Consider the following 69,935-nt stretch of genomic DNA (forward strand, 5'->3'; position numbering starts at 1 on the left):
CTTCAATGTGGGAACTTGGAGCTGCACTAAGTTAGATGCCATAGCTACTGCACTTGCCAGAAAAGTAATCTGGCTCTGATACCAATTGTTGGTATTGAAAGTTTACTAACTCAATACCAAAAATATGTGGGTGATAAGTTTTTTAACTTTATCACACCTCCCACTATCATTCTCAATAAAATTGGACAAACGAAAGGAAAGAAGTAGCAAACTTGTTGATAACAAAATACTTTGAAATATTAGAAGAGTTTATAACTCTTAAAGGTTACAAGCTAAAAATGAGAATTGGGAATTACAAAGAGCCTTATGGGAAGGCTTTCTTATACTTGCAAAAACAAAAGGAACCACACAAGTGGTTTTTTTTTTCATAAACAAAAATACACACACACATGCAATCAATGATGGTGTTTACCATCTTTTAATAAACAAACATCATAACCTTTCGGCTAGTAGCTCACACTTTCTGAAAAGTGTTCCACCACTTTCGGCCACTGTATTTGATTTGAACTTCCAACAAAAGCAGGTACTATATAGATCAAATTAAGAAAAATTAAGGAATATTAAGCAGGTCACTTTTGGCTTAGAAGCTGGTGATTGGGTACGCTTAAAGAAAGTATCACTCACCAGTAAGTATTCTTCATTCCATTACTCGTGATGGTAATGTAGCTGTGGGATTTATAGGGTTGGAAACTCTTTGGAAGGGGAATTATTCACAGTTTTAGATGGCATAATCATGTTGTCAAGCTGAAAGCTAATGTATTGAGCCCTAGATTTGACTGGCCTCGTAAGAGGAGAGCGACGCGGGCTACCGGGGAAGTATAATGGATCCTGCTACATAGGTGCCTTGGTGTCAAGTTCCCGGGAATGCTTACCTTTGTGGAAGAGAACTCTACCTTTGTAGCTGATCCTGCTGAAGTGGAATTGGTTACGTTTGATGCTTGTCCAGGAATTGTGAAGAAGTACCAACATTTTGAGGATTTTCATTGGGCTATGAGAGAAAGATTGAAAACAATCAGTAACTTAGAAAGAGAAAAGGCTTACCAAAATCTGAATGAAAAGTTAAACATCAAAATCACCTTCCCAATTCAATCCCAAAAGGAAAATCACTATTGACTAACCATGACTGGCCTGCTTCTTTTTGTCCAATAATCGAAAATTTCAAGAAATATCGGGAGGAAAATTTGAGATATATCTGTAGGAATTACCCATTGCAATTCTTTCAATTCCATCTTCTCCTCGCAAAACTGCTCATTTCTTTTCTGATGTTGTGTTTGAGAACAGTATGAACATCAAAAGTACATAAAACATAGAGAAATAATACATGTAAACAATTAGCTATAAAAAATAGAGAGAAATAATATCTCTAAACAGAATTAACTAAATCGTTTAAAACACAAAATTAGCCAAAAGCAATAAAGAATTAAATCATAATCAAAACCTATCGATGATTGTCCATGCATGCTTGTTTTGCGTTCCAACCAAAATCTGCATTGAACAACAATAAAAAAATAAATAAAAGAACATGGAGAGTAGCATTATGATTGATTATGCCAACATCAAAGCCAAACAATGAAGGAGTGGGAAAGAGTGAGAAATATAAAAAATAAAAATCCAAAATAAATAACTTAAGAAACCAACAGTATGGATTTAGAAATTAAAAGCCCTTGTTCTCTTCATGAGTTCGTATTCCTGTGTGTTAGCCTGGTAGATGAATATGAGGGGCAGTTATGAGTAATAATCGTTTATGAAAAATTGAGTTGGAAATAAATCCAAACTTATGCAATATTGCTTTGCAAAGGGACAAACATGGAGTTTATTTGTTTACATATGAATACTAACCTGCAATTTTGAGTGTGACAAACCTTGTTATGCTGAATCCGGTGACAACATAGAAAATATTCCAAAATAATCACACAAAAGAATATATGATAAAAAAGACAGAGACAATAGAAACGAAAATACCACTCAAACACCCAATGGCATTGGGATCTTTTGTAAATGGGTTGAAAGCCTCATCACCTCTTTATGCTGCGATTCAAAAAAGCATGATCAAATCTCGGAATTGAGTAGCAATAGAAGAATCTAGTGGACTAAAAAAATGCCAAATAAATTAAAACAACTAAAAAAAAGGAAACAAAAATAATATTTGAATACGTGAGATGATTGAAGAACTAATGGAGGAAGAAAATGAATGAGTTTTACGCTGGCCAAAGGTTAAGAGGGTGGAGTGGAGTTTGATTCAAACTGGCACAGGCAGTTGTGAAAGAGTGGGAACGTGTTGTAACAGTTGTGAAAGAGTGGGAGCGTGTTATACTGTGTTTCAGATTATGTCTCAACTCAACTCGATAACTGCTTTTATCAAACTACCCTTTGGGATATGAGTTTTTGTTTTTTTTACCAGTTTGTCCTTATTTTCTGATTTTTTTTTTTTGGGATTTGATTGTGAAGAAAATAAAGGGATTTGTTTTGGCATTTTGAAATGTTTCACCTATTTAGGCTTCTCCCTTTATAGATATAGATAAAAAAGTTAAAAAGAAAAAGTCGCATTATGTAAACATAAAAGGTTTAAAAGAAAATGACAAACATAGAAGGAAGCTAACACATTTCATCATGTATGCATAAATGTACACAAGAAAAGTTTAATAAACGCATGAGAGGTTGAGTACAATAGCCAATACCAATAAGGATATACACTCTAATTGTTGTGCGGAAGCGTCAAATATGAAACCAATAAGTTACAACGGCAAAATATGACAAGACAAATAATCCAAAACACAAGGATTTATACTGGTTCGGCGTAAGCCTACGTCCAGTTCCGAGATGGCGAGGAAATTCCACTAATATCAAAAGGAGATTACAAATAGAGTTTTAACTCTCAAACCCAAATCCCACATACAATCAATAGCTCTCACTCAAACTAAGAAACAAATAGAGAAGAAGAAACACATATCAAAATCCTTCTCTCCCAAAAGCTACACAAGTAGCACCAACATCTTTGATTGAGTGATTACTAACAAAATGGGATTATTACAAATGGTGGGAAAGAGCAGCTCATATTCAAATGGGAGAGCCGAATGCTCTCCCTGGTTTCTCTCATCTGCCGTTCCCCCACTTCCCTCCCACATTCGGTTGCAACCTTTATCCATACAAAAGCAACCAATAAAAAATCCAAAGTAAAGGAATAATCATTCCTTTACAAACATCATCATGACCTTCCTTTTTCTTTTCAACAAACATAATCATTGTGTCTTTACTCATGATGATGTCCACCAAACTTTTCTTTGTTTAATTTACTAGCCGAAAGTGAATGTCAAGTTGGCCACTAATTTGGCCACTATCCAACAATCTCCACCTTGGCCAAATTCCGAAAACATCATAGAGAATCGAATCAACAATCACCATAAGCACCCAAAGTACAAACTAAAGACAACGGGAACTAAATCAAATTTCCCAAATTTTCGGTACTCATAATGATCTCCACCTCGACTCAAATTGTACCAAAGCCAACAAAAGTAGACCATTTCTCTACCGTCTTCTCCAAATTTGCAAACCATAAGTGCCTTGATCAAAACAAAAGGTGATTCAAGCAAAGAACTGAAATTCTTCAATATCACCAACAAAAGATCAAGCACACCATACTAAAGTTGGACACACAACGAACTCCACCTGCTCACAAACACCATGGTCTTAAACTGCACCAATAGACTCATTCACATAGCATGGCACATTCTCCAAGTCAAAACTGATTACAAATTTGGCAACAAGGTCTCACATACCACATACAAAAATATGCCCTTCACTCAAGTTTACCATCATCACATGAGCACCAACAGGACAACCAAAATTTCAAATTCAAATAATCAGTAAAAGATCCAAAACCATACCTCAACTGGAGTCTTCAAAAAAGCTAATTGCAGATGATGGAGACCAACAAACCAAATAGCAGTGGCAAACAAATCCAACCAAATGTACATAAACCAAACAAAGTTAGAAAGCATATAACTTGCCTTCTACAAGAGGGTCCCACACAAATGTTCTGCAGTGCAAGTGGTGTATCCAAAATAGTGTGATGTCTCACTATCCAAACCTTTGCAGAACTCAACAAATTGGCCCTCACAAACTCCTCCAATGTCTCCAGCAACTTGCTCCAAAGGCAACTAGTGGGAGTGAAGAAAAAACTTCTCTACCGTTGAAAAAATGCCAAAGAAAAGAAAACTTAGCCTTAGCCTTTTTCCCTTTTCTTCTAGCCAACAACATCATTTGTCATCATGATGTCCTTCTGCCAAAACAAATGCCGAAAGAAAAAGAACCAACATTTTCTTTTCAATTTTCAACTGCTTCTACTTTTTCTCCTTCCCACTCAACTCGTAGACAACAGCCCACAAACACCTCCGGTGCAACGATGACCAACAGAAAACCCACCAAAAGCAGTACACTACACCTGCAGCCGTCGAACACCAACACTTCAACAACATCGACAACAACATTGTAGCGGACACGCTGTTTCCGAAACCATTCTCCAATCTGCGAGCTCAGTGACTGCAACATAGTCCCTTACTATCCTTCTTCAACGCCACGCATTTTGCAGCCAAACTCTGCATCTCCAATTGACCAAATGCCAAAGTCATTCCTCCTGTCCAATTTTTTCAAAAAAACATATTTCACTGTCATTCGAAGATTTCATAGACATACTAATACAAAACCCCAAGTCGAAACCCAGAGCTCTGATACCACTTGTTGTGCGGAAGCGTCAAATATGAAACCAATAAGTTACAACGGCAAAATATGACAAGACAAATAATCCAAAACACAAGGATTTATACTGGTTCGGCGTAAGCCTACGTCCAGTTCCGAGATGGCGAGGAAATTCCACTAATATCAAAAGGAGATTACAAATAGAGTTTTAACTCTCAAACCCAAATCCCACATACAATCAATAGCTCTCACTCAAACTAAGAAACAAATGGAGAAGAAGAAACACATATCAAAATCCTTCTCTCCCAAAAGCTACACAAGTAGCACCAACATCTTTGATTGAGTGATTACTAACAAAATGGGATTTTTACAAATGGTGGGAAGGAGCAGCTCATATTCAAATGGGAGAGCCGAATGCTCTCCCTGGTTTCTCTCATCTGCCGCTCCCCCACTTCCCTCCCACATTCGGTTGCAAACTTTATCCATACAAAAGCAACCAATAAAAAATCCAAAGTAAATGAATAATCATTCCTTTACAAACATCATCATGACCTTCCCTTTTCTTTTCAACAAACATAATCATTGTGTCTTTACTCATGATGATGTCCACCAAACTTTTCTTTGTTTAATTTACTAGCCGAAAGTGAATGTCAAGTTGGCCACTAATTTGGCCACTATCCAACACTAATCACTAACAAAAAAAAAATTAAAGAGGAGTACTTATTAAGCAATGCCATGAAAATGAAATTAAACTTGAGAAGCTAGCTAAATTACATGATCGAACCACGTATGCCAATGACAAGCATCGAGTCGAGGGGATTAAGAACATGTAATTAAGTTTAAAATTTTCAATATATAAGAAATACGAACACTAAATATCATAATACATTTATTATACGAAACCGTGTTTCGAAGACACTTAAAAATTTCTCTAATTAACAGGAGTGAACAAGTACGGTAGTGCGCATCATGTGCTTAAACTCGAACAAGTCAACGAGGCCGTCATGGTTGCGGTCAACGGAGGTGATCATCTTCTGAACTCTATCAATCTCATTGCCTTCCTGGAATCCAAGCTTGGCAAGCACCGTCTGCAACTCTTTAGCCGATATGTACCCGTCGCCGTCCTCATCAAACACCTTGAACGCCTCCGAAAGATCCGACTCCTCTTGCGACAACATATTCTCCTTTGAGTTTCCGTCGCATGCCGCTGTTGATGCTCCCTCAGCAGCGGAAGCAACAACCTCTTCGTCGTTGTTATTATTGTCGAAATAGGTGTCATAGAGGGATTGGTGGAGGGAGAGGAAGTCGTCGAAGTTGAGGTCGTCGTTTGAGGGTTGGATGAAGGATTTTATCGTGGAATGGAGGTCGGAGATTTCAGTGTCTAACCCGAGAAGTGCTAGGGCTTGGCTGATCTCGTGGACAGTGATGAAGCCGTCTTTGTTCTTGTCGAACATATCAAAGATGCGGCGGAGGCGGAGGGAGTTGAGACTCGTGCAGCGGAGGCGAAACGACCCCGAAGGCCGTTTTAACGACGGAGCACTAGTCCCTGAAACTGTAGAGGCCATTTATTATTGAGTAATTGACTAATTATGTAGTAATCAGTAGGATAACGACGATGACGACAACGCCAACGGCGGTGACGAAGAGGATGCAGAGAACAAAATGTACAAGAGAAGTTTGGTATGGTGGGATGATCAACAAGTGGTGGTATTATTATAGAGGGCTGGTGCGCGTGTGGCCGGCGTTTTGGTATTATTTTATTACTTATTTGGATGTGTTTTTAAAATGACTGAAAGCGTTTTTTGTGAAAATGTTTTTGAAATCAATCCTTAGTAAAAATGCAAATAAATTTTGAAAAGCATTTAAAGTGCTTCTTGAAAGAAGCACATAACTAGTGCTTTTGAAATCAAAAAATATTTTATTTAAAAGCTCTTTTAGTTATTTTAAAAACACATACAAACAAATCATTAATTTGTGTGTTTGTTTAGACTTTTGTACTATTACATGATGCATTTTCGGTTGCCAGTGACTATTTCTGGGTACAACTTCCAGATGTTTGTCATTGCTTTTACATGGTAGAACAAGCAACTGCGTAACAAATTTTCCAGCTACAAGTCGGTCGTCGTTGACCCAAGACAAGAAAAGTCCGTGGTCGACAACCAATAAAATTTAAAAGTAAAAAGAAAAAAGAGAGATTAGAAAATGACCTGAGATTGGACTTTTTCCGTGTGGGTAGAGGGATTAAAAATTTTAAATTAAATGATATGATTGTTAATAATAAGATTATTATTTTAATATTGATTAACGTGTTTATTTTCTATTAATGATACATTTTTTGTTTGGCAAATTTGGTTGATCTCTTTAGTATTATCCAATTTGTCTAATTATAAGTAGACCAACATGGATTGGTGAACCCTATCTCTATTAGGCATATGGTATAACATGATATAAAAATACGTTAAGTGTAATATTACTCTTCCTTATGTTGCACAATGATCTAAATTGTTTACTTTCTAATTTATTCTTTAAAAAATAAGCAAATGAAAAACGTTTAACTGTTGAACTAAAATTGTTAACATGATTTGTCTGTTTTATTTTACTGAATAACCATAAACGACTAAATAATTTTAAATTTCTTTGAATTGTAAAAAATTGATCTTACAGCAAGTCCACCCGGGGTGGGATAGGCCGGCACCCAGTGGAAAAAACAGGCTGAGACTCAGCCAATCCACTCCAGCTCGTGGAATCGACTGGCACCCAGCCCAAGCCAGTTCACAGGCCGGCCTAAAATCGACAGACCTTGGGACCGGCTCAAGTGACGCCTAGTTGACGCCAGCGTGGTGTCGGAGGGCAAGGAGCCACGGAGCCGTCAACATCGCGAAGCTCGACCTCACTCTCAAAACCCCCCTCTTGTCCACCGGCGGCGGCACTTCACCACCGCAAGCGACTTCCGCCCGCTTCCCGCTTCCCGTCCCGTGAGCTCCTTCAAATCTGCATGTGCATTTCCTCCAAATCCGACTGCCTCCCGCAATTCAACCACCTAAGATTGGAACTTTTGAGCTTTTCTGGGAAAGTGGATTCTGGGATTGGAGTTTTGGGGTTGGAGCAGTGATTCTAAGGGTCGGGTTTTTTTTTTCGTGGAAGGGATGGGAAGTTGCAGGAGATGCAGGGAAGAAGAAGTCAAAAAGTACAAATAAAATTATTATTTTATAATAAAAAATAATAATATTTTAATAAATTGACCAGCCTATTTTTTGTTTAAGGATGGAGATGTTTTGGCCTATTATTGTTCACTATAGTCTATTACTGTTTACTTGAGTGGATAAATACGCTGGATGCTGACACAAAGTCTTTAGGGGTGGACTTGCTCTTAGAGAACAACCCAACAAATAAAAATGTCGGTCAATATAGTCGGCAAGGAATCTAGTTGAATAATTGGGCCACGTGGCGCACATTGATGCAAGATATGGTCTAAGCTGCATGTCTTGGCCCAATCGGGACAACTCGATTCGACCCGTACCCCTGCCTATACCACACACGCTCAGGGTATTTATTTTAGGCGCGTATCATAGTTGACTAGTCTTTTTATAGTTATATTCAGACATTTTTTTAATTATTTCTCGCACATTTGGTAGTATATTCTTTTAGGAATTGAGAAGACTTATAGAAAAATTTCAACATTATGTTATCATCATATGTTTCATCAATGCTGAGAATCGAGTTAAATATGTATCATATGAAATACGAGTATATAATTCGTAATCAATCACTGAGCTACTTGTGGTAGTTTTTTTTTTTTCTTTCTTTTTTCTTTTTTCGGTCATACATGTGGTAGTTATTAATCTCCCACCTTTTACATGTGTACATTGTGTGGTGCCACTGCCAATCTATTTCCAAATACATTTTTTTATTTATCAGTATTTCCAAATACATATATATTGAATTGGTGAGATAACAAGTGAGCAACAACTAATTAACATTTCCTTACTTACTTCACAAGATAAGTTTGAAGGAAAATCAAATAAAGGAAAGAGCGCTCTTATATGGTAAAGTTTATCTTTTTTCCTAATTAACTTTCTAAAAACTTTTATATTACTGTGTATTTTGTTGCGCCAAAGTTTTTATTCATACAATAATTTTAGAGTTGTGTTATTCTCACTCTAGTGTCTTATCTCCCCACCCACTTTTCAATTAAATTTTTAATTACAAGTTTGCTCATTTGTAAAATGACCGATAAATACATTAAAAGATATCTCTCTGTTCACGTACTATTTATCTATCCTTAAACCCTCACCCAATAAAATTCCACTGCTACTCAAATTGAAATCATTCTGAATCCACACTATTTTCTATATTTTCTGCAAATTAATTCTCATAAAAATCTTGAAGACGAAGATGAACCCAAAAACCAGGCAACCAGAGTTTGCTTCTTATCTGCTTTCTCCGGCCACTCTCTAGTTCAAATTTAATGTTTTTGTTTTGGTTAGATGTTTCAACAATGGATATCAGCATGGATTGGTATGTAATTTGAACTTGTTGCATATGTATAGATGCTAATATTTACACAAGTGTGGAAGAAGAACTAAGGAAGGGTATTCTATAAAGGGTATCGAGTTTGATTAGTAGAAAAAAAATGGTACAAGGTGTCACATCCTGGCCCAGGCCCTCACCAGATCCCGAGTTCGACTCCGCCGTAGCACGATATTATCCGTTTTGGGCCCCGACCACGCCCTCACAGTTTTGTTTCTGAGGACTCACACGAGAACTTCTCAGTGGGTCACCCATCCTACGATTGCTCTCGCGCGAACTCGCTTAACTTCAGAGTTCTGATGAAACCTAAAGCCAATTAGCTCCCAAAAGGCCTTGTGCTAGGTAGAGATGGGAATATACATATAAGGCTTAAAGGATCCACTCCCATGGGCGATGTGGGATGTTAAAAATTACAATCCACCCCCTTAAGGGCCCGACATCTTCGTCGGCACATTTTCGATCAGAGATTGGCTCTGATACCAAATTGTCACATCTCGACCCGGGCCCCCACCACATCCCGGGCTTGACTCCGCCGTAGCACGATATTATCCGCTTTAGGCCCCAACCACTCCCTCACGGTTTTGTTTCTGGGAACTCACACGAGAACTTCCCAGTGGGTCACCCATCCTAGAATTGCTCTCGTGCAAACTCGCTTAACTTCGGAGTTCCGATGGAAACCGAAGCCAGTGAGCTTTCAAAAGGCCACGTGTTAGGTAAATATGAGAATATATATAAAAGGCTTGAAAGATCTATTCCCCTGGACGATGTAGGATGTTACACAAGGTCTGTCACTGAGCTCTCTAAAATTATACTTTACTGATACAATAATTTTAAAGACAAGCTCGGAGCAGAGTGAGAGTGCTAATGAGGAAATTTTAGGAATAAAAGTGGTTGAGGAAAGAGCATTTTAATTTTTTAACTTTTTATGGTGGATGAGATTATAATATGGGTGGAGAAATAGAATAATGAAGACTATAAAGTGGGTCTATTAGCTCTCTAATTTTATTACCATGTATTCATTGGCGCCAATTTTTATTATCATGTAAAATTTCGTGCCATATTTTTCCCTCCAAAACTAATTTCCCACCATATTTTCCCCTCCAAAATATATTTTCCTTATATGCTTCCCACCAAAATACATTTTCCAAGACATTAGTTTCTTTCCAAAATGGGTTTTAATATTCAAACTTATTGTCAAATTCATAAGAGATTGATGATAAATGGCGTGAATTATAGTATCATAAATTATTATTATCCGCTACTTAATAAAGTTTTACGTTTTTACATGACGATCGTATCATAACATTGTCTCAAATAAACAAAATTTTAATAAAAAATAATTACATAAAAACAACTCTGACATGAAAATTCAAAATCCTATGTAAATCAAACTCTGACAAAGAAAAAATAGTGACAAAAGAACATGGATAAAATGGTATCCAAGGGAGGTTTGGCATGTATTGAGTTGTTTTAAATTTTATTTATTTTTTTAGGAGGATTTAATGTCAATTTTATTAGAAGAAATTGTAGCAATGGACCCTCAATTTTAACCCAATTAGAGTAATGGTCTTTCAACTAAAAATTCATAACCATTGGTCCCTTAATTTCTTAAAATGTGCAGTTATGATTATTTTCATCAACTCCGTTAGAACTTCCGTCAAAAGAAAAAATAATAACAAAAGAACATGAATAAAATGAGATCCAAGGGAGGTTTGGCATGTATTGAGTTTTTTGTTTAATTTTTTTAGGAGGATTTAATGTCACTTTTATTAATGGAAATTGTAACAATGGTCCTTCAACTTTAATCTAACAAGAGTAATGGTCTCTCAACTAAAAATTCATGACCAGTAGTCCCTTAACTCCTTAAAAGGTGCAATTATGATCATTTTCATCAACTCCGTTAGAACTTCTGTCAAAATAAGTCACATTTTATGCACATGAAGCTAAATTGAGGGGTAAATATGAAAAATCAATGAGAAAATTGTAGTAAGGTCCCTAGACTTTAACTCAACTAGAGAAATTGTCCCTCAATTTTAACTCAACTAGAGCAATGATCCTTCAACTTTAACCCAACTTTAGTAATAGTCCTTCTAACATAACTCATTTAGCTGCACGTTTTGATGAGTTAAGAGATTAATGATCATGAATTTTTAGTTGAGAAATTATTTCTCTAATTAGATTAATATTTAAAAACCATTGTTACAATTTTCTAATTTTATTATTAGGCAAATAAGGAATGTTCAAGGAGTGAGTTTTGCAAACCGCCAAAAATAAGGTGGGGGGGGGGGGGGAGTGAGTTGCGAGGAAAGTGGGTACGGACTCCTGTGTAAGTTTTAAGAACGAGTCGAGTCACTCAGATCTAACTGGAAGAACCAAACCCCCCAACTCGAAACAAAAAAGACACACCGACTCAGTTCACATTTCACAAACCACTCTCTTCTGCTTGCGGCTGCTCCAACTGCTTCTGCTGTTCTCCAACTCTCTGCTCTCTCTCTCTCTCCTCTCTCTCAGGTTACTCCAACTTTCTCTCTGTACTTTTACTCGTTTTTGTTCTGAACAGGAAACTCGATGAGTCTTGCTTGGCTGCTGTTCTGGGTTTTTTATTTATTTGTTTATTAGTTTCTTGAAATCAGGGTTGCCCGGTTACTTTTTGGCTGGGAAGATTGAAATCTTGAGTTTTCATTAGGAATTTAATTCAAAGTTCTAATCTTTAATTTTCATGTTAGATAATTGTTATTGTGTATCATGTTCAGAGCATATGGTTTATCTTTTTAGATTTAATTTCTTTAATAACTTCTCTGCAACCCATTAATTTATCGATTTCTGTTATTTTTTCACCAGTTTTTTAATGTAAAGTTCGATTCTCTGACATGGGTTTTATCTGAATTTTGCTGCCAAATTCTAATTTTAATAATTAATTTACCATTTCAGCTGCTACCCTTTGTTTGGATTAATGGGTTCTGGAAGTTGTACCAATGGACTGGAGGAATGCAAACTGCAACCTCCAAAAACTTTGGAAAAATCGGATAAAGCTAGTGTTTTGGGGCTTCATAAGGACGCTGCAGAGCCACCGGTTGAATTGGTTGCTAATGGGGTGGCTTCTCTAGGGCCTGCTACTCCTGATGCAGTCCGAGAGAACGGGGAATTACCTGTTGGTTTGAAATCTCCGCCCTCTGTTTGCAAGAAATCATCCAATGTAACTTGCTTGAATCCGAATGCTATCCGAAATGGGGACGACCCATTTGGTTGTTCTGATGATAGAAGCCCCAGGACACCGGTGGATGATGTCTTCGATCCTTTTGCCCCTGGTCGGGAAGACCTGGCTAAGGCGCCGCAGTGCAAAAAATATGTCAGCAAGTGCAGGGGCATGGTTGCTCGTCAGCTTAACTTTGATTCTCCCGTCCAAATTTCAGAAGACGAGGTTTTGACTGATGTGGAATCCATTTCGGATGAAGAAATGTTTGAAGCTGTGTATAAAAGCCTATTGGAAGCTATCGTGTCAGAGCAAACTGAGGGAGCTATTGCTGAACGCTCGAGGAAAGATTGCGTTTCTGATGACTGCGTAACACCTCGTCCAGAACCGCGTCAAACTGGAGCAGCTGAAACTTGTCCTGGGGCACCCTTGAGGCCATCAGGGAAGTCTAGGAACATCGATATGCGGTTAATCAGAAAGCTCGAGTTCTAACTCCAATTGACTCATGCGGGTTACGTGGCGGTGAATTTGCAAGAATTCTGGTACTTCTTTCCAAATTCCAACAGCTTACCTAGATTATACACAGTAGTGCTAGCATTGTATAGTAGTTGTTGACATTATTTATGCATTTAGACACAGGGAAAGACGTCGTTTTGATATTAAGTTAGCATCGACTAGTGCTTTTTTGGTTTAAGTCAGAATTCTAGACACAGGGAAGAAATGAAACAGAAAATTCTTCCAACCTCGTTGATCATGTACTGAACTTATTCATGTTCAATGGTTTTCTTATCAAATTCCATATGCTTGAAATCTCTGCGCTTTAGGATTTGGAGTTATATTTTGATGATTGGGAATGTTTGTCTGCGTGTTTTACACTATAAATGTTGTTGGATGATAACCTTAAGAAATCATGTTTAATGTCCTGTGACTAAAATTATGGTTTTTGGTTGTAGCTTTTGACTTCTATTTGAATAGAAACAAACCTCTATGAGACATTATTTTCACATGAATATTTGGGTGGTGTTGTTCCTAAGAAGAACACACACCTGTTCTTTCAAATGAAATAGATCTGAGTTTATGTTTTCTTTTCTGTTTACATACTGAGGAAATCTTATTTTGGTTAATTCATATATTCACCTCAAAATCCAATGTAGATGGAGCATTGAAAGTAGGAGAAATAAATTACAACAGAAACGTAAAGGTGACGATATACCAAACCAATCATACAGTACCATGTGGCCACATGAAAGCACATGGCAACGTGTGACACACTTGGAATACCGTCACTACTTTGGCATCCCGATTCCCATTCTGTTTTATAAGCTTTTGAGGTCATGGATAGAAAGTTCGCACTAGTGTTGTATGCTCAGGCTGGTGGGTAAGCTTTAGAAACTAGAAAGGCTCGTGCCTGCATATGGATCTTATGTCGTATTATGCTTTCCAGCACAGCAGATTGTGCATGCAGCAAACCAATTTGTGCCCGTGAAGTCACTAATCAGAACGTTGGCACAACAAATATAATATAACCAAAATCTAAACGAATTTCCATATATTTTTATTCTGTTTTCTTACATCAAATTCTATGATTAAGAGAAAAAAATTTGTAAAACTTGTAGCCTAAAACTCATCCTAATTAACTCCCTCTGATTAAAACCCTACAAATTTACATGCTATTCTCTCCGTGTTTTTGCTACAATCTGCACCTTCTCAGGAATCATTGAGAAGCAATAATAACTCGCACAACTCACAACTTGGCCTTGCTCTTGCAATCTTGCCTCTTCACCTTCATGTCCGGAAACCCAATCGTCAGTTGGCATTCTGAAATCGCTACAGCGTGCTTCTTGATGAACCCCAAGAACGTAACCCTGCCTGGAATCCTCGTTTTCGTTTCGACCATAATCTCACCCCCCACCACATCACTGATCAATTTGCTCATGTCGTTAGCCAGCTTGTCCACCTGTAAAGTAAGCCGGCAGGGTAGCGTGGCGTTGCCCCTCGCCGGAATGTTACCCGGGTACAAGTTTGCATTCCCAACCTGTGTGCCTTGGTAAAGAAGCAAAGTCTTTCCCTCGCCATGCCTGAAGCTTGCGTGGTTTTGATTCTCGACGTTGATCGTGATGTTGAGGGTAATGTTGAGTTCGACCCGGACTGCTGGAAAGGTGATGCGAGGAGCCACGCCATCCACGAAGGCGGAGAGGATTTCGGTTTTTGGCTGTTTGGGCTTAAAAACGGTTAGGGCAAGAATCAGGGCGATGATGAAGAGTAGGAAGATCAAGAATACGATAACACTAATGGCAATAAGACATGAACGTTTTCGCTTGTTGGGTTGGTTGTGGTTGCTATTTTCTGGCATGGTGTGAATTTTTTTTAAGGAGAGGGTGAGAGAAGGAGAGTGACTTATAGAGAGAAGAGTATTTAAGGTGGTTGGGGATTGGGACTTTTGATTCAATGCTCAAATCGAACGGCCAACTAACGCAATTTTGAACTGTATCGAACAACTAACTTGAGCTTTATTCGGGTCACCGTCTTTTAGTTGCTCCCCACACCACCTCTGTTTCACTTGTAGGGATTCGAACACACCTATATCTTGACCAACAGTTACGGAGAGGGAGATTTAAAATCTAAGTGAAAATAATATTCTTCTTCACTTGGAAGTGAGAGATCTTAGGTTCGAATCTCGTGGATAGCGAATTCGATATCAAATTAGGTTGCCCATTGTATGGTTTAGCCAAACTCCCCCTACCCCTAGTGTAAAAATATCAATGTACTAAAAAAAATAAAATAAAATACAATGCTTTGTCTTGACCAACATGCATAACCGGCTAACCGATATCAGATAAACAGACCAAATTTTCAATTTTGCAGTTTTATCAAAACCTCTTTTGATGGAACTTTAGTATTTTACTTTAATTTCTCTCATGTTTTCCTTAATTTGTGCATGCAATCCTCTTAATTTGTTATTAAATTACTGAAATCTAACCGTCAATTGTTATAGCAGCAGCATATCTTAAACAAATTAAAGGCGAGATTAAAGACAAGGGTAAAGATTGTGGTCGATGCAAAGAGAGGGAAAACTTCAGGGTTCACACGATCTTGTTTGATATGAAAAACGACTAGTGCATCTCATGCATTGATTCACATTGCATAATATGTACAGAGTTCACGTAAGCAATGAGGACTTTTAGGGCAGGGAGTGCATTTTGCAGCAAAATCCACCTAAGCAATTTAGACTTCTATATATCATGCTCGAAAATAGCACTATCCTAACCATTAATGGTTTTAAAGTTTTTATGCACTATTCTTCAACAAGGTGGTTTTGTAGGACTAATTGTGTTGTTCGAACCTTAACAATTGATATCAGATCGATTATTGTACCACGATTCGTAGTCAGACTTTACAATATAGATGATTTTAACTCATCGTGGCAAAGAGAAGAAAATAAAACATCTTCAAGCATATAAAATTAGAATTCACTAGAAATTAAATTTCGGAAGATTTCAAAATTGTTTATTAACGATAAATGCACTATTCTCAAAGTTATTTATTTATTGATTTTAGAAGAAAAGCTTTTAAAAAATTAAAATATTGTTTGTGTAAACAATATAATTCAGCCAAAAAAGTCTAATGTTAGGAAAAAGCATCGAGTCTTATACGTTGTCTTCAAAACAACAAGTCATGGAACCAAATTGGACACCAGAGTCTAAATTTTGTAAAGCTTAAAACTTTGCTAACCAATTTGCGTTTTTCAATTTGATTATCGATCTACTCTGCTATCTGACGTGCATTAGACCTACCACAATTCACAGCAAAATAAAATTGATCATTTGGTTTCTAGGATATTAAGAAGAAGAAAACAAAAAAAACAAAATCGAACCAATCTAATGAATTTTGTTGGAGTGAAAAATGGCGCATGACACAAGTTTGCTGTTGCTTGCGGTGTTGGTTAGAATGCGATACTTCCAGCTTTTGTTTTGTCTTATGTGATGGAATTATGTTTTTCCTTGTAACTTGTATAACGCAGCAAAGAAGCAATACCAATGTCACAAAATATATTCAGAATCTTAAGAAACTCGAAGATTATAGATTTAGGTAAGTGGCACGAGTAAACAAATCATATAAAACTAGAATTTTGTTTTCTTTGTGCAGTGCTTCTTTCGAACAGTTTTGATACAGACATTGCAGGAGCAGGTAGAGACCACGTCCACATGAATATTTGAACAATTTGAGCAAAGAGTTTAACCTGCCAGAGATTTTGATGTACATGTTGAACGGCAAGGTACCAGCCAACACATATCCGAACGAACTATAGTTCGCTTGGATTTTCCCTGCAAACGATCAGCCAAATTAATAGTGAAAGTTAAATTAATGAATTTGTTCGCACCCCCTTTGTACCACTCCTGCATCTATAAGAGCCTTTCCCACCACCACGCTCTTGTACGGCAACAATGCCATGCTGTTGGCGTACGTGAAGGCCACATTGTTATGGTTCAGGACGGATAGATTCACTTCGAGACTAACCTAGATGTCTTAAGGCCACGGAATCCACCATGGTTAGGGGGGCTGTTTCCATGTACACCGTCATGAATAAGATCAGTACTGTAGCAGATATTACAACAAGAATGGAGGCCACTGCCAGGGCTATGTTTATGAGTCGGACAATTTTGATTTCCAATCACTTCTTGCATACTATGAACATCTTTTTTTCGGGCCCTCTTCATGAGAAGACATATTAACTTAAATGCTTAATTTCTCTCTTTTGCGTTGCATGTCTTCTTAAACTTCTGCATGCCCTTCATCCCTAATTTGTTATTAAATCATTCAACTCTAACTGTAGCTTGAACTCAGCAGCATGCTTAAATCGCATTGTTGTTGCATATACGTAGGCTAGGCCAGTTGATCATAATAGTGGTGCTTATCACCTTAACATTCTATTTAGAGTAAATTGTAGCAATGGTCTCTCAACTTTAATCAAATTGGAGCAATGATCCCTCAACTAAAAATCTATTACCATTGGTCCCTCAATTTATCAAAATGGGTAGCTATAATCTTTTTCATCAATTTTGTCAAAATAAGTTATGTTGGAATAACCATTTATATAATTAGGGTCCCTCAGCTCATCAAAGTGTGTAATTATGGTCATTTTCGTCAACCAAGTCAAAAAATTTGTCAAAACGAGTTATGTTGGAAGGACCATTCCTACAATTGGGTTAAAGTTAAGGGACAATTTCTCCAGTTAAATTAAAGTTGAGGGACCAGTGGTAATGGATTTTTAGTTGAGGGACCATAGTTGCACGTTTTAATGAATTGAGGGACCAATGGTAATGAAATTTTAGTTGATAGACCATTGCTCCAATTGAAGTTAAGAGATCATAGCTGCAATTTACTCTTCTATTTAAACTGCTCCTTCCCAAAATATAGTATGGTTGCATATGCTTAAAAAGCTTAAGGTGAAATCAAAGGGAAACGTAAAAGTTGAGTTCAATGTAACAATACGGAGACTACTATAAGAGAAAATGATCTTATAATCTTATTTGATGCGAAGTACGACAACTCAATACTACGATTATTTCTAGATCAAATTTGAAGAAAAAGAATAAATTGGAACACTAATAAAAACATGTCTTGACACGAGAACTACAGAAGCGATTGTAACTTTTGTGTGTCTATGTGCACCTATAGTCCCCAACAGTCCTGCTACGGATATCGATGTCAAAACCGCACAAGTTGGTGGAGGTCACAGCAACCTTAGCCATTCCAAAGATCTTCACTTTGCCGGGGACTTTGGTGAAAGTGTTGAAAGGCATGCTACCCGCCAACATATCATAACTAACCGCGGGGTTGCCCATCAAACGATCAGCCAAAGCGGTGAGCGTAACATTCGTGCTTATGGTGGCTCCCGGCGCTACCTTTCCTACCTCTATATCAGCCTCACCGACGTTCACGCCCTTGTAGAACAAGATTGCAGTGCCCTTGGAGGGCTTGAAGGCCACCTTGTTGCCATTCTTGATAGAGAAAGACATTACCATGGTGATGAGTTTAGGCGCATGGTGACAAATTTCTAGGTTTCTTAAGACCAGTGCATCCACTAGGGTTATGGGGTCCTTTGGCTTGTAATTCGTAAGCCCTAGGATCAGCATTATAAAAAAAATTATGGCCACAAAAACTACGATCGCTGCCAGGGAGGCGAGTACCGGCTTTTGTTTCAGCATCGTTTTTAGCTTGGATAGGTCCATACTTTGTTCTTGTTCTTGCTATATTTTCAGGGCGACTTTGGTTTACCTGCATCCTATGGTTTGAACCCTTTACTTTTATATACTTCTCTCAATTCGCTCGCATGTCTTTCTTAATTCAGCATGCTCTACCTCTCCCTTTGTCATTAAATTCTCAAATCCCACCATATCTTAGATTCGGCATGCTTATATTGACGATCAATCTGGGCGTGCTTAAACAATTTCAAGCCAATCGAGCTAGAAGACACTGTTGAAGAGACGGGTAAATATCGTGCCCGATGTGTCATGTAGCAGGGTGAAAAAGTTGTGAACTTATTAGCTATAAGCAACAACTGCATGTCATGCAGGAAGGATTGAGCTCACATAATTATCTCATTTTATGAAGATCTCAAAGTTTTTCTTATTTGGTCCTTTTAAGATTTTATTTGGCCAACCAAAAGAAGAGTTTGGGATTTGAGTTGAGAAATGCAATTTATGTTCAAAATATGAAATCCCACATCGGAAAATTAAGTTTACAACTTGAAACAGAGAAGTGATGTTACAAATCTGGTCACAACTCTTATGAGTTATGAGCAATTTTGGAGCAAATTGTTTCCTTCTTTCACATACTTGGTTTAACATGAAGAAATTAAGAGCACTTCCACCGGGATGCAAATGTGCCAGCACCCAGTCAAAAAACAAAGCTAGGGGTCAGTACATTCACTCCAGCCCACAAACTTGCCTAGCACCCAACTCAAGCTGGGCAACAGACCAGCTCATTTTTGACAAACCCAGAGACCGGCCTATTTGGCTAGCGCGTGCAATTCACTCGCAAGTGGGCGCGAGTAGGGGACATGGGTGCAGGCGGCAAGGCCCGCTATCAGCCCACTTGTTCTTCACCCTGAAGTAGGTGACGTAGCCCTCTCAGTGTCGTTGGATTTCCAACAGCTAGTTTTTCTAGACCGTTGGGTTTCCAAAGGTAAAAAAAAATTTAATTTTACTTTTAAAATGGACAGTCCGATCACAGATCAACAGTCCATATTTTTTCCCCAAAAATAAAAATAAAAAAGCCCAACGGTCAGAATTATGACCGTTGGCCACGTGGCAGCTCCTTGGCTCTTGGATTTGAATATTTTTCAAATCCAACGGTCCAGATTAATTAACTACATTAAAATTTATTAAAAATTATGAAAAAATACAGAAAAATTATTAAAAAATACAGAAAATTTTAAATTTTTTTTTCTATAAATACCTAACCTTCATCTTCCACCTTACACCACATTTCAATATTTTCTAAACTTTCTACACTTTCTACATTTCAATATTTTCTACATTTTGAGAGAAAAAAATGTCTATGTGGAAGCTCATTGAAGATGTTACATTGTGTGAATGTTGGGTTCACACAACTCATGACCCAATTACGGGTAATGTGATGGATAAGCGAGAAATGTGGAGTAAAATTACAAAAGCGTTTTGCGATGTACATGGAAAAGACGCCAGAAGTAGTCAAGGTCTTCAAGGTCGTTGGAAAAAGCTTAACACATCCTTTACTTGATGGAAAAACACCATCTCTCATGTTTCCGGTAATCTATGTAGTGGGACAAGTTTAGCGGATCAGGTGATAATATTTTTATTTATTTATATGTATTCCACCCTCATCAATATTTTAATTTATTTATTTGTGTTACACTCACATTTTTTATAATATTGTCTTATCCCACATTTATAGACACTGCAAGCACAAGCTTTCTACAATGTGAATACCACAACAAATCATTCAACAAATGAGAATGTTGGCAAATTGTCAAAGATTGCCCCAGATACAAAATTTTGTCAACCGGTCCAGAAGTTGTCATGCACAGCTTGAGTCTATACAATTCGCCAGAACCAGACACGGCTAAACAAGAAGGCGACACATTTGAAGACACAGAAGGGATGCTTGAAGAAGTGATGGAGACCCAACCGACTCGTCAGCCCCTCAGGCCTCAAGGTAAAAAGGCATCAAAGAAAAAAGGTAGTTGTTCCAAAAATGACTACACTAAATATATGGAGGAACTTGCTTGCCAAGGTGAACTAAACATGGCACGGGAAGTGGCTAGAGATGAGGAAAAAGCTGCTGCTATGGCAGAAATATTAGCAACTACTATGAGACGTGATGCAGCGGCTGAGAGACAAAGAGAAATAGTTAATTGAGAGAACGAGATGATTAGAGAAGCACTTAATCGAGAAAATGAGAGCTTAGAGAAGAAATGATAGCTCAAGCAGATCGTGACATTATGAACAAGTCTTTAGTAGGACTGTCTCCGAATTCAAAACATTTTTTGACATCGGAAAAAAGAGACGTCGTGCGAATGAGGCGTGAAAGAGATGCGGAAACAAGTCGAGGGGGTTATAGCTACACAAATCCTAGCAATGAAGATCGTAACACCACATATCCTAGCTCCAAAGACTTTGTATAATTTCGTATTTATTTGTAGTACTTTATTTAATTTCTTGTGTAATTTCTTATTTATTATTAGTACTTTATGTAATTTCTTATTTATTTTTATTTATAGATGTAATTTCTTATTTATTATTAGTACTTTGTGTAATTTCTTATTTATTATTAGTACTTTATGTAATTTATTATTTATTTTTAGAACTTTATGCAATTTCAAAAAAAAAAAAAATTGTACTTTATTTAAACACATCAAATAAGATCACATAACCTCACCAAACAAACTTTAAAAAAAAAAACACACCAAATAAAATTACATAAACTCAAAAAAAAAAAATACACTTTATTCTTCAACCACAAGCTCATTTTAATTATCTTCACCTTCTTGTAATCCCCATTGGTGCTCAATCAAGTCATTCTAGCGGGTTACGTGCCAGTATGGCTCTTGCACATCAATGTATTGTTGAACGATCAATTCATTGTAATGTTCATCTCGTTCTAATAGCTCATGTTGCACGGGATCTTTGGTCCGGTCATGGGCACAATAGATACGTGTTCTTAGGTTGTTCATCGGATCTAGCTCATATTCATCGACGACATCATAATCATACTCATCTTCCACAATCATGTTGTGAAGAATAATACACGTCATCATGATGGATCGAAGAGCCTTAACATCAAACAGTCTAGTAGCAAACCTGACAATCGCCTAACAAGCTTGCAGGATACCAAAACAACACTCCACATCCTTCATACACCCCTCTTGACATTTTGCGAAGTGTTTTTCTTTTTCAGTCTATGGATGTGGCACTGTTTTGACAAACGTAGACCACCTTGAGTAAATGCCGTCTGCAAGGTAGTATGGTCCGTCGTATTTAGTGCCATTAACCCAATATATGCATCTCGACGATTTTCCTTGTAGCAGATTGTCGAACACTGAAGATTGAGTAAGGACATTTAGGTCATTTTGAGTTCCTAGAACACCAAAAAAATCATGTCAAATCCATGTATCAAATGAAGCCACCACTTCTAAAATGATACTTTTGGCTCATTTTCTATCGCCATAAGCTCTCTGCCACACACTTAGACAGTTTTTCCAAGTCCAGTGCATGCAGTCAATGCTTCCAATCATGCCAGGGAAGCCTCGCATCTCACCTTTCCTCAGAAGCCTTCGTATGTCCATTGGCGTGGGTGTCTAGAGGTACTCATTGGTGTACATGGCTTCAATTGTAGAGCAAAACCGCATCAGGGACTCCAGAACAATTGTTTTTCCCATCCTCGCGATCTCATCCACTTAATCTACAAATGCTCCATATACAAGCATTCGCAAGGCAACCGTAATTTTTTGCTCTAGAAAAAGACCTAGAACACGAAAAACATCATCTTTTTGCACAAAATATGGATCATGGTTGCAAATAGCACTCATGATTTTGTTGAACAAACTTCGTTGCATTCTAAAACGACGTCTAAAAACATGATCAGGGAATACGCTGTTGGGAATAAAATAATCTTCCAATAGATCTTTATCTCGTCTTTCCCTTTTTCTATTGAAGTTTGCGGCATGTCTGGGTTTGGCTATCTGACCCACAGCTTCCATGACACGGCGGGTATGTGAGGCCCTCTGCCTTCTATGGTCATCATCCGAGTCCTCCTCCATTGTGAAAGCCTCATCTCCACCTCCACCTTCCTCGAGATTGATCAATTTTTCCTGTTGTGCCAACAATCTTTTTTGTTGCTCCACAAATTGTTTATGCACTCTCCTTGAAGAAGACATTGTAAAAAAAACTCAAGATTTGAAAACGATGAAGAAGGATTCTGAGCTAAAAATAAGGATTGAGTTTGGTGTGAGGATGGATGTAGAGATGTACGATTTATATGGACAAAAAAAAAAAGATGGGGTTCTGGACAATGCCACATGGCACTATGTGATTGGTTGAAAATCTTATCGAAATCTTGGCTAAATTATTGCAAACAGGAAGTGACACATGGCACGTCGGGATTGGTTGAAAATCTTATCAGAAATCTATCCACAAAATAGTACATTCGGATAATGACACGTGGCGTAATAAGATTGATTGAAAATCTTATTGTAATCTTGGCTAAATTATTGTAAACAAATAGTAACACGTGGCACATCAGGATTGGTTGCAAATCTTAGCGGAAATCTATTCACAAAATAGTACATTCGGATAATGACACGTGGGGTTACGAGATTGGTTAAAAATCTTATCCGAAATTAAAACTATTTTATTTATTTATTCTTTTATAAAAAAAATTAAAATATTTAAAATGGGCTGGATGCTAGCGCATTTTGTAGGGGTGAAGATCGTTTGTGCCAGCACATTTTTAGACTGGGTGACATCGCATTTTTTTAGAGGTGAAGATGTTTTGGCCTATTATTGTTCACTGAGGCCTATTACTATTTTACTTCAATGAATAAATGTGCTGAGCGCTGGGGCAAAGTTTTTAGAGGTAGAATTGTTCTAAATGAATGACAACGATTGATAGGGTGATTCGTACATCATATAAGGCTAATTCTGACGGTTTATACTTATTGTCATAAATTCAACAAGCGTAAATAGTCACACTCGCACTTTATAGTTCCACAAATACGAATGCCTAAGATTAGTCCCTGCACCAGCACGACTCATCTTAACATTTCTCTCGAAGAAATGAAATGAAAAATATTTAATCGCAACACCATCAGAATCAGCAGAAATCCAAGACTCATGCAATAAAATGTTTTGGGAAATGTCATGTAGCAAATAATTCAAAATATACTACAAGAGTGGCAAATCAGTAAATTCAGCTCGCACAAGCAGACAGACCATAAAAATCCAGAAAATAAGAAAATCCGAGATAGCAAGCAAAAAACAAAAATCATAGTTTTATCTTGTATGTGCAGTGTTGCTGTCCGACAGTGACGTTACCGACATCGATTCTGAAGTCGCAGGAGGAGGTCGAAACGACATGAATCTTAAAAATCCCCAAAACGCTGACTTCCCCGGAGACTTTGGTCAAAGTGTTCAACGGCAGCGTTCCGGCCACCACGTCCGAAAAGAGCTCCGACTTCCCCAGCAGCCGATCCGCCATGATTGTCAGTGTCACGTTCATGGACTTGGTCCTGTCCGCGAATATCTCGCCCGACCCGATTTGGGCCTCGCCCACGTTGGTCCCTCTGTAGTTCAAAAACGCAGTGCTGTTTTTGTACTTGAACCCGACTTTATTCGGGTTATTCACGGATAGGTCCACGCCCAGAGTCAAGTTCACGTCCACGCTGAGACGTGGAATGTTGAGTGCCAAGTCGAGGTCTTTCAAGACGACGGAGTTAACCGTCGTGGTGGGATCCTTGGCTTTGAACACCGTCAGGCAGAGGATCACGAGTACGATGGTTGCGACCAACACAACAGATGTCGCCGCCAGGCAGACGTTTCTGCAGGTTCGGGAGCGGCTGGGGGGGAAGGCATCTCCACCGTACACGGCTTTCATTGATCTCTCTGAAAATGCTCGATTGCCAAAAGATAATCTTTTTGTAACAGCCTTTTGTATAAAGGTGGAAGCTTTTGGTGGTGGGTTGATATTATAGTGGATGGATGCGTTAACCTAGGGGTTTGAGCCCCACAGAAGCTCCAAGACGTGTTAATGGGGGTTTGAGACGTTTTCGGAGCCAACTTGCCTAAATGGTTAGATTAGGGTTTATTGGTGAAGTTGATTTTTGTGTACTCTAGCATAAATCTCTCATTCTCAATTCGTTGTATAAAAAAAAATATTAGCAGAGATAAATTGAAAAATGTATCTAATTATAAGCCTTGTTGTCCTCTAATTTTCACATTAATTTTGAGCCCCTTCCACTTTTAGGCTGTGTGACTAGATCAGTAAGACTCACTCATGTGCATCTCAACACACTAATAAAAAAAAATAGTGGAAAGACCAAATTTATTTACAAAAGATTCATTTTCAAGGACTAAATTGATTACTTTTTTTTTTTTTGTGATTCACAAGTTCTTTTTTCATTGTCTTCAAATTTCGTAAATTCGACTAAATTTTTTAAAACACATCAATTCATGTTACTCACAAAAAAATTCATGGTTTTTAATGGTTGTACAAACTCATTGGTTGCTGATCAATTTGTCGGGGCTTGAAGAAAATGAAAGTTGAGAAAGTCTATTCTTGCCGTAAAAGTCCTATTAGCAATGAGCCTTGAAGAAAAGGAAAGGTGAGAACAGCGGAATAGGTGGCTTTTTGCTATTGGCACCAACTTATTTCCAAAATTTCCCTTAACCTTTGCATTGCCACTTTGCGAATGTGTTTGCATTTTATGATATAAATTCCTATGTTATACATGCAAATAGTTATAAGAACATTTATATAATGTTTTCTACCTCATTCAACAACTTAATTACACTCCCGCTGTTTTGGTTGGAAGTTGATTAGAAGAGTCTTCATTCCATCAACATCCTTTCCTTTACAATTTATGCTGAAAATTACTTCCAAAATGTAATATGAAAGGTTTAGTTGGCATGTTAACTTTCAGAAGCATGAGATGAACGAATATGTCCTATTTGTACATGATATTTTTTTTTTATCTACAGCCTCCTGTGTCGTCTTCATTTTCAATCTCAAAAGCCTTCCTTGACTTCTCTTTATCTATTTCAAATTCATAGCATAGTAATAAAAACATAATGCAAACAGTTTCACTATGCATTAAAATTTAGCAACACAATTCCTTGAGCTCTCAACATTATAAATGAAAAAAAAAGGTGTTAATGCAGAAGTCAAAAGATATAAATCACTTTCAATTGATAGAACTAAAAGATCACCAAAAAAAACAAGGACATAGCGTTAATACCTGATAAGAATGTCCAAAGGCTATTCCTGTTAACTTAGCCTGGTTTTCTCTTGGCCAATTCTCCATCAACTCCTCCTGCTTAACCTCAATTATTTCAGTTGGCACCTCATTCCTCCCCCTCTTTTTACTGACTTTAATCTCATTTGCACTAGCAGCGGGGATGGCTGGCACAACAGTCCCAGACCCACCAAACCAATCATTCCAAAATTTCCCCTAACCTTAGCATTGGCACTTTCCGAATGTGTTTGCATTTTATGAATGGCCACCTATGTTATACATGCAAATAGTAATCAAAACATTTATCTGATGTTTTTTACCACATTCAACAACTTAATTACACTCCCACTGTTTTGGTTGGAAGTTAATTAGAATAGTCTTCATTCCATCGACATCATTTCCTTTACAATTTATGCTAAAATTACTTGCAAAATGTAATATGAAAGGTGTTGATGCACAAAACCGGAAGTCTTAGTACAACGTAAATCCGACCGTAAATCTGCAAGTAATGTAAATAACACAAGATCTATCGTGGTTCACCCCAAGGTTTGGGCTACGTCCACACTGATTGTATTGTATTTCTCTGAGAAGTGAGGGAGAGAGTGTGAGAGCTTTGCTCTATATAGGAGAGGCTTAGGGTTTGTGAGGGTGAGGAGGCCCTTTTATAGAATAAGGGCTCCTCCCCTAATTACATATTTGCCCCTTCCTTTATTACATAATTACATTTAAGTTCTCCGAATATTTATACGAGGTCTAAATACGAGGCCCTATGGTATAAACAGTAGTCCCTCAAGTCTTCAGTCAAGAGAGTCTTTTGGCTGGAGACTTAAAATTCAGTCCATGTGTGGGCCGAAGTAACTAGATACTGTCTTGAACTGATGCTCGATATGAGGCAGTGCTCAATCTGAAATGACGCTCAACTAGAAGTAGCACACGCTGCGAGGCTGCTCGGCTCGTGGCTTATATTGCCTTGGATGGCTCGGCTTGCGGCGTTTGAAGGTAAGGGAGTCCCTTTTATAGAATAAGGGCTCGCTCCTCAATACATGAATGATGGGCTAGAGTTGATGCTCTCTAATGATGGTGAGGGAGTCTCTTTTATAGAATAAGGGATTGTTCCTCAATACATAAATGATGGGCTAGAGTTGATGCTCGCGGCGAGGCGGTTGCTCAGTAGGCGGCGATGCTCTCTAATGGTGGTGAGGGAGTCCCTTTTATAAAATAAGGGCTCGCTCCTCAGTACATGAACAATGGGTGCTCTCTAATGAAAGTGAGGGAGTCCCTTTTATAGAATAAGCGTTCGCTCCTCAATACATAAGTAATGGGCTAAGTCCCCCAAATATTTTTCACGAGGCCCAATTGAGGCCCAATATGCAGTCCCCTAAGTCTTCGGTCAATAGAGTCTGTTGGCTGGAGACTTCAAATTGAATCCATGTATGGGCCGAAGTAGCGGTTGTTTGGAGGCGGTATTTGTATACCCTGCACTGAAGCTTTGTAAGTGAAACTTTGAAGCTGGAGCTCTGTAAATGAAGCTTTTGAAGCTAGAGCTTTTGTAAATGAAGCTTTTAAAGATGTAGCTCTGTAAATGAAGCTTTCAAAGCTAGAGCTTTTGTAAATGAAGCTTTTGAAGTTGATTGACATGAGTGATGCTCATGAATGTTTGATTGACATGAGTGATGCTCATGGATGTTGACATGAGTGATGCTCATGAATGTTGATAGGAGTGATGCTCATGAATGTTTATGTATGATTGATATAAGTGATGCTCATGAATGTTTATGTATGATTGACATGAGCAATGCTCATGTATAATATGAAGTACTGGGCGTACTTTTGATCACCTAGTTGGTGGCATGAAGGAGAGTACGGGTTGTACATTTCATCACCTGTTTGGTGGTAATAGCGGCAAGTTGTCGAATAATTTTGGAGTACTGTGCGTACTTTTGATCACCTGGTTGGTGGTAGTAGCGGCGGGTTTCCGAATAATTGTGGAGTACTTGGCGTACTTTTGATGACCTGGTTGATGCTATTTTGGGCTTATGGGCCTTCGCCCTCCACAACATGCCAGCCCTTTTTTTTTTTTTTAGCTTTGCCTTTTTTTTTTTGGTATTATTACCCTCTGATGGAGTTTATACAGATGTCTCCAAGAGATAAGAAAAATAAATTACATCATACATCTGTCAAAAAAAATAAATCACATCTTTCTGGTGGGGTGTTTATTCCTTGCTTTTGCAGTGTCTTTTACTTTCTCTTTTGCTGATGTTTTTCTTGATTTCCCCGTTCTTTCTCTATCCATCTTGATTTGTAAGATATCTTTTGCCAAACCCACTTGCTTTGGTCGTGCCCATCCATTCTCTCTGTCTCTGTCTTTTCCTTTTTCTATTTGCTTTTCTGTTCCCACTGCTTTTCTCTGGATTTTTAAAAATAGGAAAATGCATCCGTCGACAAAAGCAAAAGTATAATCTTTCTAATTTAGCTTTTGCTTTTGCTTTTACTTTGCAGAGTGCAAATGGCACTCAAGTTCTCTGTTTCCCCATGGATTTCCTGGCCGTCAGTGTTGGTTTGAGCAATCATGACCTCAAGACCACTGCCAGCCAAGGCACTCATGGTCGACTTCTATGCATCGAAAAGCTTCACCTTCTGAATCCCACTATCCTTTAGCATCTGAACCACCATCTCCGGCGGCAACTTATGGGTTGCCATCGTTCCCCAATTCACACTAAGATCTTCCACAACACGAGAAAAACAAAGCGACCTCGTTTGGGCAAATGGACATTGTACTGCTTGAAAATGGTGCAAGAAGGCTGTGGCGGAGGACATGCAGAGGTGGAAAGCTGCGGCGGCCGTTCAGTTATGGTGGGGGTGAAGCTGTACTCGAAGAGCAGAGAGCTGCTGATGTGAGCTTTTATCAAGGTGGGTCAGCCTGGTGACGGTGGGTCAGCCTGCTAACGTGGGCGTAGGCGTGGTCAAGGGGTGGAAGATTCCCTCGCTGCCACTATGGATGACGAAGGCATTTCCTTTGGTGGTGAATCTCTCAGTGGCGTACTTGTGGACCGATGCCTCCGCGTTCAAAACGCAGAGCAGAAACACAAGGAGAGTAGGAGCTGGAGAGCATCGCATTATAAATTCAAATCCCTAATTCCCAATTCCACAAATCTCGAATCTAAGAGACCTCGAGGAGAATGAAGTGAAGGTTTCTCTGTGTGTAGGTCGGAGGCTGGCCGGCGGGAAGATTGCTACTGGGCACTTCACGTTCAAACTCCACGGGCAAACCCAAGAAGGAGAAAAGGGCGAGACCGAGTCTTTGAAAAGAACATTGAGGAAGCTTTAGAAAAATTTGGGTTGTTAAAAGGTAGGTAGCCTGCGTTCAGAACAAACAAAATGATGCCGCACGACCAGATGTCGATCTTCGCGCCGTCGTACCCCTTCTTCATGAGAATCTCCGGCGCCACGTACCCGGGGGTCCCGCAGAGTGTCTGGATGAGACCTTCGGACTGGACCTACTCCGTCACAGCGCTCAACCCGTAGTCTGAGAATTTCAAGTTCCCGTTCTCATCGAGGGGCAGATTCCTGGGCTTCAAATCGCGGTGGTACACTCCCCGCAAGTGGCAGTATCCGACGGCGGAGAACAGCTGCTAAAGTACCGACGGCTGAGATGCTCGCTGAACCGCCCCTTGGAGATCTTCGTGAAGAGCTCGCCGCCCTTGGCGAACTCCATGATGAAGTAGATATTGGTTTTAGTCACTAAAACATCGTTGAGCTTCACGATGTGCAGGTGCCCAAGACGACGAACAATTCCTCCCCTTGAATTCACTGCCTAAATCAACAAACAATCTGTTAGGACGAATTTCCATCGGAAAAATCTCAACGGTGTCGTATGGATTCGAAACAGAAGAAGTTCGAGAACAGATTTTTGAGTTGGGAAAGAATTGAGAAACAATTGTGTTTTTTTTTTTTTGGAAACAGGTTTTGTTGTCGCCATTTTTGGGTGGTTTAAGAATGAAGCAAAAAAGCTGGGTTTTTTGGGTTTGAAATTCGGAGAATTTTCTGGGTTTTTGTGATTTTGCATATTCACGGCGGAGGTGAAAAATTGAGAGAAAACCGACATAACTTTTCGTGTCGATTCTCACAGACGGCGCCAAATGTTGGTGCACAAAACCAGAGGTCTTGGTACAACGTAAATCTGATTGTGAATATGCAAGTAATGTAAATAACACAAGATCTATCGTGGTTCACCCCAAGGTTTGGGCTACGTCTACACTGATTGTATTGTATTTCTCTGAGAAGTGAGGGAGAGAGTGTGAGAGCTTTGCTCTAGATAGGAGAGGCTTAGGGTTTGTGAGGGTGAGAAAGCCCTTTTATAGAATAAGGGCTCCTCCCCTGATTACATATTTGCCCATTCATTTATTACATAATTACATTTAAGTCCCTCGAGTATTTATACAAGGTCTAAATACGAGGCCCTAAATATGGTATAAACAAAAGGTTTAGTTGGCATGTTAACTTTCAAAAGCATGAGATGAACGACAATGAATGTGCATGATATTTTTTTTTATTCTACCGTGTTGTCTTCATATTCTGTCTCAAAAGCCTTCCTTTTTTTTTTTTTAAGGAAATGATAGAATTTCATTGCCATAATTAGCCACTTACACAGATGTTAGTTGGGTACATATGCTCCAGTGATCAATTTCTTGATCTGGAGTTAATAAGCACAAATTACAAATAATTGAAACCCCTAAACGGCTATCACACAAAGCACACCTCTACAACGAGGAGTCACGAGATTGATATGTCCCATAAACAAGACGTGACATACCAAGAATCGAAACCCTCACCAAAACCATCGCTAGACAACAAGGCTACAAAATTGCAAAACCGACACAAACCAGTTGCCGAAACAACACTAACCAGTCATAATAAACTAGACTAAAAAACAAAAGGACAAGGTGATGTGTCCACAAGGAGATGCAACTGCAAGTTGGCAGTAGGCGTAAGGAGCATAGGTAGAGGCAGGTGTAGAAATGTCGGGAGGAGTGCGAACACCAGTTGTGGTCGGGACGAACTCAGAGAGGTAGAGAGGAAAGGGTTCCAACCAGAGCCACCATAGTCGTCGGAACCGGAGTTGGTCGCAGTAGTGGTAAGAAATAACGGTAACGACATAGGTGGTAAAGGGGTTGCCAAGCCAATACCACCCACGTCATTGAACTGCCATCCTCACCACCACTACAGACCCAAAGAGGACAAAACGATAGTTCTAAGGGCAGAGCCCTCGGATGTCCAAACAACCGAGAGACAACAATTGGTAAATATGCACACCAACACAGATCTGCAACCACCATTTTACCCAAGACTCGCAAGAAGGCGAGACCCCAAAACCCGGCCAAACGAGGCCCAAAAATCTACACTAATCCGAGAATAGAATCCACCAATCCTCTAATCTTAGTGGAGGACAAGGACATACAAAGGAAGACCACCTGCAACTTCACCACACAAGTGAGATTCGTAGCTTTCACGAGGCAAGAAGCAGAGCTGCCACAAAACTGGGCACTAAAGGTAGAGCAGCCACACAAGAGTGTCACCACCATGAAATCAAGCAGATGAAGATGGATTTGACCCACCAACAACCACAAATTCAACCTGAAATCACGAATCATGCCTCAATTCAAGGAAAATACCTCAAGATAAGGCAAGGGACGAAATCTAGGTGGGAGTCACCAGAGCCATGCCCATGGCAACCCATAAAATGGCGCGGAGGGGGGACCTGTGAAAGGAAGAGAAAAGAAAAGAAAGAAAAAAAGTGGATAGGAGAAACGAAATCGAGGATATGGGAAAAACAGAATGGCAGGGAGGGTGAAGATTGGGGGAAGATGGGAAGGGAAGAAGAGCTAGAAGGGGGAGAGATGGGATGTCGTCGACTCCAAGCCGTAGCAAGGGACCGACTCCACTCCGTAAGAGCAACTCCACCCATGGAGTCTTCCCCCCTAGCAATCCACTATTGAATCCACCCTTTTGAACAGTAACTGCCTTAAATGAATAGTAACTGCCATTAATGAACAGTAATTGCCATTTGCATCTCCACCCTTGGAGCCCTCCCCCCAGGCAATAGGCAATAAAATATTAGTTTTTTTGTTTGTTTAAATAATACAAAATAAAATTATTTGTAATTTCGGATAAGATTTTTTAAATCGTTCTCGTTGCGCCACGTGTCATTTTATAAAAACAAACAATTATTTAGCGATGGATTTCGATAAGATTTTTATCCAATGTCATCGTGCCACGTGTCGTTATTTTTTGAAAATCTATGATGATAGATTTTGATCAGATTTTAACTCGTTCAAAATTGCGCCACGTGTCATTATCCGAAAAGATAATTATTGGAAATCGATTTCGATAAGAATTTTATCCAATGTCATCGTGCCACGTGTCGTTATCTTTTGAGAATCTTTGACGATAGATTTTGATCAGATTTTAACTCGTTCAAAATTGTGCCACGTGTCATTATCCGAAAATATAAAATTATTGGAGATCGATTTCGATAAGATTTTTATTCAATACGATTGTGCCATGTGTCATTATCTTTTCAGAATCTTTGAGGATAGATTTTGATTAGATTTTTAACGAATGACGGCATGCCACGTGGCCTCATCTACAATCCGATCCTTTTCTGAATCGTCCATATAATCCACCATCCATTCTCACAAATCTCACACCAATTTTCTCAACATCTTTATCTCATTATTCATAATTTCGGCTTCTTCTTCACCATCCATCCTTACAATGTCTTCTTCTTCATCAAGGATGATGTGGGAAATCGATCAGCAAGATGAGGAATTGTTTAACCAATCTGAAGGAATGTTCAACCTTCAGATAGCCGAAAATGAGATGGAAGAGGATGAGGAGCGTAGAAGGAGAGATGATGAAACAAGAATGGCCAGAGCCTCACATTCCCGTCGAGTCATCCAGACTGTTGCTCAGATAATACAAACAAATAATAATAATGAAATTAGGTCACAAATAAATATTGCAAACAAATAAATAATACAAACAATTAGGTAACAAATAAATGAAACAAACAAATAATTATAATCAAATTAGGTAACAAAATTATAATACAAACAAATAATTATAATATATTCTTACCTCATCCGCATAATTTGCCCCACTTCGAACATTATTACTAGCTTGTGTCAAGGCATCTCTCCACGTACTAAAGGAATGGCTAAGTATTTTCCAACGACTGGATATCGATTCTTTGGTTCTTTTCCCACTCATTTGCTCAACAAATTTGGTATGAATTAAACTCCACATTTCTCGCAATTGCATCTCATTACCCGTAAGGGAATTATGAGTAACTTCAACCCAGCTAGTGCACAACGCAACATCTTCAAGAAGTGACCAATTAGAACCTGCATCAGTAGCCATTTTGTGGAAAAAATGTGGATTGAAACTTTGAGAGAAAGATAGGAATTTGATTGAAAGTAGTTGAGAAAATATGAAATTGTGGTGTAAGGTAGATGGAGAAGAAGTGGTATTTATAGAAAAGTAAAAACAAATTTTTACAATTTTTTTTCAGATTTTTTACAATTTTTTCGGATTTTTTACAATTTTTTTTTAAATTTTTATTCAAATAATTAATCTCTGCCGTTGGATTTAAAATTTTTGAATTCCAGCACTCCAGATTGTGTCACGTGTCACAATGGTAACTTTTCTTAATTTTAAAACTATTTTTTCTTTTTTTTTTAAATTTATAAAGCAGATTAATATCAACCGTTGATCTCAGATCGAACGTTTGATATAAAATCAGCTTTTTTTTTTTTACCATTGTAAATCGGACGGTTCTTATTAAAGAACCGTTGGGATCTAACGGCCCATGGGAAGCCACGTGGCTTCCCAACGGTAACTGACGCGCGGGCCATCCCCCTGAAATCATGTCGGGCGATGCGCCCCCACTCGCGAGTGAGGGGCACGCGCCTGACATAAAAAAAAAAAAAAAAAAAGGCCGGACCCAACCCTTGCGTCAGCGTGACGTCACACGAGCTCGGGGGCCAGGCCTGTCAACTTTCCACGGGCCTCCGACTCGGGCTCCCACCCTCACTCGGGCCCGTCCCCGCTGGAGCTGCACCCACCGGCCCGAGGGCCCTTTCTCCTCGCCTGTGGCCCGAGCAACCAGCATGGCTGGCGTTGCTCTAATAAGGGACCGACGGCTAAAGTGGTTGCAGATCTAGGGTTTTGGGCAAGAAGGAGGGCAACAACTTGAGAGAGGTGGAGACGATATCTATCTCAAAAGTCTTCCTTAGCTTCTCTTCATCTATCTCAAAAGCCCTCCTTGCATGTTTTAGCTTTTCAGTACAGCTTTTAACTTTTGGATATTTTTTTGCAGTTTACCACATATTTGGCTAAGTGGAAAATAAGTTAGTAATCATGTATGAGTTCAGATTCCTTGAATGCTCAATATTTTAGTTGGAATCGAGTGATGTGCTTTGTGTTGTGTGATGTGATTCAAAGATAGTTGGAATTGATTCCTTGAATATTTCTCACTTTTCTTTTTCCAATTTTGTAATGGAGTGGTGTGATGTGTGCCTTCTTAGTTCAATAATTAAGCTAAGTACCATTTGGAATTGAGCAAAATAATTGATAGAAACATAAACTAAATCCTTTGGAATGTATTCTGAAGATTTATGCATCAATTTTTTGTTGCAGACCTATTCATTGGGCCTTCGACAAAAGGGAAGGTGGGGAAAGTGTATTCCTGGTAATGAAAAGAAAAGGATGAGCCAGTGACAGAAGTTTGTGAGGATTCGATCTTTCAAAACAAATTCTTCCCTAAAAACCGAAAATTCCATTGGGTTACTAATTCATGTTTAAATTTTCATTCTCTTCCCCTTTTAAACAATATTTTTCAGTTGTGTATGAATTGTTGCTTTCACTTTGTTTCTTTGGTGACTCAAAATTGTAATATTAACTTGTGCTCTTTTATACTTGCGTTAAGTTCCAGTTCCAAGTTCATATGCATCTCTAGGTTCATTTCTTTCATTTTTAGAATCCTCAAATCCAATGGTTATCAGTTTTCTTTCATTTATGTTTTTCTTTTAGTAATTTATGTTTTAATTTTTCGTTCTCTTTCAATTTTCATAAATCTGAGTTTTTGAAAACACACAAAACTTTTGATGCTTTTACACACTCATTGTTTTCAGACCCATTTGTCCAGGTTCGAAGAAAAAGGAAGCGGGGAAAGTTGTATTTTTGCCATAGATTTTCTGTTGGCAGTGAGCCTTGAAGAAAATGGAAGGTGATAACAGCGGAAGATGTGGCTTTTTGCTTTTGGCCTTTTGTTTTCTTCATTTTGCTAAATGTTGAGACTTGAGAAAAGAACTTCTAATGTTGAACACCCCAATTCAATGTGAAAACGTAACCTAATCATGTTAGCATACAAACTTGACTTTTAAACATTTGACAATTACATAATGTTCATATATAAATTAGAGGCATTCACATTAAGCTAACTCGACAGGAAACATATCTCATTGGTGCAATAGAAAATGTTGGCATTAAACAATGAGGATCTTTTTCCCCATCCGTTGCTTGACAAAGCTCATAGAAAAATATTTTACCTTGTACAATGGAGAGCAAACTAATCAACACGCAGCCATAATCATTGCAAAATGACACATATTACTGTGTAGAAAAAGAGAACAAAAATTAGTTGAAAGCTTCATATATTTCTGTCTACTTAAATCATTACTTTACATAAAGTGAAAACAAAAAACATAACTTTTTAGAACGTGCATGGTAAAAAAAAGTTTCTCTTCGTACAATACATTTAAAATATATCTTAACAATTACAATGAAAAAAAAAACTAACACAATACACTTTTAGGGGCGCATAGCACCCGTGATGCAAAAACGCCTATCGCATGCACATTAGTGCATGTGAAGAGGCTAGTAGGTATGAAATTGTAATGGCATTTCTTAGATACGTTTGACATGGTATGTATGTTCATCGTTTCTTTATCTCTAAAAAAAGTTATATTAAATAAAACTGATAAAAGTCACCGTCTATGTGTGTGTTTAAATTTATGACAATTAAAAAAAAAGAATTTAAATTAAGAATTTAAAAAAGGAAAAGTAGGAGGTGGGAGAGAGAGAGAGAGGAGAGGAATAAAATTATAGTTACGTGTAGGTGAGAAAAGGAAAGCGAAAACAAAAATTTGTTTATGCGAAATTATTTTAATGTTCAGATTTATCTTGTTAATTTTCTTTCAATTAAATATAAAGAAGGTATAGTAATAATTTTGTTGATTTTTGGTTCACAAACAAAGCTCCATAAATATGCAGGTTTAGGTTTGCAATACGTTAGGTTGCGCTCAAACGATGAAATAAAATTTGTAAAGATAATGTGTAAAAGGATCGAGTGTTTGAAAGCTATATAGGATTGTCAATGTGTAAGATTATTATTCAAGATATTTCTATGCTTTACCAGACTTTAACTTTATCAAGATATTAACTTGTAAGTAGGGGTATGGTATCATGATAGTGATCTTAATATTTATGTTTAGTGTATGTAGTTAGGCCATCATGGGAGATTTTTTTTTTTTTTTGAACAAACAATATTATCTATACTAAATGGGAGGGGGTGGATTTATAGTCTTACTACGGGCTATCAATAATGTGATTACCTAAGACCTCTCACTTACAAGTAAAGATGAATACTACTAGACTGTAGTACTAAGTAATAAGTCATTATGAGAGAGTTAGATTTGTTAGTAGTCACTTTCATGTTGATATAGAGGCATTCATCGTTAGGAGTTGTTTTTACCTACCATGTCGATATAAAGGTCTTTATCGTCGAAATTTGGTTAAGTTTAATAGCTCTTTTGTGTCACAACTAGTGACGTAAACATTTCTATTCACTTACAATAAAATCATATCAACACAACATACATTAAAAACACCTAAAAATGGTCCTGCCAACTAGCAATGCCACCAAGCAATGGAAAGACAATAAATTTAGTAATGGCTAATTGCTTTGGTGGAACCAAAATAGGCAGTGCAGTTGTCTTCTCTAGCACTAGGGCTTAAGCTTAGATGTTCATATTTTAAATGAAAGCTTAAATAACGTAAACCACACGTTTGAAGGGATTTATTCATCGTTGAAAAATGACCAAGCAAAAAAAAAAATGATGAGAGAAAAATAGCATCCTCAATGAGTAAGACAAATAAAAAAGAATAATGTGAACAAAAACAAATTGCTTTACAAGAAAGATAAACTATTTAACAACCACGGGATGATCTAGCGGTTGGGGACAAGCTCGAAGAAGCATTTAGAACGGGTTATGGGTCTATTTCATTGGCAGAATCGATCACATCCATTCAAGACCTCACGGATCCCAAAAATGTGATGACAAATTCCACAATAATGAGAAATAAAAATTAATCGTTCGATGTCGCCTAGTAGCTGTGTACGAATTTCAGGCTCATATTTAACATAAAACATCTTGGGTTTGATTTATGGGGCTTGTGAATCATACAATGGTGTCCAATGAGAGGTTGAAAGACCTCTGTATATTGGGTACCAAAAAAAGTGGACTAATTTGACGAAGTTACAAACTTGTCCTCTTAAAAAAAAAGTAAAATGAAAGATTTTCACTTGAAATTACGTGTCTAACTGTGTTTTTTCTTGTTTTGTTTTTTTTTTTTTCATTCATTAATCGTCAATTCTGCACACGCAATGCAATATTTTGGAAGCTTCTAAAATACCAATTTCATGGAATCATGGCATATTTGCATCTGCGGTTTGACTAATCATGTGTCCTTTGGCACTGTTTTAAAAAGTGCTAAAAACCCTAATCAACATTTCTTAAATTGAGCATATCATAAAAATACTAATACTCCTTTCTAACATAGAACATCACTTATAAATGTAAGCGCTTTCATTAGACATATATAAAAAAGTTATTAAAAATCTAAAAGCTTTTAGAAAAAATAATTTGAAACACTGTTGCAACTAAGCACTCACAACTTCTTATGACAGATGTTGGTAAAAACGTTTTTGGTTTTTTGAAAATATTTTTAGCTGTTTTAGCAACATATAAATTGCCATTATTCAAGAAGTACCTTAAAATGCTTTTAGGTTTTTAATAAGAATCTGGTTTTGCTTGAGTAGTTGTAACAAAAACACTTTCCTGAACAAAAAAACAAAAAAAATTGTAGACAAATATACATCCGACATTAACGATTAACAAATGGGTTGTTTGCTTATAATCTAATATCCTAGTAAATAAGGTATTGAGTTTTGACACATACGTTTTGGATTCAAAACTCTCATTTTTTTAAATTATTGTAATAGTTTCGAATTTTTCTCATTTTTATCAATAATTTATTATTAAAAAAAAAACACTGAAGAGCCAATGTCTTTTACTGTTGACACGTACCCAACCCCTACATGCATATAAAGACATCGACAGTGACACAAAGCAACATACACATGCACGGCATGCAACTATTTCATATAGCCAAGGACACCGACCTCTCCAACTCTCTTTGCCTTTGCCTCTGCACTTTGCTCATTTTTTATTAAATGGTCGTGCAGTTTGGTAAAGGCAAAAGGGTGTGATATTCACACTAGAGAGACAGATCAAATATCCACTTTTAACAATACTGATACTGTTTTCAACTTAGTAATTACCATCTGTATAATCTGTCAGGTGTTGGGTTTTATCACAAATATGTTAGTTGGAGTGAGGTTATGATATTTAAACTCTTCTTTTCTCACTGATACATTCAATGTGGGACATCTCATTGATACGGTCAATGTGGGATATTTCAACACACCCCTTCACGTGAGACCCAATTAGTAGGTCACACGTGGGAGATTCACACATCGACAATCACGTGAAGTCAAGGGGACTCACCCTACACGTAGGGTCAAGGAACCCACCATCATCGCGTGGTGCCAAGGGGACCCACCCATCATGTGGTAGTACAGTATGGGCTCGCTCTCTGGCTCTGATACCATGTAGAATTATCAAAGAGAAAGGTTAAAGGTCCACTTTCAACAATACCAATAATGTCCTCAACTTGGTAATTACCACCTGCACAATCCATCAGGTGTGAGATTTTATCACAAAATACCTCGATGTTAGTTGGAGTGGGGTTAAGATATTTAAACTTTTATTTTCTCATTGATACGGTCGATGTGGGACATCTCATTGATACGGTCGATGTGAGACATCTCATTGATACGGTCGATGTGAGACATCTCATTGATACAGTCGATGTGAGACATTTCAACATTAACGATATAATGACATATACTAAATCGTATCATTGACACTAGTATATGGCTACACAAAGTGTCTATGAAATGTATTTTTGTTCTTAAAATTGGAGGAGAAAAGAAAAGAGTGAGAGAGAACATGGGAGTGGAGAGAGAGGGAGAGAAGTTTAATTTATTTATTTTTTAATTTACGTTATTGTCCTTAACTTTTTAGTTGTGATAGAAGACTAATTAGTCTTTTTACCCTCTTTTGGTTGACAAAGAGGGTTATATTAATATGTAGTTTAAATTTTTATTTACAAACGATAGTTAATAGGTTAAATTGTTAGTTGTTACGGAGAAGGGGTTTTAGTAGAGCTCAAACACACACCACGATGTATGTGCATAATTGTTTTCTGCCACATGTAGGTGAAGAATTGAAAAAAACAAAAACAAAAAAATTTAATTTTTGCGAAATTACATTACTACTCATGATTTATTGTGTAATAAAAGACCAAATTATCGCTTTACCATTTTTTAATTGACAAAGAGAGTTATAAGTAGTTTAAATAAAATAGGATTTTTATCGCAAATTGTCCCTGAAATTGACCCCCCAAGATGGTCCATAAAATTGAAAATCAATCAATGTTGTCCCTGAAAATGGGTGTTGCAAATCAATATAGTCATTCCGTTAAAAATTCTGTTATGTGATGACATGGCATATAACTGGATTCCACAAATCTAATTAAATATTGCCACGTGGATTATAAATATTTAAATAATTAAAAAGCAATTTTTATCTTTTGTATAATTAAACACTTAAAAAAGGAAAGAAAAAAAAAACACATCTCCTCCTCCCACTTGAACGAGAAAAACTTGTGTGGGGCTTTACTTACCACTAAACATTGCTGAGTGACACTTCAATCCAATCAAAACTCGCCATATGGCAAATTTTAAATATAATCTTTTAAATTTAAAACTCCTATAATTATTTCTGCTACTAATTAATATACACCATAAAATTTAATTAGTAGTTATTTTTTTTCCCCTTCTCTCTCTCTCCTTTTAATTTCTTCCCAAACTTTCTCTATCGTCTTCTTTCCTACTCTGTGTTTTTTCTTTCTTCGTAAAAATATGGTCACAAGGGCAACAAAATGGAGGCAGATGTTTATGCTTAAATCATAGCACAACGGATGTGGGATTTCATTTCTTGCTATAAATGTAATAATTCGATTTACTACGAAAGCATTTATACTTGAATAACAATATTTGAATCAAGTATTATGACACTAGCTAGTTTAAGGAACATAACGAAGACGAGCTATCAATTTCCAATGTCTCGTTGAAATGCCCTTTGGTCAAAATGATCGATGCTACAATAAAAAAAAAAACGATTACATGTCCATATTTTACACAAAATACTGTTTCACAACTACTTTGTTTTTAATCATTGTATACCAAACATCTAATTTAACTCCAGAATCGTGGAAATAGTATTTTACCTCTTCTTAATGTTGTGGGAGACCCTAACTATGGCACTTCTTCATAATTGATTGCCCCAAAAGATACTTGTACAAAAAACTCAGTTACTTAGCAGAGCGTTAAAAGGCATTCCAATTCAAACACTCAAATGCATATCTAAGAGGAAAAAAATTTAACTATTATATTAATCTTATAGTGTATAATAATTAGTCAAAAAAATAATTATGGGAGTTTCAAATATAAAAAAAAAATATAAGATTGGTCATGTGGCGAGTTTTGAGTACGTTGTAGTGTTACTCAGCAAAGTCCAATGGCAAGTAAAGTCCTGCACAAGTTTTTCTCCTAGTAAACACAATCACATCTGCACTAATCCCTCCTCACAATTTTAATTGCCAATGCATCAACAACTTTGAAAAGTTTGGTGATGGAATTGATATATTAAGCCAAAAAATTAGCTTCTGCTTCTCTACTCCCGTCATTACCTCCTGCAGCATCACCACCACCTTCTACACCAGCTGCCTCTCCTCCGGCTACGTCAGAACCCCCACCGGATGCTTCCCCAACACCTCCACCAGAAGCCTCACCGCCACCTAAATCCACGGAGTCCCCATCTCCTCCAGCTGATGTCCTCTCCCCTTCGTCCGATTCTCCACTAGCACCAGAAGGAGAAGCACCAAAGTAATCTCGTCCATCCCCCACTGTCACACCTCCTCCATCTGGTTCCAAATATGGTCCTCCACCAGCTGATAACTCACCCCCTGCACCCACGGTGCAATCACCACCTCCTTCGGTCCCTTCACCTCCTGTTACTCTCTCCTTTCATTTCCCCATTAATTGAGAAATTAGTTCAATGAGAAAGGATTTGGGCGTGGTTGTGTTTGGCCGGGGGAGAAGAAAATGAACACATCTTCTTCTTCTTTTTTTTTTTTTTTTTTTTAAGGTTTTAATTATACAAAAAGTAAATTTATTTTCAATTATTTAAATATTTTTAATTCACGTCTCAGTTATGTGTCATGTCATCACATAACAGAATTTTTAACAGAACGAATAGATTGATTTGCGACATCTATTTTCAGGGACAAGTGTAATTGATTTTCAATTTCACATACCATTTTGATAGGATGAGTCAATTTCAAAGACCATTTATAATAAAAACCTAATAAAATATTACATTTGTGCTGCATTTGTATTGTAAAAGTCTTTTATTGGCAGTAGATTTGTAAGAAATGATTTGATTAATTGGCACTTGGGCTTGAAATTTGAATCAAACGATGCATTGTAGAGCAACTTTAATGATATACAACATTAGTCTGACTTCTATGTTGATGATACAATGACATATAACGTTAAATTTATTTTTGTCCTTATATTATGAAAAGTTTTATAAGAAGATCAAGAGGCTGGCTATCCTAGTCCATTTGGCAACTTGTAAGAATGAGAAAATTTTGCTTCCAACAACCAAGCTATTCAACTCTAAATTAGCAAAATGAACAGTTAGCTAGATAAATTTGAGCTATATTTTTTAATTCCGTGAGCAACGGTTGAACTAGCCTAAATGGAGAGAGAGAAGTTAACCTGAACATACTATTAAATTTAAATTTGACTTTTGCTTTTGTGTTCTCTTTCCTCTCGACCCTTTCTATTTGTTCTGGTCGCGTCTATCCCGTTGCACCACCTATTTAGTAATTGACTTTTGCCATAGAGACAAAAAATGGACGAAAAATGAGGATTACGAAAGCAAATGTGGAGCAGAGGTGATGAGATTTGACGGAGAAGATAAGGGAGAGTTGAGATGAGATTGGGCAGAGAAAAAATGGCGAGGAGAGAGAATAAAATAAATGTTTTTAATAGAGATGACAAATCAACCTATTACGTTGTTAATGAGCACCTATTAAGACCGATTTAGTTTGATTTTACTCTACACAATTATTACCACTATCGATCTTACCTCTATATTATACTAATATCACATTAAACGCTCTTTTTTTTAGTACATCGACATTTTTATAGGAAAACTAATGAAAATGACTTGAAAACTTTGAGTTTTAACATTAAGGACAAAATAAAAGGTGAAGTGAATAGTATTATGATTGACTTTTTAGTGTAAAAATATGATTTTTCGTCACAGTAAACAGTCTTAGAATCTTTTTGTTAAAGTTCTTTATTTTTATACTAAGAAAGAGAACGTTTGACAAAGCCACACAATTGACAGTCATATTAAACGATCTTAACTGGTACCTATTTGCAACATAATGCATCGATTTACCACATCTACTCCTAGAGAAAGAAGAGAGAGTCTCGAAGGATTTGGGTGGAGAAAAAAATGGAGAGGAGAGAGTAAAAAATTGCTTCTAGAGAAAGATGGGAGAGAGAAAAATGGAGAAGAGAGAGAGCGAAAGAATTGCTTCTAGAAAAAGATGGGAGAGAATCTCAAAACGTTGGGGGAAAAGAATCTCAAAAGTTTGGGTGGGGAAAAAATGGAGAAGAGAAGAGTATAAGAATTGCTTCTGGAAAGATATGAGAGAGTCTCAAAGGATTGGACGGTGAAAAAAAGATGGAGAGAGCAAAAGAATTGATTCAGAGATGAGAAAGAGAGCCTAGAAGGAAAATATAATGGTGAATAAATTATAAGTGATTTTAACGAAAAGTTTTCGATATTGTTTATTTTAATAAAAAATTATATTTTTATATTAAAAAATTAATTAATGTACTATTTATTTTACCCGTTATTTTGTTTCTATAGTTAAAATTCAAAATTTTCGAATTATTTTCATTAATTTTTCTTAAATTATAATCAAATCTAAAAGAAAATAAATTTTTAATAATAAATACAATAATGTATGTTAAAATAGAGAGTTTTTGTTGAAGAAGTTAGCATCCGTCATCTCATATTTTCATGTCAATATTTTATAATGGTAGGACGCGAATTATCTGCTCCGAATTACGTGCTTTTGGGTTTTGACCCTTGACATTGTAATCCTCTCTCTCTACACATTTCAACAGTCAAGCTAACGTGCTTTTAGCGAAGAGTTGGGAGGAGGACTCTCTGAATTCAAAGGGGCAGCGGCAGCCCCCGGTCGTTGAAGAGATTGGTCAATAGCAACAAATCTTCCGCTGGCTTGGGGCAAGTGAGGTCTTTGCCCACGACTCGACGGTGCCGAAAGAGTTCTCGAAGCTTTTCTCATGCGTGAAGAGAGTTTGAGATTGATTAGGGAGTGGATGCGGTTGGTGTTCCTACATCTTTGCACACAAAATTGTAAATACCAATATTTTATTATTATTTACGTTGCGTGAGCAGCTGCAGCAGCGGGACTGTACAAATGGGGAATTTTAAACTATAAATTTGAGCAAATCCAAAACACTATGGATTGGATAGGAAAGGGAGGAACTTTGCTGGTGGGGTCTACTGGAATTTGGAATGGGGAGTGAATTGCAGCGTCGGGTAGCGGAGCTGGTGACGGCGGGGAAGCGGAGGGAGACGGAGAGCCCGGTGGAGTGGGCGGTGGAAGTGAGGAAATGGGTTGAGGCAGCTCCGAGCATTGAGTTGGGGGAAGTGTTGGTTTCCCAACTCTGCTTCCAACACAACCGACCTTCCCTTTGGAAGTTTCTTGACATTGCTCTCTCCTCCGGCCTCCTCTCCCCTCTCCATATCCTCTCCATGCTGTCTTCCAGGTACTCACAAAATGTGCTTCTAAGTAATTGCTCCATAGATCCTATATCTATCTATCTGAAGAAGAAATCATGTAAAGAAGGGGATTCTTATTTGCACAAAATGGGAATTCGAACTTGGAACGAGCATGAAGAAATTAATGATACTTCTTTATCTTTTGAGTTGTTTTGCCGGATCGGTCGCTCATCACTTCCCCCACTCGCTCCTTTTTTTATTGTTTTGTCTAGCGATTTTGACACTCATCTTTTAGCCGCATTCGAGTGCAGAAAAGATTATAAAATATTCAATTTGGAGTGCATATGGCTAAATGGGGTGAAATTCGCTACCCGATTAGCACGTTGACATTGTTATCATGGTTTTGTTTGATTGCTTGTTTTTGTGTGCTTTTATGTTGCAGGGTGATTCCTCATAGATGGTCTCAACCAGAAGCTTATAGACTGTATCTTGAACTCCTAAGGAGATATGCATTTTCATGTGGTCCGCTTTCTGGTGATGTTTCCAAAGAAAAGTGAGTGTGCCAAGCTTATATTATGCTCTATTTTGATTAATTTTCCGTTTGCCTAATGCCATTGTGGTTTAGATGGTTCAATTTTGGTGGAAAGTTCGCATCTTGGTTGGTTAGATGGTTTAATCTCTATGCATTTTTTAAACTTAGGTGAAAGTTTTCTGTCTTGGTTTAGATAGTTTAATTTGGTTTCGTCAGCACAAGTGAAAATGTTTGGGAAAAGGAATACCGACATTGTTAGCATGGTTTTTGCACTCAATCAATTGAATGAACTGCTGAAATTTTCGTTCTTCTGTCTTTCAGGATAACGGAATCCATTGATGTTGCCCTTGAGCTTTCTCAGACTTATAAGGTTCGTGTTGTGGAGCTTGGACATGCCTTCGTCTTGTTCTTTTTCAGTGTAATCAGCAGCTTGATTGACAGCACGTTGGATGATTGGGGATTCAAAATGACATCCCGAAAAAGGCCGAGATCAGATTTTGGAGGTGCAGACTACAGAAATATGGAAATTGATTCCAGAGAAAGTCAGAATCTCAAAGTTAAAGAACATCGTGAACGAATAAGGAAAATGAATTCTTTTTTGGCCATAGAGGTGCTGGCGAAACTAACTGCAAGCAGAAAAGCTTTGGTTCTGCTTCGACTTGTTCACTTGAATATGTAAGCCTCTCAAATATAATATTTCTCACCTTCAGTTTGCAGATGCTGTCAGAATCCAACCATGCAATATTGACAACTCACACTGTTTAATAATTTTCTTACATTGCTCTGTCAGTGAACCAAAAACATTCATATGAAGAAGGATGCATGTTGATTGTCGAGAGACTAATAATAACTTTTTTGTCTAATCCACATCTATTCATAGGCCTGAAATATTCAATGGCCTCCTGCAGAGGCTACGATTTCTCGAAGGACATCATCGTGCATCCTCAGATTTGAGGTCTGCAGTGGAACCGTTGGCAAGATTGTCTGCCAACATCCAAAGAGTCTCGGGTTTTAAATACCAGTTAAATAAGCACCAGTTCGTTGGGGTGCTTCTTGATAATGGATCTCAGAAGCCAGTATTCCACTGCAACTCAGGATTTGGTCATTCCACTTGTTGGGTCCGTTTCGATATATACATGGAAAATGCAATGGATGGGAAGCAACTTTCTATTAAATCAGTTATTGATATACTTGCAGGTAAAGTCCTTTTGAAGAGTCTCAAATGAATTTATATGTATGCATGCCCGCATGTCGGACTTTAGCTCCGAGTGAATAAAGAAAAGAAAACTGCAAGAAATTCAATTAATTCCTAATTTCACTGACCCAGTGCAGAAGGAATCACGACGCTGCAAGTATTTAACCAGGCAAGCTGGCAAGAAACCTTCCTAGCACTCTGGCTCTCAGCCCTTCGACTTGTGCAACGAGTTGAGACTACTCCATGTCAGCATATATTTAGAAAAGAAAAAAACTAGCATAGATAGTTAATTTCTCCTTCATTCTTCTTTTGCAGGAACGTGACCCTCTTGAAGGCCCTGTACCACATCTTGAGTCCCGTCTATGTATTCTTCTGTGTATTGTCCCCTTGGCCATTGCTAACATTTTGAAGGATGAGACCAAAATGAATTCCTCTCCTATTCAGGGAGATACTGTATCTGGGAATACGGAGAACGGATATGAACACAAAATGGGTGGTAAAGCTAATATGTCAAAGAAACAGGGCCTGATTTCTTCTCTTCAGGCCCTTGGAAACTTCTCTGGCCTCTTATGCCCTCCTTCATCAGTGGTTGATTCAGCTAATATTGCAGCAACAAAATCAGCTCGTTTTGTACGTAATTCCAAGAATGAAAAGGATACAACAGGAGGCAGTGGTGGTCACGTCTGTATCAAAGCAGGTTTATTTTAGAAATCTGTCTCACCACTCATTTTGATTTGATCATGATTAATGGATGTTTATTTTAGGCGTGGATCTCATATTAAAGAAAAAGTGTAAACATGCATCCCTCTACTGTCTCTGAATTTGGTTCCGGTAATAATTTTGCAATTGCCTCCCATGTTTTTCAGGTGGTGACATGAGGCATCTTATTGTGGAAGCTTGCATTGCAAGAAATTTAATTGACACATCAGCATATTTTTGGCCCGGTTATATGTCTGCATCCACGATGTCACTGTCAAACACAACACCAATTCAAAAATCCCCTTGGTCAACATTCATGGAAGGAGAACCACTGAGGGATTCCCTAATAAACTCCCTTATCACGACACCAGCTTCAAGGTAAAATAAAAAACATCTGAAATTAGTAAAATACGAGCTGATCTTTAGCTGATTATTTTCTTCTCTTTCTCCTGTTCAAGTTTAGAAGAGATAAAGAAGTTATATCATATTGCACTAAATGGGTCTGATGAGGAGAAGTCAGCCGCTGCAAAAATTCTATGTGGTGCATCTCTCAGAAGTGGATGGAACATTCAGGTTGCAAATTCATGCAGTAATGCTGGAGATTTTACATTTGATTATTTTTCAAGTCCTATTTTTCTCGAAGAACCTAATGGTGCTTTTAACTCATGTCGTTCTTCAAATTTGACAATGGTTTGGCTTTTAAGAAAATTATTATTAAGAGAATTACGTTTGGATCCCTGAACTTTGCCGCTTTCAGGAACATGTTGTGCACTTTGTGGTGAAGCTTCTTTCTCCTCCTGTACCTCCAAATCATACTGGACCAAGAAGTCACTTAATTGATTATATGTCAATGCTGAGTGCCCTCCTTTTCGGAGCTTCCTATATTGATACAGTTCACATCCTTTCTTTGCATGGTAAGGTGAGTGAAATAGTCTCATGGTTTGTATATTGATATCATAGAATTACTTAAACTTGGCATGTTTCTTCTCGTAAAGCCGTTCTTCGTAGTTGATTTCAAGTAAGTCATATGAAGTTGAAGTTCTGGCGTTTTTATGGCTCCAAAAAATCTCTATTCATACAGGTCCCTGAAGTTGCAGCTTCTTTAATTCCGCTTTGTGAGGTCTTTGGATCACATAAGCCTGCGTCAAATAAGAAATCAAGCATGGGTGACGAGTCCTCCATTTACATGGTCTTTTCTTTGGCATTTCTTTTTCTATTTCGTCTATGGAAATTTTATAGACCACCTCTTGAGCAATACATTACGGACAGAGGAGGACCAGTTGGAGGTGTGCTGACGTTGGAGTATCTTTTGTTATTGCGCAATGGCCAGTTTGCACCCTCCGGGAATGAGACAAACGGCAGTGGGGATCAGCTTGAATCATCATCTGTGGAAGCTATGTGCATTGATTCTTATCCAAAGTTACAAGCCTGGTACCGTCAACACAAATCTTGTACAGCTTCAACACTTTCCAGTCTCTCTAGTGGAAATCCTGTCCATGAAGTTGCTAATAAGATATTAAATATGATTTACTGGAAAATAACTAGAAGTGGGGCACCATCAAGTAACTCTTCTGGACCATCAAGCGCCAGTATTAGTGGCTCCCCTGCAGATACTAGAGAGGATGCGTGTCAGAGACCAGTGCTTCCTGCTTGGGAGGTATTGGAAGCCATTCCTTTTGTCCTTGAGGCCATGTTAACTGCTTGCGCCCATGGCAGGCTTTCATCTCGGGACCTGACAACAGGTTAGTCGGATGCTACTGCACTTGTCAATCAAAGCTCATTAAATGGTTTTAGCTTTTGTTTCTAAATTCGGCTTCTTTCATACAGCTGATGGATATGTAACCTTATGGAAATTAGGATGTTTAGTTTACTTAAATTTTAGATGAAATTCCTTCTAATGGTCCCTTAAATGCTTTGGCAGGCCTGAGAGACCTCGTTGAGTTTCTGCCTGCTTCTCTAGCTGCCATAATTAGTTACTTCTCTGCAGAAGTTACTCATGGTATATGGAAACCAGTGCCTATGAATGGAATAGATTGGCCTAGTCCAGCAGCGGTTCTTCAAACAGTTGAGTCTGAAATAAACGAAATACTCAATGCTGTTGGTGTCAATGTTCCGAGCTGTGCCTCTGGTAATTAAACTTCATTTGTCTTCATATTCTTAGTAGGATTCATTCTGTTAATCCTATTATGGTGCTATAGCTCACACACAGATGCTCATAGAGATTGATAATGATTGGTTCAACTTATGTAAGGTCATACTCACCGAAGGATATCCTTTGCATTTCCAATACTAAAACCCTTTTATTGCCTTGCAGAGATTTCAACTGCAACACTCCCACTTCCAATGGCTGCTCTTGTGAGTTTAACCATTACTTTTAAACTCGAGAAGAGCGTTGAATACATCTATGCTGTTGCTGGGTTGGCCTTGGAGAACTGTGCATTGAGTTGTGATTGGCCTAGCATGCCTATTTTAGGCTGTTTGTGGGCTCAAAAGGTCCGCCGCTGGCATAATTTCATTGTTGTATCAACTTCTCGCGCCATATTTGGACAAAACAAAGATGCTCTTGCGCAGCTTCTGAGAAGTTGCTTCTCCTCATTTCTTGGCACGTTCCATGTTTCAACCTCTTCTTTGTCCGGTCAAAGCGGTGTGAACGGTCTATTGGGTTTAACCATTGCAGATATTAATGCTCGTCCTTTCGTGGCACCTGGGTTTCTATACCTGAGCTCTTGTCGGACAATACACGTTGTCCAACATGTGAGTGGTGTGATTGTAGGACTAGTAGCAGAGTATGCTATGAAATTAGCCACCAGATGTGCAAGCACAGATTCCCCTCGCTTGAATTCTAGTCAGGTATCACAGAGCCTAGCCATTGTAAAGATAAAGGAAGTGGCCTCACTTGGTGCAAGTCTCTTGTGCGTGGCAGGCGGAGTCCAGCTAGTTCAAGAACTGTACCGGGAAACCATCCCAAACTGGTTACTCTCATCAAAGGAAGAGAGACTCGGGGAGGCGAATGCTGTGTCTCGTGTAATGGAGGGGTATGCAATGGCGTATCTGGTGATTCTGTCCGGCTCAATCGAATGGGGCATCGGAGACAACTTGCCATCATGGGCACACTCTAGAAGAGCCAGGGTGGTCGGGATCCACATGGACTTTCTGGCAGGGTCATTGGAGGGGAACAGATCACTTGGTTGTCATCCAGCTACTTGGAAAGCTTATGTTTCTTGTTTGGTGGGTTTGATGGTGAACTTTGCTCCGATGTGGATACGAGAAGTGAAGGTGGAGACGTTGAGGAAATTGGCGGGCGCTTTGAGAGGGTGGCATGAATCTGAACTGGCCATTTCGCTTCTCGAAAGAGGTGGGGCGTCGGCCATAGGATCTGCCGCCGAATTAGTAGTAAATGTACTGGATTGAGTCTGAATTCAAACTCATTTCAAGATGTAGACATTTTTATTCACTCAGTAACATGTTGTATTGGTTGGACCCGTTCATGATCGAGAACACTGATAGTACTAGCTTCTCTACTGCAAGCAGTAGAGCTCGTTAGAAATGTTGTTTCCGCGATGTGTGCGTACGACCCGTCCACCCGCGCACTGTCTATCTGGGAATTGGACGACGAACAAGAAGATGATCAAACGGTCATGACCATGGAGGAGCTGCCAATTTGTTAATGAAACTAAAGAAGTGACTGGTCCAGAGATGGTACTGTTGTTAACCGAGTTTTTGACCCGAGCAATGAGGATATTTTATTTGTGCTTATGACGACAGACCTTATCGAGAGGCACGTTGTCAGGTACAACATTCGTACCTGACAACGTGTGGTCAATGCCAGTCCCTCGACCACCACATCATGTTCAGCAGCCGAGCCCAAAACTCCCCCCGCCTGATTGTCATTTTGTTCTTACACGATGAATATCCATGGTGCAACAGTCATTTTGTCCCAGCATTGGCGTCGCCGTCCTCTGCCTGTTTTTTCTTTTATTTTTAGTATTATTTATTCAAGCAATAGTGGGAAGATAAAATTGAATATAAAACGTCGATTGGAACGATAAACACTCTTAAATCTTAATCACTTTGAGCTATAAGTTCATTGCATCTTAGTTTGCTTAAAACCTTTTAAGTTGTGGGGCACCAGACGCCCATATGGTACCAACGCTCAGGGCCAACTAAATTTTGCTCCAACTTTACAAGGTGATTTTCAAAATGAGTTGTTCTCCGTTGAATTTATGACGTAGTAAATACACAACTCGTTTTTTTTTAATTGCCTAGAAACTACCCTTACAAAATTGAGATAAAATTGTGCACCTAGTTTATGTTTTGGGTAGGAAGCATCGGTTGAGGAGAAGCCGAAACTCTATGAAGATTATTTTTGGTGTATCCGGAAGAACTGTGATTTTCATGTCAATCTATAAGGTATTATGTATGGCATGTCGTCAATTTAACCAATGACCAAAAAATCAAACATCCAAAATGCAAAAATTAATATAGTGGAATCTGAGAAAAGTAAACCTTGTAATAATTTCGACTAAAAATGTGGTCGTCCCAAATGCATACATTTAGGCGTCGTTTGACAGCTCGGATTATACTGACTATTTCAGTAAAATAGGATAATATGTCATCCGATAGTACTGACTATTTAGTCGGACGTACTGACTATTTAATCGGGTATTTGGTGCGGTACCAGATTAAAAATTGGATTTAAAAAAAAATGTCTATATACTTTTTAAGAGAATAGACAAATTAAAGAGCATTGATCAGATCTGTTCTTAGTTAAAAAAAAAAAAAAAAAAAAAACTCAATTCATCTTGGACTTGTTTTTATCAAGGTTCTAAAAAACGTTAGGCGCTAGTCGGATGGTGGGCTAGCGCCTAGCGCCTCGACGGCTAGGTGGGGTTAAGGCAGATTTAGTATATCTTGTAAATAAGTACATATTGACACTTACAAAAAATTATATTTGTATGAAATTCATGTATAAGATAATAAAATAATAATAAAATGCAAAAATAGTATCCAACAAGTCCAAAATTTAAGCATATATGCCATATAACCATAGTAAGGAGTATTGTAGGATGACATATGTACAATAAGTTCACAATCCGTTTTTTAGAACATTGGTTTTTGTCCGTTATTCTTCCTCTTATTAATAAAAGTTGCTGATGCACAAAGAATCAAAGATTATCATGTTCATTTACTTTCTTAAAAGAAGATTGAAGAGCATTTTATGGCATTGAGTTTCACAATTTAAAACCAAATTTTGTATTAGAGCCATCGATTTGATGGGAAAAAACTAAAAACCACCACCTATGATCCAAACGAAAACGTTGCCACCATGGATGTTCGCCATGAGCATCTACAAATAAAGGTCGATGGCATGTTCATCGATTAGCCACAATTCCAACTTATTCCACCACCCAATCCCCATCTCCATCAACCATATACAGTCGCACACCCCAAACTCTGGTTCCTTCTTTGTCGAAAGAGAGAAGGAATACTGGTTGGGAAGATGGATCAGGAAGGCGTTGGAGTAATCAACAAGGGAGAGATAAAAAAAGAGTCAACTTGATTTTGTTTCCAGCGACCCGAGTAATAATACCGACGATTTAGAGTGTATAAATTATCCGTCACGCATCACATAAAATAGGCAGAATCTCATAAATAATCCGATGCTAATTTAATATGAAATAACATCAAACACCGCATATTATTAAATAGTACTATTCGATGTCGGATACTTCACGAGACCTTGGTAATTTTAATTCTACTACGTCCTTTGACATTAAAAAAAATATCTATTACTTTCCGTATTTAAACCCTTCCCGCAACATAGAATCATTTAGAGTAAATTATCGATTGTTTGTAAAAATAAAAAAATAAAGAAAAAAAAAACCCAAAAGAATGACGGTAGGGCTTAGCATTTGGCGGTGTCGGATTGGCGGGCCACATTCAAAATTTCAGAAAATCGGGAAATAGAAATTAATAATTTATTTAATTGTAATTACATATCTGGAACGTGCCCATCTTTTTTCCCTTTTTATTTATTTATTTATTGATAATTATCGTCTGCTATTTTATTCTGATGAGTAAATTGTACAAATGGTCCCTCAACTTTAATCAAATTGGAACAATGGTCCCTCAACTAAAAATCAATTACCATTGGTCCCTCAACTTATCAAAATGTGTAGCTATAGTCCTTTTCATCAATTTTGTCAAAATTTTGTCAAAATAAGCTATGTTGGAATGACCATTTATATAATTAGGGTCCCTCAACTCATCAAAGTGTATAATTATGGTTCTTTTCGTCAACTATGTCAAAAAATTTGTCAAAACGAGTTATATTGTAAGGACCATTGCTACAATTGGATTAAAGTTAAAGGAACATTTCTCCACTTGAATTAAAGTTCAGGGACCAATGGTAATGGATTTTTAGTTGAGGGACCATAGCTGCACGTTTTGATAAGTTGAGGGACCAAAGGTAATGGATTTTTAGTTGAGGGACCATTGCTCCAATTGAGTTAAAGTTAAGGGACATAGCTACAATTTACTCTTATTCTGATTATATTCATATATAATTGCTGGTTCTCGGACACTTTTTCAAAGCTCTCCCAATTTTCAACCCCTCTCAAAAGCGCTTTCCAGATGATGGACAAAATTAGGGTTCTTGGGGAATTGTTGTGATCCAAAAGGCTTCGATTTCATCTATATTGGAAGGGAGGATATTGGGTGTGTGTATATATAATATATATATAAAATATTTGAATTTGAATTTGAATTTGAATTCGAATATATGTTGGGTGGTGTATGAACCAGAATCTGAGGGTTGAGAATGGAAGTGGGAAGGAGGATATCGGCGAGTCCTCGGCCGTGCTCGGGGCGGCGAGTGGTGGCGAAGAAGAGGAGGGGTGGTTCCGATGGGTTCGTTAACAGCGTGAAGAAGCTTCAGAGGCGTGAGATTTCTTCGAAGCGTGATCGGGCTTTTGGGATGAGCAATTCCCAGGAGAGGTTCCGCAACATGCACCTCGTGGTTCGATTTCTTCTCATTTATTTAATTTCCTCTTGCTATTATTAATCCAATGCAATTGAAATTTTTCAATTTTTTCACCTGAAAATTTGTTTATATTGTTGGGTTATTTATTTTTGTTTGATATTTTGCTGGGGATTCAACTTAGAACAATTCTTTGAAGCAAAGTAAGATACTTGAAACTTGAAATTGAATTGGGGACCATTTTTGACATTATAGAGATGTTTTGATCTGCTGTTTTCCACCCGGCTCATATCGCTGTCGTCTTGGTTTCTGTACTTTTTTATTGTCTAGGGTTTGTCTCTGTAGATTCTGCTGAAGTTGGCCCTAGAGTAAATCTTGTGGTCATATTAATTACCTACTAAATTTGTTCCTCTGAGAACTTTCCAATGGGAGATGAATTCATTAATTGTCTACTCCGCGTATTACGGAGCATTAGAAGCTCAAGTTATGGAATAATTTTTTGTGTGGCAGTCACGTGATGTTACTAATCTATGTGTTATGATATGTGTGGGTGAAGGGGTTCATATATTAGGGACCTAGGGCATAGTGTTGGTAAATAATTAGTGTGGTATAACATAAGTGGATTGGTAACAACACGTGGGGGGATGACGGTCACTCTAACAAATGTCTCCAACTTATGACCCAACATTTTTTTCTTTTACTGTTGAAACAGTAAAGTTGATATTCATGGTAATCCTTACTTTATCTGTCAAGCATATCATGGTGGTTATCAATGACATGCTGTGTTTTTTTTTTTTGGTATCTAATTAGTTAATTTCTGCTTCAGGAGCAATATGATACTCATGATCCCAAGGGGCATTCTTCGGCCATATTGCCTTTTCTGATGAAAAGGACAAAGGTCATTGAGATAGTTTCTGCACGTGACATCGTTTTTGCTCTTGCACACTCTGGTGTTTGCGCAGCTTTTAGTAGAGGTAATAACATGCCAAACTGTATTGAATATGCAGAACAGTATTTATTATGGGTACCCATTTGTTATACATTTATATTCCGTATATTTTTCCCAATGTAGCAGATATTACAATAGATTTTGTTAGTCAATCATTGAAAGATAAATCCCAATAATTGTAGGAGGAGATACGCAATTTAAATAGTATAATCGAATTTAAAATGACTAGAATAGTAGAAACAAGACTGGATTGAACCAAGCATTAAGACCCAACCGTGGGTGAATGCAGTTTTATACGTAAGTCAGTTGATAAAACAATTGAAAAACTTCTATCATGCCCGTATTGTTACCTATTCTCAGTTGGCTATTCATATTGCAGAGAAAAACGAGAGGATTTGTTTCATGAATGTTAGTCCTGATGAAGTCATTCGAAGCTTGTTCTATAATAAGAACAATGATTCACTCATCACAGTTTCGGTGTATGCTTCAGACAACTTCAGCTCTTTGAAATGCAGATCCACAAGGATTGAGTGGGTAGATCGAACTCAGTATTTATGTGTAGCTTTTTCAGTGCCGTCATAGGTTGTCTGTTTCTTATGTTCTGTTATTGTTTATTCATTGGCTAGATATATAAGGAGGGGACAGCCAGAAGCTGGTTTTTCTCTTTTCGAGTCTGAGTCTTTGAAGTGGCCTGGGTTTGTAGAGTTTGATGATGTTAATGGCAAGGTGCTGACATACTCAGCACAAGATAGGTAGGTTTTCATTGTGTAACGTTTCTCATATATGTTTACCAAATTCAATAGGATACTAACGGACATCCCCCTTTTTGTGGTACTGGGCCAGTATATACAAGGTGTTTGATCTGAAAAACTATACCATGCTGTACTCTATATCAGACAAACATGTCCAAGAAATCAAAATCAGGTATGTCTTTGTCATGTTCCCTACCCTCAATCTCTAGTTGAAAAATGGCTGTGCTTACTTCGCATAGTTTGTTGTTAGTGTCTCACACAAACCAATGGGTGATGCTTATGTTCTTGATATAATTCTTCTGCATTCGCTGCACTCCATGATTTCTGTTGTTTGTAACAGTCCAGGCATCATGCTGTTGATTTATAACAGAGCAAGTAGCCATGTTCCTCTGAAAATTCTGTCAATAGAAGATGGCACAGTTCTCAAAGACTTCAATCATCTACTTCATAGAAATAAGAAGGTGGACTTCATAGAACAGTTCAATGAAAAGCTTCTTGTCAAGCAAGAAAATGAGAATCTTCAGATTCTGGATGTAAGTAAATTATAGCAATTAATGGTAGTTGGTTTTTTGCTGCCTTGATTATCCATGCCTGAGCAACTTTTAATTATCTTGCAGGTTCGAAATGCTGAGCTGATGGAAGTTAGCAGAACAGACTTCATAACTCCATCAGCATTTATCTTTCTGTATGAGAACCAGCTATTCCTGACATTCAGAAATCGATTGGTGTCTGTCTGGAACTTTCGTGGAGAGCTTGTCACTGCATTTGAGGATCACTTGTTATGGCATCCTGACTGCAATACCAATAACATTTATATAACAAGCGATCAGGATCTTATCATATCTTACTGCAAGGCCGATACTGATGATCATTGGTCGGAAGGAAATGGTATTTCTTTCCACTCCCTGTTCAGTTTTTAATACAACCAGTGGTTTTATAGTTCTTGGCTGCTCTCAGAACAATTATCTTACCTAATGATCATGTGTGTCCACTGTCTGGTTAGTAATAAATCTGTGGGAGATATACACGGTCAACTGGAACATCCTTTTCATGTCTAGTTTTTTGAAGTTGGGCACTTAGTTAGCCTTGTTCTCTTCCTGCTCATGCTGGCTGTAACATATAGTATGGGGGTTAAAACCTCAAAACCGAAACTTAATTTGGTTTATTTTTAAATGGCCATAAAAGAAATGTAACTTGATATTTCTTGTGACTGTTTAATGAACTTCATTACCTTATGTTTCTGCTCGAGCAATAGGTCCTGGCATCTTTCTAGTAAATACACACATCCACACAGCTGATAGATCAAAAGATGGTCGATGTCATTTTCTAAAAACCTAACTCTGAAACTAGTTTGTTCGTTTAAATTGCCGAGCTGGTTGTTTTTATGAATGCAAACAGCGACTAAGCTTTGATGTTATGAAGAAAGTTTGGGGGATATTGTTTTGTCATCTCATATTTGGTTTTTGTTGCAGCTGGATCTATTCATGTTAGCAATATCTTAACCGGAAAATGCCTGGCCAAAATAAATCCGAGCAATGGTGATCCCAAGGTCGATGACACAGAAGGCAACACTGGCTCCTCAAGGAAGCTAAGCAACTCATCTCTGGTGAGAAGCACAGTCGCTGAGGCTTTGGAAGACGTAACTGCTCTCTTCTATGATGAAGATCGCAATGAGATATATACCGGAAATAGGCATGGTCTTGTTCATGTGTGGTCAAACTGAAGTTCAGATTATCTTTTTGCTTTTAAGGGCCATGAAGCTGCTCTTAGAGAAATACTTTAGTTGGGCAGCCTAGTGAGTGGATGTGCGATATCATCAGTGGCTTTGTGTCATTAGGTTTCTTGGAAGTGCTCATGCTTTGTATCATAAAATGATCTCAAATTACTAATGTTGCTTTCCACAAAGCTTTATTTTTGGGTTTGTATCTCATCTTCTCATTGTTGTGGTGGAAGTATTATTTGAGATGGTGACATGAAAATTTCAGCTCGTTTGGAAGTGCTTTAAAATGACTAACAACGCTTGTGGTGAAATGTTTTTTTAAACCAATTCTTAGTAAATCCCAGTGAATCCTAGAAAAACACTTTGAGTGCCTTTTGCAAGAAGCACATATCTAGTTTTTCTTTCAAAAACCACAAGTGCTTTTGGAATCCTAAATCAATTTCACTAAAAGTGGTTTTAGTCTTTTTAAAAGCACTTCTAAATGAACGCTTATATTTTTTGAACTCAAAGGTTCGCAAACTTAAACGATCAACATTATCATCAGTACTACGGTTTAATACTATTTCTCCACCTAAGTGAGGAGGTTTGAAGTGTGATATATGTGGATGAGATGTCCGGTGACATAAAAAGCATAAAACCGGCCTTTAAAAACAAATCTCTACAGAATTTTTATAACAATAGGTAACTTCACTGCCAGTGAAAAGCAAATCAACTTCACTCGATCTTCTAAAGTTAATTAAAAAACAAAAAGATATCCTTCTTGTTTTTAATTCCCCTTTTTTCTATTTGTTGAGTTCATGGATATTTTTTTTTCAAATTTCACATGTAAGGTATTTTTTTCTTTTCGGTTTACAAGCATGTAAGATATGTTACTGACACTTGTAAATGAAATTATTACTACGCTCCAAAAAAATTCACAAGAATTGTTACCAACACTTTGAAAATTTTATAATGCACTTCTTTTCTCCCTTATTTTTTTATTATGGAGGAGTGTATGATGATTTTTTTGACGTGTCATTAGCAACTTTCCTTATCTATTTGTGAAATCATATTTTTTGGATTTTTAACCAATGAATGTCTCAAAATGTCAGCTTTACCCTTTTACGTTAAATAGGTTAGACATGCGGTAGTTAAGGCGATCTAGGCTGGTGGCAATATAGGCTACCTAGGCTAGCAGTGATATAGATGAAGCTCTCGGCAATTTAGGCAATCTAGTCTCTCGGCGATTTAGACTTTCAAGTTTGGATCTAATATAAAACGGGCAAATCTAAGCGACATTAGTAAGTTCTTGTTAAGAAATAAGGTACAATGTCTTTTCATAATTTTTTGTGCAAGTTGTTTTTTCTTTGATTTTAGTTTTTTTGTTATGCGCCATAATAAGTTGCATCAATTCATTCTGAGAATTTGTTATCTCTCCTTTAGAGTCGTAGTTCTAATTTTATTTCATGTTGTAAATTCCTTACTTATCTAAGCCTAATTATAGGTTGCAAATGTGTCGATCTTTTATTTGGAGGAATATTTTATATTTAGATGATATAGATCTACCCTCATGTAATTACTCTTTGTAACTATTGGTTTTTGACTGAAACATATGAATTCTCACTTGATACGGAAATAACATAATTAATATAAAACATTAACTTTTATGCTTCTTGTTTATGATTTTTAAATTCTCAATCAATCTTAAGATTCTTGTACTTTCAAAGTTAATGTTGTATTTTGTTCTGTTGCTTGATTAAGGAGGACTAATGGAGACGAGGAGGATAAGGAGGACGAGGCAAAGACAAGGCAGGTGCAGCAACAGGAACTCAAACTTGATGGACCTCAACAATGATATCCTCGTCAACATTTTCTCTAGGCTGCCGGTGAAGTCAGTTTGTTGTATCGAAAACCTTATCGAACATCGTCAACTGCCCCTTGTTTGCTAAGCAACAAATGCGTTTTCTGATTGCAACCAACGCTGCTTCTAATGTGCCTCAACCCATGGTTGTTGCACAATCCAGAAAGAAGTACACAGAAAAGCTCATGGCCTTGCAATCACTGCAATATGATGGCAATCCACTGGAAAAGAGCAGACATACCATTGCATTGTTAGAGTTCTATGGAACAGCAGAGCACAAAACCAAGAAGAAATCAATAAGATTTTGATTTCAACCAAGAACAAAAACGAAAATGGAGATGCGAAGAAGATGAAGAGTTCTGTGTATTTTCTGATTTCATTCAGCTATGACTGAAATGATTAACAAAGCTACAAACGTAGAGTGGGGGAAGATATAGCCGTTTGAAGGCGCACTACCTCTCCCATTACACAAACTCACGTGTATCTCACATGCTCACATATGAGTGAGATGTTATACCATGAGACACACATACATTTAGCCTATTAGCTTTGATTTAATCTCAGCCTTACATTTCAAAACTAAGAGAAAAAAAAAACTTTGAATCACAATGAAACAGAACACAACAAACACAAGGCAGCTGCAAGGCTTAAACATCAACACTCTCCTCTAAGTTGGCAGCTGACTTTACTCCTAGCATTTCTCTGAAATAGTTGAACTTCTCCTTTGGTAGTGCCTTTGTCAGAATATCTGCCATTTGTTCTTCAGATTTGCAATAAACAAGTTCAATCTCATTCTCTTGTATTGCATCTCTGATGAAATGAAATTTCCTGCTAATGTGTCTTGTTTTCTGATGAAACACAGGATTCTTGGCAATAGCTATTGCTGAAGTATTATCACACATTAGCACAGTAGGTTCAACTTGTTCTTCTCCGAAGTCTTCCAACACAAATCTTAACCATTTGGCCTGAGATGTTGCTTCAGCAGCACTTACATATTCTGCTTCTGCAGTGGATAATGCCACTGTGTTTTGTTTAATTGATGCCCAAGAGAACACACCTGAGCCAAGATTGAAAGCATACCCTGATGTACTTTTCATGTCATCAATACTCCCAGCCCAGTCACTGTCACAATATCCAATAAGAACTGCAGACTTCCCTTTTACATATTCAATGTCAAAATCCATAGTACCTTGAATGTATCTCAGTACTCTTCTTGCTGTTCCCATATGTTTCTTAGTTGGACCATGCATGAATCTTGCCAAGAGACTAGTACCAAACATTATATCTGGTCTAGTGACAGTAAGATACAGAAGACTTCCCACCAATTTCCTGTATTCAGACTCATCTGCAGCTTCACTCCCATCATTCTTGCATAACCTTTCATTTGCTGCCAATGGTGTTACCACAGACTTACAACCTTGTAGTCCAAATTTCTCCAGCAGTTTCATTGCATATTTCTTCTGATGTATGAAGATGCTTTTCTTGGTTTGAACAATTCCCATACCAAGAAAATGATGTAGCAATCCCAAATCAGTCATCTCATAATGCTGCATCATGTCGTTTTTAAATCTGTCAAGCATTGTGTCACTACTTCCAGTGTACACAATATCATCAACATAGACAGAAACTATGAGAATCCCTGACTTTTCAACCTTAGTATATAAGGTGGCTTCATTAGGACTTCTTTTAAAACCTGCCTTGGTGAAGTAAGAATCAATTTCATCATACCAAGCTCTTGGAGCTTGTTTAAGACCATATAATGCCTTACTTAACTTATACACTTTATCCTCCTTGCCTTGTATGACAAATCCTTGAGGCTGATCAACATAAACTTCCTCTTTGAGTACACCATTAAGGAATGCAGATTTTACATCTAACTGGAATAGTTGCCATTCTTTCTGAGCTGCAAGTGCAATCAAAGTCCTTATGGTGTCAAGCCTAGCAACTGGTGCAAAGGTCTCATTAAAGTCAATGCCTGGCTTCTGTGAATAACCTTTTGCAACCAGTCTAGCTTTGTTTTTCTGAATGCTTCCATCAAGATTCAGTTTTGTTTTGTATACCCACTTCACACCTATCACAGGTTTGCTAGATGGTCTATCTACCAGCATCCATGTATTATTCCTCTCAATCATGTCTAGCTCAGCTTGCATAGCTTTCATCCAAGACAAATCTAGGGCAGCCTCTTCATAATTCTCGGGTTCCATAATGCATACATTACACTGTGCAATGACTTCATTTAAGGATCTCCATTTCTTTGGAGTAGAATCATAGCTCTGTGATAGATCAATGTTTGAGCTTGGATCATCAGCATTAGTATTCAAATCATCTAGTGAAGTATCAAAAATAACCTCAGGAAATACACTGCTATCTTGAACATTTGACCCTTGAGTTAGATCAGATTCTGCCATATCAGTAGTGATCGATACACTGGACTATTTTCCAGAGCTGTCATCCCAATCCCATCTGGCACTCTCATCAAATACTACATCTCTAGACAATATAATCTTACTAGTGATAGGATCAAATAATCTGTATCCTTTCTCACTGGTTCCATAACCCACAAACACACATTTGTGACTATTGCACTCAAGTTTGTGTCTTAAATTCATGGGAACATGAACATAGCATACTGACCCAAAAATCTTCAAGTGTGCAATTCCAGGTTTTCTTCCACTATAGGATTCAAAATGAGTCTTTTTATCCAAAGCCTTAGTGGGACATCTGTTGAGGAGATACACTGCAGTGTGCACAGCTTCTGCCCAAAACTGGTATGGCATGCCCTTTTCATGTAACATAGTTTTTGCCATCTCCACCACAGTTCTATTCTTTCTTTCTGACACACCATTCTGTTGTGGTGTGTATGACATGGTTAGTTGCCTTTGAATCCCAAAATCATTGCAATAGTCACTGAATTCAGAAGACAAGAACTCACCACCTCTATCACTTCTTAGATACTTGATTTTGTACCCACACTGCAATTCTGTCATTGCTTTGAACCTTTTGAAATACTCCAATGCCTCAGATTTGTACCTCAGAAAGTAGACCCATGTCATTCTCGTACAATCATCAGTGAACAGAATGAAGTACTTGTTTCCAGCATTTGAGGCAATTTGCATTGGACCACAGATATCAGTATGTATCAATTCAAGTGGGAATTTAGCTCGCCAAGCAGATTCTTTTGGAAACTCATCTCTATGTTGCTTGCCAAGCATACATCCTTCACAGATATTCTTGGAATTTTCCAAGTGAGGTAGCCCATGAACCATTTCTTGCTCCCTGAGTTGCAGCAAACTCCTTGTGTTTAAGTGCCCTAACCTCTTGTGCCAAATCTGAATGCAATGAGATACACTAGCTTTTAATGCTAGTGATGTGGCAGGCATCATTGTTAAAGGAAAGCATCTGTTACTAGTCATTTGAACCTTAGCAACCAGTCCATTCAAGTTCCAGCTATCAAAGATACAAACTGCATTATCACCAAAGAGCAGATAGTAACCATGTTCCAACATTTGCCCCACACTTAGAAGATTTTCGTCCAAACCAGGCACTAGCATTACTTCTTGTATGTGTTTTCTTCCCATCTTGGTTTCAATGACTAGTGTGCCTATTCCTGCTACACTCACAACTTCACCAGTTCCCATTTTTACGTTTGCATTCAGATTTCTACTCACATTCACCAGCAAGCTTTCATTTCCTGTCATGTGGTTGCTACAACCACTGTCAATATACCAAGTGTTATTGACCTTCACCTGAGACACAGAGTTGCAAGCAAAAAATAATGTTCCCATATCATCAACCTGATTTGCATAGTTAGCCTTCTGCACCACTTTGTTCCCATTATAGTTTCTGACTTCATGACCAAATTTATTGCAATTTGTGCATTTAGGTTTTCCTTCAAACCAGCACTTTCCATAGTGCAGTTTATCACAATGTTTGCAAGCTGCTTTGTTCAAATCATGAGAATTATTCTGCTTAGAGATAAAATTAGGCTTAGTATCCCACTTTTTCCCTTTGTTCTTCCAACTTTTCCCTGATTTCTGTGTACCAGAGAACCCACTGGGTTTTTGAAACTTAGACCCAACATTTAGACTAGCAAATGCCTTTTCAGTAGAGTGATCAGTATGCATATCAAGCCTTTGTTCATAACCCTTCAGAGAAGCAACCACTTCTTAGATTTCAAGTGTTTCAATATCCTTTGAGTGTTCAATCACAGCACAGATAGAGTCATAACTTCTAGGCAAGCTTATAAGTAATTTTTGAACAACCCTCTCCCTAGATAGTTCTTCACCGTAACTCCTCATTTGATTCATGATGTCAAACAGTTTAGTAAGATATGCAGACAAAGATTCATCATCTCTCATCCTAGTATACTCAAACTCTCTGCGTAAACCTTGTAATTTCACATTTCTAACCTGTTTATCACCTCTGAATTCTTGTTGTAGGATATCCCAAGCTCCTTTGGAGGTTTCTTCATTAGAAATCCTGGGAAAAATCTAATCAGACACAGCTCCTTGAATCAACCCAAGGGCCTTAGCATCCTTCATTATGATCTCCGCAACGTTTGTTGACATTTGAGTAGCTGCATCCTTCTCCTTCTTTTCATCAGCTATCTCAACCACAGTAGATGACTCTGGGATAGTAAACCCAGTCTCTACAAGATCCCAAAGTCCATGAGACCTGAGAATGGTTCGCATTCTGATATTCCAGAATTCATAGTTCTCGCCATTGAAGATGGGAGTACGAAGTTCAGAACTCATTGATCCAGCCATGTTAGACCCAGATCTTCGATTTGAAGATTCAAGAAACTCGATTCTTCAGCGATTCACTGAAGAACCCAGAAAACACAGATTCACGCCCAGATTAAAGCGATGAACCAGGCTCTGAGGCCATGTTAGAGTTCTATGGAACAGCAGAGCACAAAACCAAGAAGAAATCAATAAGATTTTGATTTCAACCAAGAACAAAAACGAAAATGGAGATGCGAAGAAGATGAAGAGTTCTGTGTATTTTCTGATTTCATTCAGCTATGACTGAAATGATTAACAAAGCTACAAACGTAGAGTGGGGGAAGATATAGTCGTTTGAAGGCGCACTACCTCTCCCATTACACAAACTCACGTGTATCTCACATGCTCACATATGAGTGAGATGTTATACCATGAGACACACATACATTTAGCCTATTAGCTTTGATTTAATCTCAGCCTTACATTTCAAAACTAAGAGAGAAAAAAAACTTTGAATCACAATGAAACAGAACACAACAAACACAAGGCAGCTGCAAGGCTTAAACATCAACATGCATCACAGGTTATGTTTCGCCGGCACAAATATTCTTTCCATCTAGATTTTGTTTTCTTCAACATTATTTGCTTGAAAGATGGAACTGATGGATGCCGCTGCTTGTTGCTGAAGCCGCTGAAGGGAGAAGCTATGATGCTCCCAACTATGCTCCCAAGCGTCCAAGTCCTGGAAAATCTGAATCCCAAATCATTTGAATATTGGTACGGTATGGGATTTGATAATATGACCAATACTTACAAGATTGTTCGTGTTTATGGATGCAAGATTGCTGATATTTTTGGAAGACTCAATTCCGAGTATTTGGTTTCTCATGTTTATGTTTTGGGAACAAGCTCATGGAAGGAGATAGACTCAGTTCCTTCTCGTGAAATAATAATTGATAAGAAGGTATCTGCTTACGGAGACATGCATTGGTTAACTCTTTGCTCAAGAAGAGTTCAAGCAGTTTCTGGCCACTCTATAAGCATACTGTCTTTTGACTTCAAAAAAGAGAACATTCCGAATCCCCCATTTCGAAAAAAGCCGGGTAGCTTCCCACCTATCGAGCGCTTTCAGTTGATCAATCTGAGTGGATCTTTGTCCCTTGTTGATGCTTCATCAGATAAGTATCTTGGCATCTGGATGTTGAAAAATTATGATGAGAAAGGGTGGATTTTGGGGTATAGAATAGAGGGCAGTACACTGAGAGCAGAAAGTCCCTATAAAAGTTTTAGGCTGTGGACATGCAGTGAATGGGAGCACGGCATATTGTTCAAAAAATCCGATTGCAGCAAAACCCGCTATATTCTTTTTGGATCTAAGAAGTGCTTCCATGAACTGTGTAGAATGTCCAGCATCGGAAAGGGGATTGGATATGAGCGTGCTCAGCTAAACCGGCGGCTTGATTTCCCTAAGAAGTTATGGGAATCTGGTGGAACCGAAAACAAGTACGAGGGATCTTAATGCCTTTACAAACATATGGAAGTTTGACTAGAGGAAGTTCCTTATTATCTCATTTATATGCATATTTAGTGGACTCAATTTTATATTTTGAATGTTTTCTTGCTATAAACTTAGTTGTTTTGTTTCCCTTAAAATTTTCTGATCAAACTGAATGTACTGAAACAATCTGTTCATTTTTCTTTTGAAGAGGAAACGAACGACGATTCGTTTTCCTTTCTTTTGGTTTCGAGAAAGATGAAATGAGCCGAAAGAAAATCAACCCCATCCAGAAAAAATAAAAAAAGCAAGACAACAGAAAGTTTTCAACATTTTTCTTGCCAAAGTTATACGGAGAAAACAATGGCATAAAGACCTGAATTTATACAAAACAAATTTGCATTCCTTTCACCATGGTCAATATTTATTTAGGGGTTTTTGAACATTAGTCCTTGCAAAAGATTAAAATTTAAAAAAAACCTGATGCTAGATTAAATATTCAATTTAATCCCTTGAGTGTACTTTTATCAAAATTTACATTCAATTTTTCTTATTTAATGTGTATTTTTATTTAATCTCTCCATATTAAATTTTAATTTTATTAATATGCACATATTTAATTTTTTTAATTAGAAATGAACGTAAATGAGAAAATATTTAAAAAAAAATTGTGATACAAAAATATATAGATACATAAGTGTACAGAAATGATTGTGCCAAAATATATAAAATTGACTTTTTTGTACCAAAATATTTGTACCGAAATAGATTATAATGAACCTAAATGTATGTACTGAAATGTATTATATTGAATTAATGTACCTAAATGTCAATACCGAAATGTATGTACCAAAATGTGAGAACCTAAATGTCAATACTGAAAATGTATGTACCTAAATATCAATACCAAAATGTATGTACCTACATGTATTTACCGAAATAATAATTGAATTAATGTACCTAAAAGTCAATACTCAAATGTGTGTATCAAAGTGTACATAACGAAATGCATTATATTGAATCAATGTAACTACATGTTTGTAACGATAGATATACCAAAATATTCAAATGTATTAATGTACCTAAATGAAGAACACACAAAATTGTAATCGGAATATATATTATAAAAAATTTAGTTACCTAAATGTAGACATTAAAATATATTATGATGAATGAAATAAAAATTAAATTTAAATGTAATTAATACATTAAAATAAAAATAAAAAGATAAAATAAAACATCAAAATACAACTAATAAATGATATGATTAAATGTGCTAGGGACTAAAATTGGATTTTAATCTTACATATGGTTATAATCTAAAACTCATCTTTTTTAGGGATTAAAATGAAGTTTTCTAATTTATTTATTTGTTTTAGTGAACCTCGACGGTAAAAGGGGAGCATAATTTATTCATTAATTAATTGATAATCAAGGGGAGGGCTTAATAACTGGCCCCAACCCCAAGTACATTTGTGTCCCAAAAGCAAATTTAGAATAATGTCATGTGGCTCTTCGAATCATTGAAAATAACTCGCACAACCCAAAGAAAATCTAGCCAAACGATGAGCTACACCGTTGGCCTCCCGAGGAACGTATCCACAGTAATATTACCAGGAACTCTCCTCAACAAACATTTCACATCGTCAACAACTCGTCCCAAAAGAGAATTATCCTTTCTAAGAGCTTGAATGGCATTAACCACACCCAAAGAATCTCGGTAGCAACAGAGCTGCGTAGATCCCAAATGAACAGAAAATTAAAGACACTCCTTCACCTTGCCTTTGCAGCAACAAACTTGCCATACTCATCACGTAACACTATTCCCACCCCACCAAAAATCAGCTGCCGTCGCACCATCTACATTAACTTTCATCTCCCCGTTTGGAGGAAAACAGCATGCCACTCTCTCTCGTCATGGCTTGCTGCTTTGCTTGATACTCTTTTTCATTTTTTTTTTTTTTTGGTTCTGCTCTCCAATATTCGCATCGCATCAACCAATCCTTCAAAGAACAATCGACAGCTTCTCGATATCGTATTCTAAAGGGGTTATGAACCAAACTGCCGCGGCTAGAGGACATGTCACGGAAACATGTCAAACTGACTGTTCCACTCCTACGTAAGCACAACACGCAGTTCGCACAGGGGAGACCGGCTGAGAAACAAAAAAATAAAATAAAACTCACACTTTCAAGCCATTTCTTTCCTGAACTTGTAGGGTTCAAGACAAAAAAACAAGAGAGAGAACGTTCGGGTTATAGGGGTTCACGTGAACTCAATGACTTCAGTGTGGCTCCGCTACTGGTTTAAAGGGAATAGAATGGGACGAACGTTTAGGAATCAATGCTCACAGACTTTCAGTTCAGAAGGTGAAAGCTCCAATTAGACTAAAATTCAGACATCATTACTCTAATTGTTTCTACAAATTTATATTCCCTTCCTTTCATCATGATCATTTTTTTTTAACAAACAATATAACCTACGCGAGTAATGCTAGGAAGATTAAATTTGTAGATAAAATTTTGTAAATTAAATGACATAGAAGTTGATAATTGAGTTATTACTTAAGCGTTGATAAACGTACTTATTTCCTATTGGTGACACAACATTTAGTTTACAAATTTAGTCTCCCTAGCATTACTCTTTTCTACACTAAAGGATGAGAGAGTGAACAAAGTCTCACAATGAGTTATCAATAATATAGTTCAAATTCGCATTTGGCGAAAATCGAATCTAAAACCTCTCACTTACCAATGAAGAGTTATACCACTAGACCGTAGTACTAAATGACATATATTTTTATTTTTAAAGAAAATAAAAACATTAAGTAGACTTTGGTTGGCGACTCTCAAATTTCACTCACCGTTTTTAGGACTGTGTGACAAATGAAAATGACTAAACTAGACATTATGAACTCCAAAGGCCTCCATCGGCTTTTTGCAAAATATAAAAAGAAAGTCATAGACAAATGTCTACATTAAATAATTAAATACTACCTTCACTAGTCACAAGTAGTGACTAGTGGCAAGCATATCAACTTCTCTGGATATTTTTAAATATGAGCATATATAAGGTATTACGTTCCACAATTTCTAATTTTTGTTTCTTTCTATATTTATCTTTGAGAAATTTTAGGGCTATCTGAATATTGTTATTTTTTATTTATTGGTATAAAAAATTGTTATTTGCACTTTATGCAGCTATTTTTTTCTTTATTTTTTCTACCAAGTAGTGCATTATAACTTGTTTGGAATGTCAATAACACCTCACATTATTGTGGTAGCAAAAATCTATTGTCTCCAATATTGACGAATTTGTATATAAAAAACAAATAAACACATTTGATCAAAGACCAAAGTCATGCACCCAAAGAGCTGGGTTGGTGGGGGTGGGGATGGGGGTAGATAATGGATCTCCGATGCCTATGTTAGTTTCTCTGGAAATAGGGAGAATTTAGAGCTTAATTGCATAACAAAAGCTTAGCCAAATTTGGTGGAGAATGAGGAGAGAGATTCTCGCGCTATGTGTCATCATCCAGTTGGCCAAGATGACATTCGTAGTATGGAGGAGGAAAGAAGTATCCCGAAGATATTATTACTTAAATAATATATTGGCATTATCTTGTAATATCCTTGATTGGATGCAATTGTGATTTTTTACTTGATTAAGTTGATCTTCAATTAGGAAAGCGTAAATATAAGATTTAGTAATTAATCACATTTTTAGGGAAGTGTTATTGGCACTCTAAAAATTTCATTTTACACTCCTCATAAGGGTATTTTTCTTTCTAAATATAGAAAGTTTGGAGTGTAGAATAAGGAATTTGAAGTGCCAATAACAATTTCCTATTTTTAATACTTATGAATTTTCTCCTTGTTATGAGCAAGAGAGCTTGATGAGGTCATAGTCATATGCTCAAGTGTTTAAGAGAGTTGAAATGGCCATGAAACAAATGTGGTCCTCGCTAATTTAATGAGGGCATTCTTATCATTCTCATATAAAAGCTCACGTGTCAACTTAAAAAAAAAAAATTGGATTTTTTTTGCTCCCCAATTATCAATTGTGAAATTACACTTTAATCGATTGGTGATTAACAAAGGTTTCAAATTGTCAATTCTACCCTTTTATGTTTTATAAATAGGTTATGTTTATTTATCTTATTACTCTTCACTAGGCGCCGATCTAGGCTTGCGACGTTTTAGGCTCTCAAGTTTTGATTGATTTAAGACGGGGCAATCTGATTTGAGACTTGCAAATCCGATTTGTGACAGACAGAGTAGAGCGACATTAGTGAGTGCATCTTGATTTTTCTATTAGGTAATGCATGATGATTTTCTTGGGTGTCAATATCAACTCTCATTATCAATTGTGAAATTACACTTTTATGAATTGTTGATACTTCTCAAATTATCAAGTATATCCTTCTCTATTAAATTGCATTTGTTTATCTCATTGGACTCTTCACTGGGCAATTTAGGCTCAGGGCGATCTAGGCTTGTGGCGTTTTGGGCTATCGAATTTTGATCTGATCTGAGACGAGTCAATCTTATCTGAGACAGTTAGATCGTATCTGTGACATGCGGATCTAAGCAACATCAACATTAGTAGTGCTTGTTGAGAAATAAGGTATAATGGCTTCCCGTCATTGTTCATTTCGATATATCTTGAGTCTAAATTGGTTATGACAATTCATTCTGAATTTGTCGTGCGAATTAGTTGTGTCTCATTTTAAAGTTATAGTTTTAATTATGCTTCAATGGGGTTGATGTTTTGTTTATCCA

The 69,935-nt window shown here is 37.5% G+C and overlaps 9 protein-coding genes and 1 long non-coding RNA gene across 13 annotated transcripts; 5 read left to right on the top strand and 5 right to left on the bottom strand.

Annotated features, from left to right (window-relative positions):
• Positions 1 to 5,528: 5,528 nt before the first annotated feature.
• LOC114824419 (calcium-binding protein CML42-like) lies at positions 5,529 to 6,736 on the bottom strand. Its single transcript, XM_029101352.2, has one exon. The coding sequence runs from the start codon at positions 6,258 to 6,260 to the stop codon at positions 5,631 to 5,633; it is 630 nt and encodes a 209-aa protein (XP_028957185.2). The 5' UTR covers positions 6,261 to 6,736; the 3' UTR covers positions 5,529 to 5,630.
• A 4,723-nt stretch (positions 6,737 to 11,459) lies between these two features.
• On the top strand, positions 11,460 to 13,228 carry LOC103419419 (cyclin-dependent protein kinase inhibitor SMR11-like). The gene is made up of 2 exons (XM_008357525.4): positions 11,460 to 11,736; positions 12,157 to 13,228. Exon 2 carries the CDS (start codon positions 12,179 to 12,181, stop codon positions 12,908 to 12,910), a length of 732 nt encoding a protein of 243 aa, XP_008355747.3. The 5' UTR covers positions 11,460 to 11,736; positions 12,157 to 12,178; the 3' UTR covers positions 12,911 to 13,228.
• A 934-nt stretch (positions 13,229 to 14,162) lies between these two features.
• LOC103408589 (uncharacterized) lies at positions 14,163 to 14,771 on the bottom strand. Its single transcript, XM_008347429.3, has one exon. The coding sequence runs from the start codon at positions 14,769 to 14,771 to the stop codon at positions 14,163 to 14,165; it is 609 nt and encodes a 202-aa protein (XP_008345651.3).
• A 3,310-nt stretch (positions 14,772 to 18,081) lies between these two features.
• LOC103408588 (uncharacterized) lies at positions 18,082 to 18,627 on the bottom strand. The gene has a single exon (XM_008347428.3). It carries the CDS (start codon positions 18,625 to 18,627, stop codon positions 18,082 to 18,084), a length of 546 nt encoding a protein of 181 aa, XP_008345650.3.
• A 3,731-nt stretch (positions 18,628 to 22,358) lies between these two features.
• On the bottom strand, positions 22,359 to 22,838 carry LOC139195081 (uncharacterized). Its single transcript, XM_070820270.1, has one exon. The coding sequence runs from the start codon at positions 22,836 to 22,838 to the stop codon at positions 22,359 to 22,361; it is 480 nt and encodes a 159-aa protein (XP_070676371.1).
• Positions 22,839 to 34,094: 11,256 nt separating this feature from the next.
• LOC114824420 (uncharacterized) lies at positions 34,095 to 34,518 on the top strand. The gene is made up of 2 exons (XR_011580182.1): positions 34,095 to 34,169; positions 34,288 to 34,518. It is a non-coding gene; the product is annotated as an uncharacterized lncRNA (long non-coding RNA).
• Positions 34,519 to 41,082: 6,564 nt separating this feature from the next.
• LOC139195082 (uncharacterized) lies at positions 41,083 to 41,828 on the bottom strand. Its single transcript, XM_070820271.1, has 2 exons — positions 41,754 to 41,828; positions 41,083 to 41,460 (listed from the first exon to the last, which is right to left on the bottom strand). Exons 1-2 carry the CDS (start codon positions 41,826 to 41,828, stop codon positions 41,083 to 41,085), a joined length of 453 nt encoding a protein of 150 aa, XP_070676372.1.
• A 1,689-nt stretch (positions 41,829 to 43,517) lies between these two features.
• Positions 43,518 to 50,183, top strand: LOC103433790 (mediator of RNA polymerase II transcription subunit 33A-like). 3 transcript variants are annotated; one of them, XM_017331680.3, is made up of 13 exons: positions 43,518 to 44,316; positions 44,712 to 44,822; positions 45,123 to 45,476; positions 45,682 to 45,998; positions 46,134 to 46,225; positions 46,312 to 46,693; positions 46,863 to 47,073; positions 47,154 to 47,268; positions 47,453 to 47,614; positions 47,777 to 47,884; positions 48,026 to 48,437; positions 48,617 to 48,823; positions 49,010 to 50,183. In XM_017331680.3, exons 1-13 carry the CDS (start codon positions 44,063 to 44,065, stop codon positions 50,104 to 50,106), a joined length of 3,822 nt encoding a protein of 1,273 aa, XP_017187169.3. In that variant the 5' UTR covers positions 43,518 to 44,062; the 3' UTR covers positions 50,107 to 50,183. The 3 variants fall into 3 exon arrangements, with proteins under 3 accessions (XP_017187169.3, XP_028957186.2, XP_028957187.2); XM_029101354.2 differs by having other exon boundaries at positions 43,667 to 43,868; positions 43,943 to 44,316; positions 47,777 to 48,437; XM_029101353.2 differs by having other exon boundaries at positions 47,777 to 48,437.
• Positions 50,184 to 53,236: 3,053 nt separating this feature from the next.
• LOC103433791 (uncharacterized) lies at positions 53,237 to 57,300 on the top strand. 2 transcript variants are annotated; one of them, XM_029101355.2, is made up of 9 exons: positions 53,261 to 53,412; positions 53,500 to 53,713; positions 54,501 to 54,648; positions 55,003 to 55,153; positions 55,250 to 55,375; positions 55,467 to 55,547; positions 55,716 to 55,908; positions 55,993 to 56,263; positions 56,848 to 57,300. In XM_029101355.2, exons 2-9 carry the CDS (start codon positions 53,516 to 53,518, stop codon positions 57,096 to 57,098), a joined length of 1,419 nt encoding a protein of 472 aa, XP_028957188.2. In that variant the 5' UTR covers positions 53,261 to 53,412; positions 53,500 to 53,515; the 3' UTR covers positions 57,099 to 57,300. The 2 variants fall into 2 exon arrangements, with proteins under 2 accessions (XP_008370305.3, XP_028957188.2); XM_008372083.4 differs by having other exon boundaries at positions 53,237 to 53,713.
• Positions 57,301 to 64,245: 6,945 nt separating this feature from the next.
• On the top strand, positions 64,246 to 65,178 carry LOC139195083 (F-box/kelch-repeat protein At3g06240-like). Its single transcript, XM_070820272.1, has one exon. The coding sequence runs from the start codon at positions 64,246 to 64,248 to the stop codon at positions 65,176 to 65,178; it is 933 nt and encodes a 310-aa protein (XP_070676373.1).
• Positions 65,179 to 69,935: the final 4,757 nt, after the last annotated feature.

This window comes from Malus domestica, chromosome 04 (assembly GCF_042453785.1).
Source record: "Malus domestica chromosome 04, GDT2T_hap1".
Lineage (NCBI taxonomy): Eukaryota > Viridiplantae > Streptophyta > Magnoliopsida > Rosales > Rosaceae > Malus > Malus domestica.

Excerpts from the sequence above, each read along its gene's own strand:
- LOC114824419 (XM_029101352.2), bottom strand. The coding sequence starts at position 6,260 with ATGGCCTCTACAGTTTCAGGGACTAGTGCTCCGTCGTTAAAACGGCCT.
- LOC103419419 (XM_008357525.4), top strand. The coding sequence starts at position 12,179 with ATGGGTTCTGGAAGTTGTACCAATGGACTGGAGGAATGCAAACTGCAA.
- LOC103408589 (XM_008347429.3), bottom strand. The coding sequence starts at position 14,771 with ATGCCAGAAAATAGCAACCACAACCAACCCAACAAGCGAAAACGTTCA.
- LOC103408588 (XM_008347428.3), bottom strand. The coding sequence starts at position 18,627 with ATGCTGAAACAAAAGCCGGTACTCGCCTCCCTGGCAGCGATCGTAGTT.
- LOC139195081 (XM_070820270.1), bottom strand. The coding sequence starts at position 22,838 with ATGTCTTCTTCAAGGAGAGTGCATAAACAATTTGTGGAGCAACAAAAA.
- LOC139195082 (XM_070820271.1), bottom strand. The coding sequence starts at position 41,828 with ATGCAGCACAAATGTAATATTTTATTAGGTTTTTATTATAAATGGTCT. Across the intron at positions 41,461-41,753 it reads TGACTCATCCTATCAAAATG|GAGAGAGTAACAGGAGGTGA; the intron begins GTATGTGAAATT and ends GGGAAATGAAAG.
- LOC103433790 (XM_029101353.2), top strand. The coding sequence starts at position 44,063 with ATGGGGAGTGAATTGCAGCGTCGGGTAGCGGAGCTGGTGACGGCGGGG. Across the intron at positions 46,694-46,862 it reads TCACGTCTGTATCAAAGCAG|GTGGTGACATGAGGCATCTT; the intron begins GTTTATTTTAGA and ends CATGTTTTTCAG. Across the intron at positions 48,438-48,616 it reads ATCTCGGGACCTGACAACAG|GCCTGAGAGACCTCGTTGAG; the intron begins GTTAGTCGGATG and ends ATGCTTTGGCAG.
- LOC103433791 (XM_008372083.4), top strand. The coding sequence starts at position 53,516 with ATGGAAGTGGGAAGGAGGATATCGGCGAGTCCTCGGCCGTGCTCGGGG. Across the intron at positions 53,714-54,500 it reads TCCGCAACATGCACCTCGTG|GAGCAATATGATACTCATGA; the intron begins GTTCGATTTCTT and ends TTTCTGCTTCAG. Across the intron at positions 55,376-55,466 it reads ACATACTCAGCACAAGATAG|TATATACAAGGTGTTTGATC; the intron begins GTAGGTTTTCAT and ends GTACTGGGCCAG.
- LOC139195083 (XM_070820272.1), top strand. The coding sequence starts at position 64,246 with ATGTTTCGCCGGCACAAATATTCTTTCCATCTAGATTTTGTTTTCTTC.